Source organism: Castanea sativa, chromosome 1, assembly GCF_040712315.1.
Source record: "Castanea sativa cultivar Marrone di Chiusa Pesio chromosome 1, ASM4071231v1".
Taxonomy (NCBI): Eukaryota; Viridiplantae; Streptophyta; class Magnoliopsida; order Fagales; family Fagaceae; genus Castanea; species Castanea sativa.
In genome coordinates, this window is record NC_134013.1 from 1,250,086 (window position 1) to 1,321,678 (window position 71,593).

General features: G+C 33.3%; 6 protein-coding genes across 9 annotated transcripts; 3 read left to right on the forward strand and 3 right to left on the reverse strand.

Moving 5' to 3' along the window:
- Positions 1–862: 862 nt before the first annotated feature.
- On the reverse strand, positions 863–1,814 carry LOC142622484 (abscisic acid receptor PYL2-like). Its single transcript, XM_075795957.1, has one exon. It carries the CDS (start codon positions 1,647–1,649, stop codon positions 1,035–1,037), a length of 615 nt encoding a protein of 204 aa, XP_075652072.1. The 5' UTR covers positions 1,650–1,814; the 3' UTR covers positions 863–1,034.
- Positions 1,815–15,271: 13,457 nt separating this feature from the next.
- LOC142622857 (homeobox protein ATH1) lies at positions 15,272–20,961 on the forward strand. Of its 2 annotated transcripts, none has more exons than XM_075796421.1 (6): positions 15,272–15,563; positions 16,294–16,367; positions 17,591–18,992; positions 19,272–19,627; positions 19,783–19,843; positions 20,487–20,961. In XM_075796421.1, exons 3-6 carry the CDS (start codon positions 17,805–17,807, stop codon positions 20,649–20,651), a joined length of 1,770 nt encoding a protein of 589 aa, XP_075652536.1. In that variant the 5' UTR covers positions 15,272–15,563; positions 16,294–16,367; positions 17,591–17,804; the 3' UTR covers positions 20,652–20,961. The 2 variants fall into 2 exon arrangements, with proteins under 2 accessions (XP_075652536.1, XP_075652529.1); XM_075796414.1 differs by lacking the exon at positions 15,272–15,563 and adding an exon at positions 15,592–15,987.
- A 1,199-nt stretch (positions 20,962–22,160) lies between these two features.
- On the forward strand, positions 22,161–24,343 carry LOC142622448 (thiamine phosphate phosphatase-like protein). 2 transcript variants are annotated; one of them, XM_075795911.1, is made up of 4 exons: positions 22,161–22,398; positions 22,740–22,861; positions 23,305–23,506; positions 23,846–24,343. In XM_075795911.1, exons 1-4 carry the CDS (start codon positions 22,261–22,263, stop codon positions 24,185–24,187), a joined length of 804 nt encoding a protein of 267 aa, XP_075652026.1. In that variant the 5' UTR covers positions 22,161–22,260; the 3' UTR covers positions 24,188–24,343. The 2 variants fall into 2 exon arrangements, with proteins under 2 accessions (XP_075652026.1, XP_075652027.1); XM_075795912.1 differs by having other exon boundaries at positions 22,332–22,443.
- Positions 24,344–24,855: 512 nt separating this feature from the next.
- LOC142621461 (protein NDL2-like) lies at positions 24,856–29,504 on the reverse strand. The gene is made up of 11 exons (XM_075794707.1): positions 29,350–29,504; positions 28,058–28,157; positions 27,336–27,433; positions 27,122–27,210; positions 26,746–26,806; positions 26,555–26,641; positions 26,400–26,477; positions 26,262–26,318; positions 26,068–26,123; positions 25,557–25,692; positions 24,856–25,465 (listed from the first exon to the last, which is right to left on the reverse strand). Exons 1-11 carry the CDS (start codon positions 29,407–29,409, stop codon positions 25,244–25,246), a joined length of 1,044 nt encoding a protein of 347 aa, XP_075650822.1. The 5' UTR covers positions 29,410–29,504; the 3' UTR covers positions 24,856–25,243.
- Positions 29,505–42,813: 13,309 nt separating this feature from the next.
- On the reverse strand, positions 42,814–47,274 carry LOC142640217 (uncharacterized). The gene is made up of 5 exons (XM_075814300.1): positions 46,381–47,274; positions 45,218–45,270; positions 44,513–44,679; positions 44,272–44,423; positions 42,814–43,882 (listed from the first exon to the last, which is right to left on the reverse strand). Exons 1-5 carry the CDS (start codon positions 47,144–47,146, stop codon positions 43,410–43,412), a joined length of 1,611 nt encoding a protein of 536 aa, XP_075670415.1. The 5' UTR covers positions 47,147–47,274; the 3' UTR covers positions 42,814–43,409.
- An 11,540-nt stretch (positions 47,275–58,814) lies between these two features.
- On the forward strand, positions 58,815–68,747 carry LOC142612612 (serine/threonine protein phosphatase 2A 55 kDa regulatory subunit B beta isoform-like). 2 transcript variants are annotated; one of them, XM_075784725.1, is made up of 14 exons: positions 58,815–59,309; positions 62,533–62,636; positions 62,760–62,858; positions 63,008–63,127; positions 63,964–64,173; positions 64,330–64,421; positions 65,008–65,126; positions 65,508–65,631; positions 65,802–65,925; positions 66,448–66,516; positions 66,624–66,715; positions 66,903–66,980; positions 67,167–67,234; positions 67,920–68,747. In XM_075784725.1, the coding sequence occupies exons 1-14, from the start codon at positions 59,180–59,182 to the stop codon at positions 68,054–68,056; spliced, it is 1,566 nt and encodes a 521-aa protein (XP_075640840.1). In that variant the 5' UTR covers positions 58,815–59,179; the 3' UTR covers positions 68,057–68,747. The 2 variants fall into 2 exon arrangements, with proteins under 2 accessions (XP_075640840.1, XP_075640848.1); XM_075784733.1 differs by having other exon boundaries at positions 58,837–59,309; positions 63,964–64,170.
- The last annotated feature ends 2,846 nt before the right edge of the window (positions 68,748–71,593 follow it).

Here is a 71,593-nt window from a genome sequence, read left to right on the forward strand (position 1 = left end):
CTAATGTGGTTTAACTTACTTGACTTAAGTATTAGGAAAAAATAACACAGAGTTAAAAATGGTGTGTTTGGATGTTTTTGTGGCAATGCTTAAAGAGGGGGAAAAATCAAAATGTCATATAGCCTCCGTTCGGGAAGCGAGTTTGCGTTTTCTAGCGGGGCATTTTTGTTTTTTAGTGAGTTCTGTATACTGTTTACGGGATCCACAAACTACTTTTTTCAAAAAAACAACTTTAAAACTATATCCCACAGTACTATTTACACATTTAAAAATTATTTTGCTACAATGTTTTCAATTTTTAATAATAAATGATATTTAAACAAACCTATAAGAGTCACTGGGTAAATTGGAAGTAAATAACAGCTGACACTCAAGCCGAACCATTTGGCTGCAGATAAAGGAGTATACAATTTAAAAGCAAAGAAGCAAATTTAAGGATCAAATCATATAAGGCTAAATAATTTTCTAAGATTATTATAAGTATCTACAAAAGCAAATAGAAAAGACAAAACTAATCATCATGTAGTCATGACCTCAATAATTCTTATCGTCAGCAATAAAACAACAATAACAATGCATTAATCTCAAATTTCTCGGGATTGACTATATATATGAATCCTAAGTCCTAACAAATAACACTTAGCTAATATAAAAACAATTACAAAATGAAGATTTATATGATATTTTAATAACTGAAACATTATTGTTGAATTAAAGTGTGGTTCTGATCTCTCTCTCTCTCAAAAAAAAAAAAACATAGATATTTCAGCATTTTATTGAAGAGAAAAATGAAAACAACTTAAATAATAGCCTTTAACAATTAATACGATTGAAATAATTCACCCAACAAACCCAAATATAGAAACCAATCCCAACCATCTAACCATTAAACAAAAGGCATTAAAATCCAACTTAAAAAACAATACTATAGTTCCTCAAAAAAATAAAAAACTTTAAAAATAATATTAAAAAAAAAGTAGTACTCAATACACAAATCTCCCATTTTTGCAGGTCCGTCTCCGACCACTAAAAATTCAAACAGAATCTAACCCACCGTCATCACCACCACCACCACTGCAACCATCAAATTCATGTCCATGCCATGAAGCCATGGCAACTGAGGCAAGCTTCTGAAGGTTCAACTTTATCACAGTGTCCACAAACATCTTCGTATCCTCGCCTGTATTCCCAGCTGGTATATCTACAATATAAGACTCTAACACAATGGTGTACACCTTGTCTTCCTTGTTAAACTCGTTCACAGAAGTGACTGACTTGTAGTTGTTGAGCCTGTGCTCACCCCCCACAACCCTAAAGCTTAATACGTGCTTTTCATCATCCAAAATCTCAAGCCTCTCGGTGCTTGTCGAGGCTGGAAGCCCCGAAACCACTGTGACCTCTCTTATGCTTCCAACCCCACCATCACCTTGCATGTTGCAACTCTTGATGAAATGCTTGTATTTATGAGGGTTTTCGAAGCTTCGAATGAAAGGCCATACAGCATGTGCTGGAGCATCGATAAGCTGTGTTATTAGGGATGAGCATGTGTTGGATGAGGGTTCGAATTGGTGGTAGTTGTGAATGATGGGCTCGAGCTCGAGGTATTGTTCTTGGGTTAGACCATGAGGGGGAACTTGGTTTGGGTCCATGGCCAATATGGGATAGCAGTATAGCACCAATCTCTAATACGTACTGAAAAGTAACTATTTTTGAAGCAAATTTAGAATGAAAGAAGAAGAAGAGGAAGAGAAGGTTGCTTTTTAGTGCAGAAAAGTAAGGCTTTTGGTGGTGTTCATGGAGGAAAATAGCGAGCAATCAAATGAGAACACAAATGAGTGAGCTTTTTGTTCTTTGGGACTATCCCTTTCTTATAGACATATATGCCCTTTGGCAATTTTATTATTATTTTTAATAATAATGTGAGGAACATACAATTTTTTATAATATTTTTTCATAATTTGATGATTAAGTGAGCATTTGGATTGCATCGACTGCAAACGCGTTTTGTGTTTCAGCCTTTTTTTTTTTTTTTTTTAACTAGCGCTTATAACACTGTTCATGGGATATGAACAATGCAAATAGGCAAATGAACAGTGTTTTTGGTGTAAACAGTAATCAGAAAATTAATTTTTCTATTGTTTTCAATTTTTAGCAAAATAAAAGATATCCAAATGCACTCTAATTATAGGAACATCATTTTGGCATAATTCATTGTTAATTATTATTTTTATCAAATAATTCTAAGAACATACCTAATTTTGCACAGAATTTCATAATATATTTGATGTATAAGACCATGAGTGGTAAACACTTTTTGTTACTCTTATTTACATAAACCCATCATTTTGGGTTGGTCATTTACAATAGTACAAATTTGCAAATTATGAAATTGGAGGTAGAAATAAGTGTTTACATAGTATTATTTTTATTATACACCAACATTGACGGTCAAATCAATAATCTTAGGAAAAAAGGTTCGGGTTATTTTTATTGTTCATTGATAAGTTGTCAGTACAATGTTTGTCCTTGAACTTAAAATTGTATTTGAGTTCAAATTAAGAAAATATAGAAGTGGACCACAACATAACTATATTAGGAAAGGAAAGGGCCTGTCTTTATGAAACTTAGTTATATTGCCCGTGTCTATTGGGAACATGACATGGTGGGCATTGTTCAAGGGAAATAGATGTACTTGCTCAGGCGGCTCTGAGGGACCCAAGGAAGAGGAGCTTTATGAGGAATTATTTATTAAGAAGGTTTTAATCAACAGATTATTTCTAACCATCTCATAAATTTTGGAGTGGCAATTCTCAACCTCATGATTCATGAATGGGTTTAGACAATTAAACCACAATGTCAACCAAAACTCATTTAAAACTCACATGAAGTTGCCCGTGGTCTATGTCAATAATATAACTGATTTTTTGAACTATCCCTTTGGAAGATGGAAAATATATGCACCGCTACAAGTTCTATTACAAAAAACTTACAAACATAAATATTGAAAATAGATAGAATCTATTTCACAATTAAGATTTCATTTTATGAATCAAATAATTTATAAATTGCTATTATGTACCGTTTTCAAAAACCTTATATTTTCAAAATATAAATATACTTTAATTCGTTTTTAACAAAAAGTAAAATAAGTTTATGTCAAATGAACACATTTCATATGAAATGAAGTTTTTTTTTTTTTAATTGGGTAAAATAAAATTTAAAATAATGTAATACCATGTACATCTTTATTCGCAAAAATATAAAATTTTACAACAAAATAGACAATCTCTACTATAAGGTAAAAAAGATCTCAAATTCTCAATCCAAAACCCTAATCTAACCCAAACTAGGGGTGGGTTAACACAGTTCAAAACATGGCGATTTTGGGGAGGTTTATAAGGTGCACCACCAAGGTCAGTGTTTGCACCATTGGAACCACCTACTCACCGTGTAGATCGGCTCTCTATGATATTGTCAACAGCCATTTTGGTCGATGCAGTCTATTGAACTCCAACACACACAACCACAAGCTAGATTCAAAACCCACAAAATCAAAACCCAAACCCATGGATCGAAAGTCCAAGAGACCAAAACAACCGTTCAAATCAAACAACACCACATCAAACAAAACAATCTCCACATATCAAACCCTAAAATCTGAATTATTAGCATATGACAATGTTTGTTACAGCCCTAAACTTTTGCTTCAAATATTAAAAATGGTAAGGAGCAAAATATATACGAAGCAAATATAAAAATATGTGTGTAAAATGAAGATGTATGAGGGGTATATGGGGTAAGAAGGGAAATGGAGAAGAAGGCTAATAAACTAGAGAAGAAGTTAGTGGTCGCAATCGTTGAAAAAGAAAGCTGGAGATTCGTGGATCATGTGAAAACATTAACAAACTCCCGCGTGATTCTAACACTTTTTTTTGTTTGTTTGTTTGTTTAGTCAATCAAAACTCCGAAATGCAGGATTCCTTATCAGGTCCGTCCAACCAGTGCCGGCTCAAGGCCTAGGCAACTTAGGCCTAGGCCTAAGGCCCCACAACCAAAAAAAAATTCCCTACTAAAAAAAGGCCCCATTTTCATTTGTGAAGGCCCAAAATTTTATAAAAATATAATATTTTTAAAATAATTAGTACTTTTTTTTTAAGTGATGTTAAAGATACTACAAATTTTACTATAGATTTAAGTTTAAATTTAACTAACATGTCACCAATCACATAAAAAATTAATTCAAACACAAATAAATTAAGTTGTTGAATTTTATCAATTACATTATCACATTATATTGTGAACGTTTTAAAACCAATTGTTTATTTCTAACAAGGCTTCCAAAATAGGAGACCAATAGAAATTAAAACCAATTGAAACCCTAAAATGTTTCAAAAAAAATGCTGCAAATGTGATAGAACATCAATGATGACTAATCTCCTCTAATAGTTTGAGATCTTAATTTTTGTAAACTAATATCCTTCAAATCCACGCACCAAATAATATTTATCTATCTCTTTCTCTTAAAAATAATATATAAATTAAAATTTAGGTTACAACTGTACTTAACTATGCATAGTTATATATCCAAGTTATAGTAAGTTTCTTTTTTAAAAATATAATATTTTTTCTAGTTCTTTTTGTTTAAATTTATGGTTCAACTATGATATTCAATTCTCTGTATGAAATTAACCTTAGTTTAATTATTATTATTCATCAATTTCTGTATTTACATCAAATTAGTCTTAATTTAATTTGTATTATATATATTTATTTAATTAATGTTTACATATAAAAATGCCTCATATAAAATTTCCGCCTTAGGCCCCAAATTTTGTTGGGCCGGCCCTGCGTCCAACCCATTGACAACTGCAATATTTTGAGCCTTGTTTTATTTATAGAAATTTCTTAGCGTAAATTTGTTGTCATGCATTTATGATAGCAATCATGGTAAATAATAGCAATTAACAGAGTCTTATCATTTATGATAACAACACATTTTTATGGTAACAATTTAGAAAATCAAAATGACTAGATACTAACATGTTGTTAATTCCCTTAGTAATGTTTACAAATATGGGAAGAGTGTTTATATATTATTAATAATAATATTATTAATATGGTTTTATTAAAATCTATATGATAATAATAATAAAAAAAACTGTTCCATAAATATGTTACGAATTATGGTAACAATTATTGGTTTTATTTTGGCCAGAAATTTGTCAAGTTGAGCCTCTGATCTCTGTGCCCTGTGGTGAACTAAATTGATAAGAATATATATCTTTTTGGGGTGCGTGATTAAATTTAAAAATACTTCTGATTTTATGTAATAAAAAATTAACATTTTTAAGTGTTATTGTAAAATTAGTATGATCGAACTTGAAAAAGATTCACTGACAAAATGGTGCCTTCATCTGGTGTTAATAGTCAAATACAAGAATTAGGATGGCATTGATTTTGGAGCTACTGAACAAGCAGTATATGTAAAATACTGTAATTTTAACCAAACAATGTTTTTAGATTTAAAGTTAGTTCTATAATATACAAAATATTTTAAAATATAATTTTGGTTGACAAAGTTTATACTTCTAGAAGGTTTAAAGAAATAAAAGAACTTACAATGTGTGTGGAAACTGTGAAAGAGAGAGGAAGAGGAGAAAATGATATTTGCCTTCTCTTCCTTTTGGTTAGCATGACAGATAACAAAAGGAAAGAAATTATTTCCCCGAGTCTACATATTTGCAATCCGCCCAATTTGGGCGGATTTGAGGGCAGACAACGTACGGTTTTTAAAATAAAAAAAACTGAGATCCACATAAATTAATAATATAATATGATATGAAGTTATATATTTGCCCATAATTTTTATTTATCTTTCACGTTTCTATAAGCATAAAAGTATTTTTTAAAAAAACAAAAAAACATATTTTCTTTTCATTTCCTTTCTCATTTGCAAACCAGATAAAGGAATTCTTCTGTTTTCTCTTCCCCTTCTCTCCTTATTTCCAAACATTGACAAGAGATCTAGTTTCTTTTCTTTTCTTTCTCATTAATTATTTTCTATTATTCATTTCTTTTCTTTTTCTCTTCTCTCGTTTGTAACCAAATAATGCATTAATGTTTTTACCTTGGGTAGAGCCGGATCTAAATGTTGGCTAGGTAAGCGTCCTGTAGTAAGAGGAGTAGTTATGAACCCTGTAGACCATCCCAATGGGGATGGTGAAGGGAGGGCCCCAATTGGTAGAAAAAAACCCACAACCCCTTGGGGTTATCCTGGACTTGGAAGAAGAAGTAGAAAATTTAATAAATATAGTGATAGTTTGATTCTTTGTCGCCGTAGTAAATAGGATAGGAGAGAAAATAGAATTTGTTTCTTCGTCTTTACCATTAAAAAAAAAGGAGTTATGTTATTTCTTTTTATGGGCGAACAACGGGAATTGAACCCGCGCATGGTGGATTCACAATCCATTGCCTTAATCCACTTCGGACCTTTCAATTCATAGATGTGGATCTCGGACCTATGAATGGGGATATTCCCGAAACTCACAAAGAAAAAAGGAAGTGAGTTAGATAAAAAGAGAAGAAACTTGGACAAAAAAAGAAGTAACTTGGACAAAAAGAAAGGAAGTGACTTAGACAAATCTTTTTTGTCGATAACCTCAGACCAATCAATCGAATATTGATTAATACGTAATCGATCGAACACTACTTGAAAATGAAAACGGCTCTTCTGTTCAGAAATGAAATGTTCCAAATGTTCCTGGAAATTCTTGCTCCCATTGGACCATTTGTATCTATATGCATTAGGATCCCGATTCATGGATCTCTCGGTTCGAGAAATAAAACTACGAGGATCGAACCCTTTCTTCTGGCTCTTTTTCAAATTTGATAAATGTTGGTTGATCGTATATTTCATTATAGTTCTATGATTCAGAGTATCATTTCCTATTTGATCCCTTTGAATTCCATATTCGAAGTTGCGATCGGATCTATTCATTAAAAAGAATCGATTCAATACATTTATTATGTACCCACAGGTGTTATATTGGATTTGAATCAGATTTCGGATCAATTTATATTGATTGACTGCCTCGATTATGTTGTTGCTAGCAAATGCCACTATTTTTGGTTTTGGATCTTCCAAATCATTCCCGCAGGAGGTCCGGACCCATTTTTCTCTGATCCTTCGATAAAAGGATTCATTCTCTTCATAAAAAATAGGAGGTAGAACCAATAAATATTTCTTTTTCGATTCATCCCTGGAGTTGAATACCTCATTCAAGAATTGTTTTTGATCCAATCTGCAGGAATCAATAGAAAAGGTAAATCCCTTATGATACGACAGATCCGGCTCGGTTATTGATAGAGTGAATATATCCGCCATTTCTTGAAATCTCTCTTCTGATTCAAAATCGTGGTGTAACGTGTATCCCCCCCTGTTCCGGTCACGAAATAAATCAAAAAATGGATTTTTGTTCAAGAATGAAATCTTATTGGAACTGTCCATATCCAGTTCATCCTTCGGAACCATATCACATCCCGGATCGGATGAAATAGGATGAATTGAGACGGTATTTTGTAAATAAGTAATTATCTTGAATATATTAACTATTTCTTTATTTTCCGATCGCCTGGAAGGGACAAAAGAAACATCTTGTTCTTTCTTCAACAATTTCTGATCTCTAGTGGACCTCTCAGTAGGATTCGAACCCAGATGAAGTTCTGACCATCTGTCAGAGAAAAAAGAACGAATGGATCTTGTAGGATTCCCAAGAAATTCTTCGATTTCTTCCGGAAGCAGATGATTATTCATCTGCTTCTCACGTTCCGTGAATAGCCGGGACATTGAGGAATATCCAGAGAGGCATTTAGGAAATCGGTCTGATTCTATCTCTGTTCGTTCCGTTTGAAGAAAGGAAGGATCCCAAAGAATCGATCCTTCTTTTAGTTGTTGAATCTCTCTTTGATTGATCAATGTGTGATATTCCGAATCCTCATTACTAATGGAATCGAAATGATCTCTGGATTGATCAGAAGATCCTTTCAATTGGCTAGAATCCGTTACTTGAACGAAACTAGATCTTGTGGAATCATATTGAATATTTGACGATACATTCCGTACCTTGCTAAAAAACCGATCCTTGTTTACCAACCACACATTGTCTAACCAAATCCAATTCTCTCTCGATATTTTCCTCAAAAAATCCGATTCGTGCGGATTCTTCCCCCAACTAAAGAAGAGATCTTGGCGGAATTGCCACATATGAAATTGAGCACAATTTTGCAAAGAAATAGCCCACTTGTTTCTCGAGAAGAGATAGGAAACATGCTCAATATCATTTGATTGAATAGTTGACCCAGCTACTTGTTGTTTGAAGAAACCCTCCACTTCAATTGGTATTTTTTCACGAAAAGCAAAGATGAGATAACCAATCCAGTCTTTCACTAAGATTTCGAATAGCTGTCCCGAATTCAAGTTGATTCTGTTTCGCCTCTTCCTCGGAGAAAGACGATCAAACAATTCCCAATCATGGGCCTTGCGGATCGGATCATCAATATAATATACAAAAAGAAACTCCAGATATTTGATATCTTTCTCTTTGAATGAGATCTCAATTCCAGCGACGGTTTCATTATTAGATATCTTACAACTGGAATCCCTCTTTTTTCCGATCCAGTTCCTCCACCACCGCGAACCCCAGTTAGATTCAGGCATGATACACTTTTTAGTTATTGGGAGAGCCCAAGTACTCTCTTTCGGATCCAGGAAAAGGCTCTCAGAGATCTTTTTTCCTTTTGGAAGATACAGGAGCGAAACAATCAACCTATTGATATTGGAAGAGCCAAAAGAGTCTTCCAATGTATCATTTCTGGGTCCAATGAAATTCATAGGTATAGGAAGAAGTCCTGTCAAATGGATTTTTTTTCTTTCGACCATCTTTTGATTGTTAATACGATATATAAGGACCACTACTACAAATAGTACTACACCCTTGATCGTGAAATATCGATTGCTTATTGAACCCTGTGAATTGCATGAAAGTAAGATACCCCAAATTCAGAAGTCCAAGAGTTTTATAAAACGTTCTTGATGGAAAAAATGTGAATGAAAGATCCCACTGAATTGAATTGGATTCATGAATCTAAGAAATAATGAGAATTCTTGATCTCTCTCAATATCTCTCTAAATTCGAAAATCCAGGGTTTGAATTGATGTCGTTTCATTGAGTCCTCATAAATTGCATTGATTTATCCTAAGGATTTCATTTCAATTGGAATTTAGTTATTCACTATGTACGAGGATCCCCGCTAAGCATCCATGGCTGAATGGTGGAAATGGCTGCTAATACCCTGTAAGTTGAGGAGCAAAAGAAGGAATCCGCCTGAGGAGGGGCTCGCGTCTGATTAGCTAGTTGGTGAGGCAATAGCGAGGCAAGAGGAAGTGGAAGCACAGGGGGAAATAGAATCCACAAACCAAAAGTGAAAAGCAAGATGAAGAGGAATTCAGACCGATATAAGAGCAATAGAGTTGGCAAATCCACTTCCCGAGAAGACAGAAAGAGGTCTTTATTTGAAAAAGACAGAGACAGAAAAGAGGATATATTGTTCCAGGGGCAGAGAAGCCAAAAAAAGACATGAATCTTGCCACTGGACTATACAGAACGAGATACCGATACAAATACCGTCGGGGTAAGCCGATGGTATACCAAAGGGGTAAGCCAATCCGATAGAGAGATGCCGTTCTTTTGTGCTCTAGCGTAGAGCTCCTGTTACTCGAGTCACAGAACCCGAGGGAAAGAGCTTATCAGCATGCAAGTTGATAAAACCTAAAGGCAAGATGCGAAGATACGAGCTTAAAGTGTCCATAAGCTTGAAGCATATAGGGGCAGCGAGCCCTTATTAGTAAAGTAAAGCTCCAAAAAACGAGAGATTAACCTGTGCGGTGCGGATCTGACTCGACTAAGGAAAGATCTACTCCGAAAGATCAGAGAAAGAAGAGCGTTTGATCTACTAATAGCGGCATAAGAACAGCAACTATACTGGCATTTGCTTCAAAGTAGTGACGAGCTAAGTACTACGACTACAAGGGGGGGAGCAAAGCTTCGTAGACAACTTCGCTTCCTCATCGCTTCTTTCTGGCGACTAGCTTTTCAAGTGGGTGGCTTGGTAAGCAAGCTACCTTCAGCATCGGTAAAATCCTTAAAAAGAATTGGTTGGAATGGTGGGCAAGGAGGCCCTCCCTACTTCAATGGAAAGGCAATCTTCACTGTGGCTAATTAAATGTGAAAATTACTGGGGTGGATGCAGGTTAATTATTAGCCACAAACAATGGGTTCCTTCCTGCATTCAAGCAATGATCTTTGCCTTTTCCAATTCCATTTGTAGATACTTATGGTCGTAACAAACAAATTATTTAGGGTTTAAATTGTTATGCTTCTCTATAAATATAGTCCTTCTATTATACTTATACATAGTACCTTTGTTTTCTTTTCTTTTTCATAGACAGTAGCAATTTTATTTTTTATTTTTGTTAGAACTAGATAGTAGCATAACTTTTTTCTTTATTCTTTTTTGGTGCGTTTATAAAATAAATAAATAAAAATTTTTGGTGTTTTTAACCAAGACGTTTCCGAATTAAAAAATTATAATTGTTATTGGGTTTGGGTTTGGGCTGATTGACAGCCCACCAAATCATGGGTTCCTTCCTGCATGCAAGCTCTGAATGGAATCCCTTGCTTTTGAGTACTCCAAAATCCAAACATATGAAAAGGAGTTTCACAAACTGACCTTGGCACAATACTCTATTGGGCCCAACTTCGTCACATGTACTCCTTGATCTAATATGGGCCAATGAAGTGGAAAATGCAGAGCGCCTTGGCCCAATGGAAAGTGCGCTACAAATCTTACGTTTCCTAAAAGTCTACAACCTACCTACCCCTTCCCCTACCCTCCCAAAATTTTTTTTTTTTTTTTTTTTGAGGAGGTTGTTTGGCACAATAGTTTTAATACATTTTTTTACACATTTTAAACAACATTACATATATTTTTACACACTTTTTCACCTGCACATATATCAAAAACACTCAAACAACATCACTTAAACCCCTCACCTAAACCCTTCCTAAAAAATTCAAGTTGTTAAACTCATTATGTGAAATTTATTGTGTTTTAAAATAATTTTAAAAAGAAATTGAGGGTGTCCAAAACTTGTACTCCAACTGCTGCCTTGAGTCCTCGTGTGTGACACGCGCTAAGTAATTACTTTAAAAACTATTAGATATTTTTTGAAGTTATGTATTGTGTTAATTAAATGACACAAATAATATCATTTTTTTACATCACTAGGAGGTCAAATAAATTCTCCACAAATTGATATTACTTAAGGTAGAAAAAACTACCAAAGTTTGTCATGACTCATGCACTCAATATTTGTTAATGAGTGCATTATTTCTAGCAACAACAACAACAAAAAAATGCATAACATCTTTCTATAGACTTGTAAGTTGTAACCCTTCTTGTTAAAATCTCTCTTTCTTTATAGAGGAAAAACTATAGTATCTTCATTTTTTTTTAAAGATAGAACTCACAAAACAATTTGGATTTTAAATAAATAATTATTAATGATTTAATTACAGAAAAATGACTGGTTGATGACCTTTAAATATTATACTATCACTATGACTTGAATGGTTTAAAGACCTTTTTGTCAATCAGACTTTATTAAATTTTTTTTTTTTTTTTTTTGGGTTATAAAGACTTTCTTAAAAACTTGTTACTTTACGTCTGCCTTTGGTGCATATGTATACAGTAGGAAAAAGTGTGTCCTGCGCCTGCAACATCTGATATTCCTTTAATTTCATTTTTTGAGTTTCTGTCTTCTTTTTTTGAGAAAAAAGTTACTGTCTTTCTGATACAAATACAATCATACCAGGACTTTTATTTTTGAGTAGCTGGTTATTTTGATGTGGCCTAGTGCTGAGTGCAGCAGTGCTGCATTCAATTCTTTGGAAAAATTGAATTCCCCAATGCTATGTATGGGTAAAGTGAAAATAGAGATAATTAAAAATGGAAGAAGAAAAAGGTAGAGTAAAATGTTATTTTTCATTCTTTTATTGGAGTGTCATACCTTATATTTTTCAATTAAATCTAATAATATGGTTCTATTGACTAATTAATAACAGATTTTAATTTGATTATACTTAGAAAAAATAGCACTATCTTCATTGTGTTAGTCAATACAATCATATTGTGTCAAAAACTTTGTAATATATTTGACATTTTCTAGTATTTTTAATTAAATATTTAAGATTTAAATCTCATTAGCTCTTGTAAAAACAGAGTAATTGAATTTGATTTCAAGCCTTGCCTCACACGATTCAAGGCATTTCATTTATAGAGGAATTTGTTACATATACAAATTTGAAATACAATCCTATCTTATCACAGTCCTGAATTTGTTACAATTTGTATTTTGAATGCAGCAGCCATAATACATTTGTAACTATAATTGTATATGAACTAGCTATTATTCTTAACAACTACAGCTGAATAGATATGAACTAGCTATTATTCTTAACACCCCCAGCTATCAAATTATCAAGGGAAAAAAAATGGATGAATAATTCAATAATAATATTTAAGGTAAAACATCTAAAAAACTGTATTTAATTTTTGTCCTTATTAAGTCATGAGACGAGGTTGAGATTAAATTTTCACTCGATCTGATGTGCCTAGGAGAATCAACCAACTTATACATGCAAAAGCCTTGACATCATGACACGTAAGCAAACCTTGCCATTCAGTGTATGTTTAAATTGCGTTTTACGCCTTTAGTTTTGCGTCTGGGTTTCATTTCTGTGGATCATGGGTACTGTTTACAAGATTTACAAGTATGAAATTTGACAAAATTAATTTTGGGTTTCACGGTATTATTTATATATTTAAAAATTATTTTATTACTGTATTTTTAATTTTCAGCAATAAATGATATCTAAATAGACACTAAGAGTCCGTTTGGATACAATTTTCAATGATATCTAAATAGACACTAAGAGTCCGTTTGGATACAGCTGAAAATTGAAAATTGAAAACTGAAAACACTGTAAAAAAATAATTTTTAAATGTGTAAATAGTACCGTGAGATCCACTTTTAATTAAAAATTTTCTAAAAAGTACGTGAACAGTAATTGCACAATATATAAACAGTAACTACACAGTAACTTGTCTCCTTGAGATGAGACGTGCAGCAAGAAAAAAAAAAAAAAAGGAAAATGTTGAACGCATTCAACCCAATCCAAACCGCACCTAAATCCACCATTAGTAGCATGTGGAAGAATGCTGAGAGAAAGTATTAATAATGAGCATTTCTCCCATTAGAAAAAAAAAAAAATGAACATCGCCCTCTATTATTATTATTATTATTATTATTATTATTATTTGATAACAACATCACTCACTATTATGAGGAGTAAAGATTTGACTAAAATCTCTATTATGGGCTAATTATGGTCATAGTAAATAAAATATCTAAATAAAGAACGTGCATATATTAAGAAATCCAATCTAGAAACAGGTGTGAAAAACACCATGAATACTAAAAATTATTGTTTTATAGAAAGAAAAATAAAAACTACCAAAGTATCGGAGAAGCTTAAGTTAGCATCACACTACTTTGATGAAATCTTCCTTGTTTTGCAAGTATCATAAATTCAAATGGATCATGCAATTACTGTGCTTGAACACAATTCATACAAGAGGTTTTGGTTTGGGTAAAACTTAATATTGAATTATAGATGATGTCGTAATGTTGCCTTATATCATTATATCGTAATGAGATTAAAGTTAAGTTATAATTTAATTCATTTGAAAAAATATCTAACTTTCTATTTATCATTCATTTAAACCTTACAGGCGTAAGTTCTTTCATCGAATATGGATTATCATATATACATCAACTAATACCCAATTGTTTTAGTGGGAACTAATTAAGTATAATTTTTTCAAACCCAAACTCCTTTGTTCTTTCTGAGTCTTATTCTTGCATAGCAAAGTTTGTCCATCGACAATTGAATGTACCGAACTGGTTCAAGGCATTACTCTATATTCTTTTACTTGGCACAACTAAGCCATGTTAGAATTAATCCAGAGACTTTATTTGTGAAGTAAATGATTGCACCCACCGTCCAATCAATTGGGAGCGAAACTGTACTCCATTAAAGTAAATACCTTTTATTGCTCCTTCTCTTTTTAGGTGCACCAGTTTCCAATTAAATTTATAAAATAAAATAAAAATAAATAAAAGAGTGCACCAGTTTCTAAATAAATTATGGGGAAATGCTGAAGAATGATGTCTGCGTATGTTTTTAGAGTAATAATTAATAATTTATATAAAAAAAGTTTTTATAAAAAAGTTAATATTTTGATAATTTTTGTTATTTTGTATAAAATTAGTGTCAAATTTTTTTTAAAATAAATTGCTAACTAGTATCTTAAAGACATTCATCAGCATGAATGAGAAACAGGCACCTAATTCTTTCCCCTCGAGGTCTATATGGATGGATCAATGTGCCTTTGAAGCTGCCTATGTATATCTATATTCCAAACACTAGATATTACCTCTTTTGGCCAAGGGGATTGGCAGGGGGGAGACTCCTATACAATGGCATGTCACAGTGTGAGAGTTTTTTTTAACTTTATATTTAATTCACAGCTAAATCAATTACTGGCACATTGCACAAAGACATGAAGGAAGGGAGATTGAATAATCACATCGAAGATCCCCATAACAATCCCTATTGATCTAAGACCATCTTACAAAACATTAAGAATATAATCAGGATCCAAGAACAATAATACAATATACAAATGATACATCACCATCCTGGTGCCACTGTTTCATCATTACTGGTCTAAAACTTATAGAGATTATCATGAGGGTCTACCTCTACTAGATAATTTTTTTTACAAACTGTCTCAGAATATGAGCTCATAGGGGCTGGCCTGGCCCAGACATAAAATACAAAGACAGCAAGCCAGTTTTGAAAAAAGTAAATGATGGGGCCTTGTAAGTTGTAAATGCTACAATAAATTCGTCAAAGATCTTCCTACTAGATTTTCACATCACTCTCTGAGTTTGCTGGCATCATCATTTCCCATCCCTGTCTCTCTTCTCTCACAAAAGTACACTGCTAAAAACAGTGTTCTTTTTTTTTCTTTTCTTTTTTTATCTTATACATTTTTTTTGTTCTCACTTTTTAACATTTCATTGCAAGAGAGAAAGTTTGAGCCTTTCTTTCACTCCTTTCTCCATCACATTTGCTTATTTGAGTTATTTTCTGTCTCAAAATAGGTAAAAAGGAAAGAACTTTTTATCTGAAATATGGTGCTGAGAAGACCTGGCATGAACAGGAGTTTGAACAGAGAGAATCCAGATATTTTGATTATGATGAATGCAGAGCAGCAGATAATGAGAGGTGGTGGTGAGGACAAAGGAGAAAAGAGAGAGAAGGAAGGGATGGGCCCTCTAAAGCCTGTAACACAAATGAGTGACTCTGCTCCAAAGAGTAATGTGTTTACTCTCTATCTCTATCTCTACCTCTATCTCTCTCTTCTTTCACTTTTGTGTGGCTCTGCTTTCTCTCTCTATCTGAATTGAAAGGGTCCATTTTTATTCATCCCAGCATAGCTCTTTGCAAAAGTACCTTTATTTTGGCTTTGTGTTTGTGGCACATTCTTTTAGTTTCGTCCTCTTAATGGGTTCTCTGAGACTGTTTTACTTTATTTTATAGACCCAGTTTGCGTCTTGAGCTTTAAATGTAGTGGGTGTGAAAGAAAGAGAGAAAGTTTTTGACTTGATGGGGTCTGGTCTCAGAGGCTTTTGGTACCTTGGGGTTTGGGTTCTTGAAGTAAATCCCACTTTTCTGTTCATGCAAACAAATTAGCCCACTTTTTCCTATTGGCTCCTTTTATTTCTTGAGGTTTGAGAAGGTGGGAATATTGCTGGGTCCTTGTTAGTTTTTTATTTTTATTTTATTTATTTATTGTAAATTTCTCCATTGCTTTCTGGCTTTTGATCACTCTTTTGTGAAGAAAGAGAAAGCAATGATGCCTTTGTGAACTTTGCAATTTAGTGGCTTGTTTTGGTTTCTGCAAGCAAACCTACATATAGTGGCAATCTGTTTTGGATGAAAAACTTTTATCTTTGAGCTTTGGAAGAATTCTGAGGTCTAATTTGAAGTAGCCCTATGAACCTGCATGAATATTACTGACTCCATTGTTTTGCTTTCTATGAAGGTTTGGTGGGGAAAGCTGTATTTTTTGTGGTTGTTTTCTTAGTGTGTGATACTTCCTCCGCATATGAATGGAAGGTTGGTTATTCTCACATGCTTAATTTTGTATTCTTCCATCTTTTATGCTATGTATTCACGTTCTTTTTTTGGGATTATGCATTCACTGTCATTACAACTGCAATAATGTTGAATTTGAAGCTGTAAGTTTTTCTACTTCCAACTTTTGCAGTATTGGTGTAATGTTAATAATGCAGACTTTAGAATTCATTTATTCTATTGCTTCTCCGGGTACTATTTTGTTGTGCAACCATAGTGTAGTCGTAAATCTAAAGTACAGAGTTCCTCAAAAAAAAAAATCTAAATTAGTATTGCTTCCATATCAACAAAAAAAAAAAGTATTGCTTCTAGCATACGTAATACATTGTACCTACTTTTTTACTTTACAGTGTGTCCCAGGATTCTGATAGTTCAAAGAGCCATTCTAAGAAAATTGGATTGACGAGAACGCCTTTCAAAGATTAATCTTAATTCACAAAGAGCTCAAAATAAACATTTGATTATCCCCCCTTTCCTTATCAGGGCATTAGCTTTGAAGGGAAAGGGTGTAGAAATAACCTTGTCTGTTTATAATCATGTCCTTGTTTTTATGAATATGTAAATTTAGTTTCCAAAACAAATAAATTTTACAATTATTACAAGAAACCTAGAGGCATGACAAGTAGCCTTACAAATTATTACAATGCAAATACTAGCCAAAGCTACACAATCATCAATCAGAAAATACAAGGATTTAGTATATCAATTATCATTAAATTTTAATTCCTTTTTCCCTTTTCGGGCACATAACGAGGACTAATAATTAGTTTACATCTTGTCTAGTGTCTTCCAATACTTCAGTGATGCTATGGTATGTAAGCATTGTCACTTGTTTGCATTTAAACTTTAAAGTTATAGGCAGCTGTCTATGGATATAGTTCTGTATTTCGTATGTAGTTCCTTTGTTTATGTATGGTCTTGATAGATCTCATCGTAAAATAATCTACACCTTTGTGTGTGTGTAGTAGTAGTAGTAGTAGTAGTAATAGAATAATGTTGATACCTTACATGTTGTCTGTTAGAATGTTTGTATTATTTAGTACCTTGTTGGTTCCTAAGAAGACCCATTGGTTTTGAGATGGTGCCTTTTAGTCATTTCCTCTATCTTAATAGCAACCACATAAGCATTACTTTCTCAATATAGTTGTGTTACATGGGTTAACAAGGACTTTTTATTTACCATGTTCATTTTTGGACTTTTCCAGGTTAGTATTACTCGATGGCAAACCGTGAAATCTGGAGGAGGGTGAGCAGTGGTATGCCTTGATCTTCCCTGACTTTTTATGAGGGTTACCCTGGAGATTGAGAGTGCTATCTTGAAATAAAGCTGGCCTAACATAAAATTGAAGCACAAGAACCCAATTAAAGCAGCCCTTAGTATTTATGTATGCCATGTGATTTTTGGTGTTCCACTATATAATGGAGAACGATTTGTTTAGAGTTCCAATAGATATGAGCAGCCAAAGTTCTGTTTACATTAGTGGGTTTCAGCAACATACAACACCTAATTCACTTGTGCAGTCTGACTCCTTTGACCTTAACCGTGAAAACCATATTATGTCTGGATTTCCGGTGCTTTCAGAATTGCAAGGAGGAGCTATCAATGGTCTCCATCCTACTCTTCACACCACAAATGGCGTGGGGATTGTTGATTCGAATGCATTGGTTTCATTGCTAGGACGAAATGTGGTGAGAGAATCCTCACTTTCCAGTTCACGTCTCACTAGTAACACTGAATTTCATGAGCAATTAGCTGGAGGAAATTCTATTTCTGCTGCTTCACTTGCTACCTTTCTGTCCACAAGAAGTGGTCTTCAAGATAATCTTAACAATTTAGCAATGCCAACACCTTCAATCTGTCCTTTGGAATTTCTAGGAACTTATGCTTCAAACGGCTGCTCAAATGGTTTAAATTCTTCTTTCACAACTTCTGTGAACTGTGGATATGATGAAGTACTTGGTAATACAAATACCAAGTATTCTGCTCCACTAGAACTTGGTGGGAAATTCCAAGTAAGGACAGTGCTTCAACCATATTCATCCACTGGAAATCCAGGTGCAAATGGATGTATGTCATCAAGTAGTGGAAATCTGACTGCAAATCGTCCGTACAGTTCCACTAATTTTAATAATGAGCTCTCTCTAACTCTTGCTACTTCTGAGCCTTCTGTTCTAAGTGGGATAAATATCCCAGATCGGTGCTCAGAAATGGGTGTCTCTGGTGTGACTCGCCACTGCTTGAATGAAAAAAGATTAAGCTCTGAACAAACTTCTTGCAACAGTAAGGAGCTTTCTGTAAGTTTCGGTTCTTACAAACCAACTCGATTCTCACAAGCAATATTAGGATCAAGATATCTTCGTGTAATTCAGGAAATACTAGTTCAAATTGCAAACTATTCACTAGAAAATCTAGACCATATGAGTTATTCAAATGGCCGGAATGGTGCTTGTTCAAATATGCCATTCTCTTCAAATTGCTCTGCTGAAAGATGGATGTCATCAACGGTTCCTGATGTGGATGGTGGATTTGAACCTGAAATGGAGTCCACATTGCGAAGACGTGCAATCGAAGCCAAAAAGACCCAGCTGCTGAATCTGCTACAATTGGTATGTCAGCTTAGTTTATGTTCCAAATTAGTTCTTCAGTTACCTGATTGGGTGTTGGTGTTAATTATTATAGGACAAGATGTGTTAGTAACCACATTTTATTGTAGAGAAATGCTGAAATTATTGAAGTGGATTGAAAAAAAAAATGTATTTTTCAAAATTTTGTAACTTCAATTTGATATTTAAGCATTGGTTCCTAATTGTTTCAATTGGGCGACATTTTTCTTTTGATATATATTTGCACTAATAGGCATGAATATCATACTTTTTTGGACACAGGTTGATGAGCGATACAACCAATGCATGGATGAGGTCCATACTGTGATATCTGCATTCCATGCTGCTACTGAGTTGGACCCTCAGATACATGCTCGTTTTGCCATTCAAACAATCTCTTTCTTGTATAAAAACTTGAGAGAGAGGATTAGCAACCATATCCTTGCAATGGGAGCACACTTCAGCAGCCCATGCACAAAAGAAAAGGAAAGATCTTTTGAAACTTCTTTCATCCAAAAGCAATGGGCTCTCCAGCAGGTAAAAAGCAAAGATCATCAATTATGGAGACCCCAACGTGGCCTGCCAGAAAGATCTGTCTCTGTTTTACGGGCTTGGATGTTTCAGAACTTTCTTCATCCGTAAGCTCCCTGACTGTTGAATATCTTATAAATTTGTGCATTGAGATCATAGATAGCACTGTCATTCAGCTCAATTATATAGAGACATATTTAGCTAATCGCTTTTGTAAATAGAGATATGCAAAAACCTCTTTACACATTATGATGAATTCCAGGTATCCTAAAGATGCAGAGAAGCATTTACTTGCAGTGAAGAGTGGATTGACTAGAAGCCAGGTACTTCCTGCTTCCATTATAGTGGACTGAAGTATATAGCAAGCTCTGCAGTGCTATTAATGAAAAATGCATTTTTGAGAAAAATACAAAAAAAGCTGAAGAACTCTCTTATACCAACTGCATGTTTTTGGTTTTTTTTTTTTTTTTTTTTTTTTGGCATTTTAGATCCTCAACCTTTAACCTCTTTTTTCAAATCATCCTTATCTTTTTTTAATTTTTCACTTTAATCCTTAACGCTTTCAAAATTGTTTCACAAAGATTCTTATAGTCATCTGATAGAAAATATTGACATGGCAAATGGAATTTATGTCCCGCCATAGGTTCCATATCATCCATTTGACATTGATTTCAGGAAATTTTATTTGCTATGTCAACATTTTCCATTAATAAGATGTAAGGATCTTTTTGAAACATTTTAAATTATAATAATGATCTTGAAACAAAGGTCAAAGCTTAAGGACGATTTCTTTAGAGCAGATTGCCACATTCCTCATAATTATACTACAGTGAGTAGAAAATCATTCTGTGTGCGACTATTTTGTTATTCTGGATTCTGTAGTGAGCTATTCAATGTTTTCTAACCCACAGTTTCTTTTATAACCTTTTTGTTGTTTGGTTAATCTATATTTGGATATGTGACCAGGTTTCCAATTGGTTTATTAATGCTCGGGTTCGTCTGTGGAAACCAATGATTGAGGAAATGTATGCAGAGATGAATAGAAGAAAAGCGCGTCGAGATGATGAAGCAAGCCAAAGTGATCAGAGAAGCCACATAAGCATCAATAATCCAAGATTAAATGTGACTTGAAGCTGAAGGAAGAGAGGTATAGAGAAAATGGGACAGTGAATTTCTGTCATTCAATAGGGAAACAAACCACATCCACAACATGGTTTACAAGTAACAACTGTACATAGTGCATTATAAAGTTGGGGGGGTTTAAGATTTGCGGTTCTCTTAAATTTATGCTTCCCGCACAAATGTCTTGTTAAGCCAATCACAAATTCTAAGTGACATTACGTGGAAATATTTTGTATGTATTGAGCAGAATATGCCCATTTTCTTCCACTCAGTTGAAAAGTTGTATTGTTTTACCAATGGAATGCATACTTGCTTCCCAGCCCAGCAGTTTGCATAATTGCTAGTGCTAGGTACAAATCTTCCTAACCAAATTTCACAAAAGACAGCATCAAGTGACATTTCCTTAAAAAAAAAAAATTAAAAAGGCTTTTCTAAATATGACCAACAATATGAGACGAGGTAATTGCAGATGCTTGTAAGGCTGACAGCCACTGTTTTGCTTGTTGAATGATAATGTTGTTGTTTAGCAAAAAAAAAAACAATATGAGACGAGGTAGTGGTAACTCTTCCCTGAGATGGTATTAAAGCATAACAGGGATAGGTGTAACGCTTGCATGTTCTGAAAAACTGCGGCTGCTGGCACAAAGTGTGAACTGATAATCATCTTTTGGCTGACCTAGCATCCTTCGTCCCTCAGAGACCAATAAGGGGGGCAATATAGGAATATTCACTTGTTGTCCATTATCTAGGCCTTTTATAGCCTAATCTTATGCTCTTTTCCTTTTTTTTTATTTTTTTGGTTGCTCGATATTTTGTTTGTACACATCTTCTCTTTGTTTCTTGAGCCTATAATGAGCCGATAATCATCTTTTGGCTAACCTAGCACCCTTTGTCCCTCGAGACCAACAAGGGGCAATATAAGGAATATTCACTTGTTGTCTATCAACTATGCCTTTCGGCTTGATCATAGGTCTTTTTTTTTTTTTTTTTTTTTTTTTTTTTTGGGATCCAATAGTGAGCTACAGACACATGGGGGTGGATAATATTTTGATTCCTACCTATTTGTGATATGAGTGGCTACTCCCTCATGGCATTTATAAGACAATCTCACTAGATAATATTTACGGATTATTTTTCTCAATTATGATAAGAGGAATGCCTTTTTTTTTTTGTTTTTCTGTTTTAAAATCTTCACTACTTATTACACGGGCCTAATGCATTTTTCCAATTACGATGAGAAAGGCTTTTTGTTGTTATTTGTTTTAAAATCTACAGTGAACTTATTACAAAGGCCAAATGAATTTTTAAGAGGAAGACATTTTTGTTGTTTGTTTGTTTGTTTTAAAATCTACACAGTACTTATTACACCAGGACAAATGAAAGAATGGAAAAGGTGATACAAACAAAGTACACGTGTGACTCGAACAGCATAAACACTAATGTCTTCCATTAGGAGTTCCATTTATGTAGGACATTTTTGGAGTATATATTTGTCCACTACTTGTAATATATTCATATACCACCCACCTCTATGGTGCAAGTGCTTTGCTAAGTTGTAACAAAAACTCCTTGTATCTTTTTTCTCTCAAAGAATAATAAGTGGTCAGTGGTGGTAGCAATGGCAAGGGTGGTGATTGTTTTCGACTTTGACAAGACTATCATAGACTGTGATAGTGATAATTGGATCGTAGATGAGTTGGGTGTCACCCAATTGTTCACTCAGCTCCTCCCTACCTTGCCTTGGAACTCTCTCATGGTTCTTTTTTTTTTTACCCTCTGAGAAATAAGTATCAGTATGCATGTATGTATGTAAATAGTTGGTAATAGGGTTGATGTTTTATCATTTTTTCTTAAGCAAAACCAAGCCACAAGTCTGATTATGAAAGTATTATAGAATAATTTAAATTCTGTTTTTTTCCCCTTCCTAAAAAAGACATTTATGAGTTAATTTTCCATTGGTTGATTATTATAATAATTATTATTATTTATAAATACAATAGGTATGTGATGCTGACTTACTATTTTGGTTCTAGGATTGGATTTATTGCAATTACGAGGTTCTCACATGTCATGTTTTGTATGCTATTATATTTTCAGGATAGGATGTTGATGGAGCTTCACTCTCAAGGAAAGACGATTGAGGACATTGCAGAGTGCTTGAAAAAGGTTCCATTGAATCCTAGGATTATATCTTCAATTAAATCAGCACATGCTTCTGGGTACTCTCCTAAACTTAAAAATTCAATACACACAATGCAATTTGATTTAATTGGGCCTTGGTTGAACTAGTCAAGGCTTGCTTCTTAATATACTCTATTCCCATATTTCTTATCTTTTGTTCTATATTGTTAGTCTTATTTAGTAAATTCAACTTTTTAAAAGAACATCATTTATAAATGCATTGTCTTTCAAAATAAAAAAGTTACCTGTTTTCAAAACTATCCTCCTTAATGATAACTACATTTTAGAACATCCAAAAATAGAATAGAAGACTAATAATTAAGAATAGATGTTACATCAATTCTCTTTTGCTGTTTAAACTCAACTAAGGTCATATGTTGAGTATAACATAGATACATACATATGAAATATAACGTGTAATATGTTGTTTTAGTTATAAGGTCTGTTAAGGACTATGTAGTAATGATGCATTAAATTGCAGGTGTGATTTGAGGATAGTCAGTGATGCAAATGCATTTTTCATTGAAACAATCTTGAAACATCATGGGCTGATAAATTGTTTCTCAGAAATCAACACGAACCCAAGCTTTATTGACAGGGAAGGTAGGCTTAGAATCTTACAATTCCATGATCTCAATACGCCTCCTCATGGCTGCAATATTTGCCCTCCCAACATGTGCAAGGTAAATAAATTTGTCACCCAACATATTTTCCTAGTACCAAAAGACTAAGGATTACAGTATTCCTTTTGGTTGAAACTTATGCTTAATTGCATCTTCTCCTTGTTATATCCAAGACTTGGAAGGAAATCAAAGTAGGCATAATTTTCAATATGGCAAATTGAGTTCCCTCGTCAAAGAATTAATGTAAGGAGACAATTCTTGCAGACTGATGTGTCATTAATCCAAATATATCTATTATGTCATTGAATCACAGTCCTTATCAATCAGTTTTAAGAGTCATTTGCAGTAAAATAGGTAGTAACAGAAATTTTTAGTTGATGTTAGTATGTCTTCCAACAGGGTCTAATAATGGAAAAGATCAGAGCTTCTGTATCAGCAGAGGGAAATAAGCGGTTCATCTATCTTGGTGATGGAACCCCAGATTTCTGCGCCAGTTTGAAGCTTGAAGGAGGAGATTTCCTGATGCCAAGGAAAGATTTCCCAATCTGGGAAATAATATGCACCAACCAAGGACTTATAAAAGCAAACATTCATGAATGGAGCAATGGGGAGGACCTTGAAACCACACTGCTCAAGTTATTAAACTCATTCTTCCTTGAAGAGAAAAGCAGCAAGGTAACTGATCAGTTGGCTGAAGTTGATTGCAAGTTCCTCACAAGTTCAATCATTACCCATGCATGACACCTTTAGCAATGCTCTCCCAGTTCCCCAATAGTTGTGGTTATAAGAGTGCCACTTATGTTTCTAATGTTTGAACCTCTTATTAGTTTTTACCAATTGCAAATTACAATAACTCTGCATCTTTTGACTAGAAACTAAATTAACTTTTTCTCTGCATGGAAATCGTTTTCCTTGAAAAATGAGACAACTACAGCTGTTATGATTATCATTTTCATTATAAGTGTTGGGGTTCAATCTCAACCAACCCACCATGCACATATAATTTATATCAAAATCACGCACAGAAATTGTCTTGATATTTTAGATAAAGTTAAGTCCCAGCATTCTATATCAAAATCTCGCACAAAATTTTTAGTGTTCAATTTCCAACATTCAATAAAATACAAAATTAAGACCACCAAAAAGTGGAGTATGACGCACCTGGAAGCCAATAATGGCCCTCAAGTGGCTTATTAGTCACTGTTTATACATCAACAGAAGTGTCTCATATAATACTTATTAAAACAAAGCATAGTAAAAATGGAGACATACAACGTAAGCCCACTTCCCCTCCACGTATGAACCGACCAAAAAATTCCCAAACATAAAAAAAAGTGTGACAATCCAGCTTTACCTAACAAGTCTCTTGCATAAGCAACTAAGGTATACAATGCCAAGAAGAAGACATATTTTAAAACTTGAAAAAAGCAAAATCACCATCAATTATTGTTCTTATTATTACAATTTGTTCGTCACTGATGAATAATTATTTGAGGATTTACAGACAACTCAGCCTACCTCAACTAACATACATAGATGGTTACAAATTAAAGAATGACAATATATACTTTCTTTTCTAAATTTTTTCTTCCTTACATCTTTCCTTTTCCCCCTTTTATCTACAACACCCTGTCAATCCTCTCACTTTATCATCCCAACAAATCAAGAGAAAATACAAAATCCTATATGATAGATTACAAGAGGCAAATTTCCCCACATTCCATCTTTTTCCTTTCTTTTCTTTTAGTAATAGGTAAGTTACACGCTACTAACAGGTAAGTGTACATATTCTCTCTTTTAGACTTCCAATGAAATTCGTGTTTTAATTGGTTTCAACTTTAGGCCCATACTTTCGGGTGAGAGAAGTTCCGGGGCAATGCAAGATGGACTCAAGGGGCTCCTTGGGCTGACACTTAATTGAGATGGCCGGTACAAGCCGTATCCCATGAGGAAGTACTCCAATGGTATTAACATAGCATGGGGCTGCTCCTCTGTCACCATTGACCCACATGCCTGAACCTGTATGTCCCCATACCCCTCCAATCAATAAAACTCACTTCCATAACAGCTTAATGTATATAATTGAAAGGAATAAACCCGCATTACATACCTCAACTAGTGCACTGTATCGACTATCTAGATTGGAAATCATGTGGAGAGCCTCAGAATGAAATGGAGAGTTATCCCCAACAAAAATTAGAGAACGACATTGTAGTTTTCTCAATCCCTCAGTAATGTCAGGTCTCCTGATATTCATAAAATAATAATACAGTTATTCCAAATCTAAGGCATAAGCATGTCTGTGAATCACATTGTTTTAAAGTGAGATTTAAATCAAGAAACCACTCAACCAGTCTTCTTAAAGCATTAAAACAATTAATGAAGGCATATTCAATGGTACATTGTTTGCCAGTCACTGTAAAAAAGGTTACCATATCAATGGTTGCAATCCTCACATTGATCAGAGCTCACTGACTTATATGATTTATAGACGACTTAAGATATATTCAGGGTTTATATTATACAGAAAGTCTACACCGATATTTAGTGATTTCAAAATAGACATTCATGCTCTCTATTTATGGAAAATAAAGAAAGACCATCCTAGGAACAGGGTTTACCCATTAATTGCTTCAAGAAACCGCCAAACATTTGAACTCTGCCTCTCCTCCAAAGACTGTTGAAAGAAAAAAAATGACAAGGATATCAGATAAGTGCTCAGCTTTTTGACCACCACAATCAATCTTTTTTTTAATTAATGAAAAGCTTATTGAAAAAAAAAATAATGAAAGGTAGAAAAAGCTAGAGGACTAACTCTTCTACAAGCCTGAACTATATCAGACTCTAGTACTTGAGCATTGCCACGAACATCCTGCGACCAATATTTAAAATCCAATCACTCAACGACTAGAAACACAAAGATTGTTTGAGAGAAATTGAAGCACGGGTATACCTTGCTGAAGTACCTCTTAAGCAATAACTCCTTCACCACTCCACACATGCCATAGAAGTAGAGTAAATTTGACATTACCTGCAAATGATATTAAATATTATAAGAATAAGATTCCCTAAACCCCAATAAATAGTGAAAAGGTTCAGAAAAAGAACCTTATTATACAACCATTCCGTCCAAGAGGGTGCTTTGCATATAGGAGAAACAAGTATCAGACCAAGAACACGCGGTCTATATTTCATCTGTCGTCAAGAGAAACAGTAAGATCAGCTAATCCCAAAGAGACAACCTAAAAGTCACAAGTTACAAGCTAAAAATGTATACCATGCCAAGGATGAGAACTTACTGCAAATAGGGCAAGGACGTAAGCTCCAGCTGTAACCCCCAAACACATCACAGCGCCAAGTCTAAGCATGCGCAAAACACAGAGAGAGAGAGAGAGAGAGATCAGTTGCCTTTCTTCACTATATCCAAACATAAGTAAATGATGATGATATATGAATAGACGACAAAATAACTCATGGGCTGTTTGATATGAATAGACGGAATATCTTTTTACACCTTTTTTAGACAACCAGAAGAAGCATTGAAAGCCAACAGAAACCATAACACAACCATACAAGCCATTTGAAGCAAACAAGAGATAACTCTTACAAAAATTTCTGATTAGCTGACATTTAGAAAATAGAGTACATTAATATTAAGTGGAGAAAAAAAATTACCCAAAATAGTTGAGAACCTCGACAATCTGATCTGCTAAATCATCAGCAGAAAGCACAGGGTTGTCAGGACTAATTTCAGCAGCTCCCAACTGCAACAACTCTTGAAGAAATAAATTATGTGAATTAAAGCATTCAATGAAAGAGATAGTACAGCAATGCAGACAAAAAAATCAAACAGAAAAAAGATATACAGACAAGCTCGCGAATTACAAACCTCATGTCCTGGAGGACTGATATGATATATGCAAAAATTGTGTAGTAACAAGGAACATGCTTCTGGACAAAAGAATAATCCTTGAAAGCAGGAAACATCTGATCAATCACGTGCATAGAGAAAAAAAATCTAAGTTAGTTGATAGCTTACCATTTGACTTCTTAATTTCACAATGCAAAAAATGGGCATAGACTGCATATTTTCATTTCTCATACCCGACAACACGTTGAATTTAGATTCAAATTCAAACTATACCCATCAAGAATGCAATTATTTTGACAAGGGTTGACAGAAATTTTCAATTTTAAGAAAAAATTATGACTTTTTTTTTGGAAACAAATCATTATTCAAGTCCCCAAGCCAATGCAATTTGGTTATACCAATTATGTACAATAATTCCTGACAATGTAAATTCTCATAAAATCTTGCTTCATACTCATAATTTCCCAAAATTTTGGACAATCTGATCTAGTCCTCCATATTGTTTCTAAAAAAAAGATCTAGTCCTCCATACTGATTTCGTAGCAATTAACTACACCAAAAATTAACTGTGTACACTGACACTGAATTAATAAGTTTATCAACCAATTCTACCACTACTTAATTGGTTTGGTGAGTAAGTAATGCAGCAATGGACATGCTGGATTCATGACAATCCACATGTTCCAGCAACAGAAAGATGGAAGAAAATTCATGTAATATATTAAGTTTAGTTTACTTACGATTTAGAGATAAGTCTGGATAAGTGACAAGAGCTGGCTTGTCCTGATCCCCAAACACAGCAACAGACACAGAACCGTGACAAGTTTTTACAAGATGCTCCTGTAAGACATTTTTCAAAGTGCAAATACAAATTTTAGTCATATTCATAAAAGTAAGCAGAGCAAATTAAACATGGAGTGCCATTTTTCTTTTCCTGTCCAATCTGGTAATCAAACAAAACCTATCATAACCTCATAATAACGATTAAAAGGTAAAACCTTCCATCAAAAAAGTCTGCCTCTTGGGGACCCTTTACTTCAAAGAGTAAAACATTCAAGGCACACTCACATTAAATATATAAATGCAACCATATTTTCATGCGCAGTTGTACCTCTTTCTCTTTTCCATTAATAAGTTCAACACCCACTTAATGATTCTTGAACCCAAAAACCTCACCCTCTAAGGCAGAAGCCCTATTTGAACTAGAACTCATTGGCACATGTGCAGTTGGAAAAGTGTATATTGTAACCAAAAATCACAAGTGCAGTTGCACCTTAAAAGAACAAGCCTAACTACTTTGCACATATTGTCAAATTAACATTCTTTCACATAATCAAATTGTCCAACCATATTTATCAACTAATTGAAATATAGATTGAGCTTTATATTGATCAATCACTAATTTGAGAATTTTTTAGACATTTCAAACACAGCAAAAGTGACTAAAATAAATATAGCTCACAATAAGCCAAAATCCTCAAAACCCAGAACAATTATCAAACTCCAAAAGAAACCCACCCCCACAATACATTGTCAAAAACAGAAAGAAGAATCCCCACACTGCCTGCATTGAAAACAAAATTCAAATCACTATGTTGGATGCTCAAACTCAGAATCATAGCCTGAGGTACTGGTTTCTTGGCATTTCACAAAAAAGCTTTAACTCATGCAACATTTGCATTCAACAGCAAAGATATTCTCCATCAGAATTTACATTCAAAAACACAATACAAAATCAACCAAGGATAGAGACACCAAGACAACATAACAATCACAGAAATTGTAAATAAATTAACAATAAAAAATGAAACTCTTTGATTCAATTCTTAGAAGAAAAAAAAAATTTCAGTTGAGGCATGATACTAAAACTCTTCAATTAAAAATTTAGTTTTTTTTTTTTTTTTTCTGTTCCAGAAACTAAATATTCTTTTCTTTTTTTTTTTTAATTCCTACATTTTCTCAGCAACCAAACAAAGCGTATAGGAACGCACATTGAGATGAATGGAATGCGTGAGTGTGTGCATTAGTTTACCTTTCCGCCAAATGCGATCCCCTCCATATCAACCGACACAGAATCGCTTGAATCCCCCATATCTCTCTCTCTCTCTCTCTCTCTCTCTCTCAGTTTGGAGACACATTGGCTTTGGTTTCCATGGCTTATATAACACACACACTCTCTCTCTCTCTCTTTCGCTATTTGAAAACTTAAAAACTCGTTGTTAACTCGGCCGTGTCTTGGACGAGTCACCGACGCTTAATTCATGAGAGAGAGCTCACGAGAGGTCCACACGAATTCTAAAACCGGAGATTCTGGTCAATATTTAACCAGGGTTAACAGAGGCCGACAGTTTTTCCTTTTTCCAAATTACCTTATTACCCTTGTGACCGACGACTATGGTTTGGGTTTGGGGCTACATTTTTTTTTCTTTTTCTTTTTCTTTTACCCTTGAAATTTAGGTTATTTTTATTTTGGATTTTTAAGTTTATAATTTTCATTTTAGTACACCAATCGTTTATTTGAATACCGCTTATTTTTAAAAATTGAAAAATTATTACTAAAAACACTGTAGCAAAATAATTTTTAAAGTTGTGAATAATACTGTGGGACCTAAATTTACGTAAAAATTTGAGTTTTTGTTGTGTTTGGTGGTCCCATGAACAATGTCGTGGGACCCCAAAAAATGCAAAACGCAGCACTGAAATTGATGGTGAATGATAAATTTGACTAACTCCATATCGTCCAAAGGAGCCATCCAGAGAATGAAGATGCATAACACACAAGAAAGTCGTCCATGTGAGGATAACCGTCTGTGATAAGGTCGTCCATAGAAGGACGACCTTCCGTGAGAACAAGGTATGCTTGTCAGGAAGGCTCCTGGACGAGCCCCTGTTAGGAAAAATGAGAAGGTTGTCTATAGAAAGACGACATTCCCTGGGAACAAGGTACGCTCGTCAGGGAGGCTCTTGGACGAGATCCTGACACTTGGGAGAATTCCCAAGTATGAACTTGCCTACATGCTAATGTTCCACGACGTGAGTGAAATCCAAGTTATCACATGGATAACTTCTAGTGACAGTTATATGAAAAAAGTGTAACTCCTAAACGGTTATAGAAGTTATCCTTGAACCCTCAAACCTCCTTAAATATAGAGGGGTTACAAGTCTAATAATTTTTTCTAGGGTGCACTATATAAACGCCCATTCAGACCAAACAAATGTACATTTTTACATTTCCTAAAAAGTTGGAACTCCAAAATTTAAGAGAGAAAACTAACATTGTCATCGGAAGGTTCTTGGCCGGCAACCCCGATCACCTTTGATCATTGTTCTTTCTTTTTCAGGCTTTCAAGACAGTTACCACACCTTTAAAATCCGAAGCATCCAGTCTACTGATTTTCTTTACATCATTAGAAATAATTTCAGTGCTACACAAATGCACACCAAGTTTGATTTTGTTTGTAATAAGGTTGTGTTGTGTGCATCTAGCATAAAAACCCAATGCATCGGATTGGTTTTTCTTGGATTAGTGGGTTAGATTTAATTTTTTTTTTAGTCTCGAGTTGGGTTAAGTTTGAGTTGATAAATTTTTAAGTTGTAAATGTTAATGACTAATCTAGCCATTAAGAGGGAGAGAGAGAGAGAGAGAGATTTTTTATGAAACTTAACGGTTAAATCAGTCACTAATATAAACAAAATGAGCATTTAAAATTAAAATCAAATTTGGTGTTAAAAGGAAAAATATTAAACTTAAGTAATCAAGTAAAAATAACTTGAAACTTCAAGAGTTAAAATTGAAATATAATTTTTAGATTTCATATTTTTTATGGAGAAGATAACTTATACAAGTAAAATTTTCTATTTATCTGTAAAACATGGAGTGTTTAAAAATAATAGTTATTTTAGAACTGCAACTTTTACCACTTTTACCACACTCTTTCTCACGGCTATCTTGTATAGCAAATTGTGACTAACTCTCTTTTATTTTCATGTGAACTTGTTTATTTTTCTCTACCATTTATAGTTTATTTCATTACAGTTGCAACACAAAAGGGTCGTATGGTACAAAAAAATGCATTATGAAGTTGTATGATTGACCTTTAACGAAGGTAGGGGTAGAATCCTATGCTACGAGGTGGGGTTATAATCAAGGTGGTCGATACCGTACCGGTACCGGCCATACCGGCCGGTACATACCGTACCGGCCAGTGTACTGGTACCGGTACACTTCTATATTGCACCGGAAAAAATACCGGCCGTACCGGTCATACCGGCTAATTTCGGGCAATACCGGCCGGTACCGGTCGTACCGGCCGGTACAGAAAAAAGCTTTTTATTTTTTTTATTTTTTTAGTTTTGTAATTTTTGAATTTTTGTAAAGGCATCATGGTAACTTATTTACATTAACTTATTAGTATTATTTGTTTTTTTAGTATGCAATGAACAACTAAGCTTTCTATTTTTTATATTGTGTTTTTTTTTCTTTTAATTGATACTAAAGTCTAAAACTATGAATAATTTTTTCTGAATTGAGGTAATGTTTTATGATAAACTTTTATATTTACTATAATATAAGTGATATATTATATGTTTATAAACATGGTTCTAGAGATTTTGGTGTGTGTGTGTGTGTATATATATATATATATATATATAAAATAGCGGTAAATCCGAAATGGTACATCGGTATTGACCGGTATCCGAAATATATCATACCGATGACCAAACTGGTATAGTTTCCGGTACGGTATTGACTTCCTTAATTATAATAGTAAAGGAAGTATTTGTTTACACTTTACAATACAGATTGTCGGCATATGGTGTTGCTAATCTTAGTTGTGGAATCTTATTAACATCGATTATCCGTTCCCATCAAAAAAAAAAAAAAAAAACATCGATTATCCATCTTATCATATGCAGACAATTGTACCTTTTTAGTACCTACAGATCAATCTTAGATTTTGTTTTTAACTAGAGTAATTATAAGAATATAAGATATTAATAAATAATAATCAAATCCAGTGTTAGATTATTTGTTTTTTTTAATACAATTCTATTATCTATACAATATTTTCACAATATTATGAAATGATAATATGTACGGTAAATATTCACTTTTTCAAAGATTTATCCCATTTACAACATGTCACTTCAATAAATAGAAAAAAAAAAAATTATCTCACTAGAATTATTCTTCCGTATAATTTTTAAAGGCTCCATTAGTTTTGGTACAAATGTATTTTTGTCAACTTCTGGCAATAATTCCCAGAAAACGATTTGTATTTTTGTTTTTTACAATAAGTGGGTATTGGAAGATTCAAGCTAGATCCTTCCTATTAAAGGTAATAGGCTAGTATGGTAATATCACTAAATCACAAGTGGGTTGATTATCTTCTAAAAAAACAAAGTGTGTTGATTAAGTTGAGTAGTTAAAATTATAAATTGCCACTTCAATCTTGTCTTATTAAGTATTTCATTTGAATACTATTTGTGATTACTTTCATAGATTCCTTTATATCTTCTTTTTGCTTATATTTAAAAAGGAAATTTTCATTTTATTTCAAGAATTAAAAATAGCACGAAATGTGCACAAAAGGAATATGTAAGAAAAAGGCAATACCACCATTTTTAGGCAAGCTATCAGATGAAAATCCTAATTAATTGCCTTAATTAATCATTACTTTACTTTCCTTAATTAATTATTGCTTATATCCTATCTACCTCTTTATTATACTTTTCTTTTTGTGTCTATAACTTGCCCTATGTATAACAACGTGAACAATGATATATGCATGCTATAATTTGCAATAAAAAGACATATATGGTGAATCTTCATCATGGAGTGAAAGATAAAGATTTAAATCTATATATTTTTTGCATTTTGCTTAGCTTTTAAAAGATGCAAAGTGGCTTTCGATTACAAGCTTCTATATATATATATAGTTGAAACATCATGAGGTTAATATCAAAATGGGGTCCATTGGCATTTGCATTTTGCATGCATTACGCAATATATCACTTTCTTTTTGAGTTGGTATCTGTCTTTGGCATTCACCAGATAGTAACAAAAACGTTCCTCTCTCGATCGAGGGTCCTTGTAGTGAAACGTTTTTTATGCCAATCAGAGAGTGAGTTTTGAACCAGATTTGACAGTTTGACACACTTTTGCATCACCAGAAAATACAACAAAGACTACCACCCATTGTTTTCACCATTGAATGATTGCATATATCTAGATTTCTCCTTTGTAATAATATTTTGAAGCATGTCTCATACATTTTTCAGTCTTCATACACTAAAAGTACATGTTTGATACATTGAATAACGATTATATCGATAATAGTAATTTTTATTATTTGAAATAAAAGATATTGTGATAGAAAATAATCGTTCATAATTATGAGTTTTGTTGCTCCATATAGAAAGATCCTACTAGATGATGCATAATTAAAATTTGTATTTTTTGAAGCATATTAATTTTAAAAGTTATTCCATGCAATACGGATTAACTATTATAATAATTTTAAATAGGAATAACTATTCCTAAGTAATAACAATTCCCTGCAATAAAGATGTAATCAAATAACTATTCCATTACAAGAGATATAACATCATAGCAAACATACTCTAATTGTTTGTTTAGGGGTTGTTCGAAAAACTACATAATTGATTTAATTATAATACAAGTAGAACTAAATTGAACCGATCTAATTCATCTATTAGTTGTTGGTTGAGTTCTGATACAAGTTGAACCAAATTGAATTGGTTTCATTTTACCTAATTTGTGATTAGAGTAAGAACCACTTTTAGTTAATAAAAATGTCAAATTTAGAACTAATTTCTGCTAGGAATATATACATGAAAACCATTTTTATGTCGAATATATTTAATCCCTTTTTGAAACAGTTGTTTGAACCAAAAAGTAACAAATTAGAGACAACTAAAACAAGTTTTATACTTATTTTATTGTTATTGACTCACCTAATTTTATGGTATGTCTAACATCTCTTTAAGCCCTTAGTGATTTATGGTCTGAAACGTTATTTGGGTTTTTTTTTACCAAATTTTGACTTTATTTAGTCATTGAAACCTTTTTCTAGCCATCTGTGTTTCACACGCAATTACACAAGTTTTCTTGGTCTACAGGAAATCTCTAAACAAAATTAAAATTAAAAAGACCAGAAAGAATGAACTTTGCCTAATTAGTCATGATCACTCACTAAACCATTACCTTCCAAAGTTTCAGGTACCATGTTTTCCTCACATTACCTCTCCAATATTGGCATTTCAACGAAGATCAATTCCAGTAGTTTCGCACCCATTGTCCTTTAAGCATGAATTAATTTTTCAGTTCTTCTTTTTTTTGGCAATAATTAATCAAGCACTTAAATTAAATATTAATTAGAAAATAGTCTCTCTCTCTCTCTCTCTCTTTTCTTTTTCTTTTTCATGCTTCCATGTACAAGGCACATAAAATCTCATCATTACTTGTAGTTGTGGACCTTGTGGTCATAAATAAGAGAGGACCTTATTAAACAAACATTTTCAAACAGCCGTCCAGATTAGATTTATGAACTTAATTGTAGGTTGTCCTGAATCCTTATTAAAGTGCAGTAAATTAATTAGAGCAGCAATGGACTCGAATATTTATATTAATTACTCATAACTTGTGGGCTTGTGGCACGCTATTTAAGATGTAGATCTCATCTCAGTGGCTTTGAGACGAACTAGGTAAATAATAAATAATATGGGATTAAGGGAAAAAAAAATTTAAATGGAGTAGATCATAAGTTCCTTTCATCATTAACCCCCCAACAACATTTATAATTTATAATTATTGTAATTATAATTAACATATATCATTCTCATCTCTTATGTAAGTAGTGATGCACACTTACATAGCATTTATATTTATAAAATAATTTTTATAAAAAAAAATATATATAGGCATTCGATGGTGATATTGCAAAGTTGTAAATGCACCAAACTTGCCAACAAAAAATCATTTATTTAGCTTATGTATAATTTTTTTTAAATTTGACTTTAAAAAAAAATACGAGTGTACTTTTATTAAACATGTGTTTTAATCCCAATAAACTAATACAAATAAACTCTCACAAATGAGCAAGTAATCTAAATCTTATTTTTGCCATTTCCATCACTCACTTTCATCAAGGAAATGATCAATATGGAACTCTCAATTTGGCAATGCACAGCCTCAGCTTTTAATTTCTTATATACATATTATAACTTCCACCCAAATCTCATTCAATCCATGTAGAAAATTAAGAGACCTCCAAAACACCTCTTTTGTCTTATGGTATTCTACTCTTACGCTTTATTTGTTTCAGCAATGACGTTTTCTAGAAAACGAATCATTTTCCAATAAGTATTTTTTGTAAAACTATCTCATTTTCTAATATTTGGTAGCAACTTTAAATGAGTTAAAAAACAACCTCCTAACTTCCTTTATTTAGCTTACTGTGATACATACCTGTTTTCCAAAAAAAATTAATGAAAAATAATCTCTAAAAATAAACCATACTTTTTATGTTGACCAAAAATAGTTTTTCTTTGACTCATCTTTTTTTATGCTACCAAATACTAGAAAATAAGAAAAACTATCTTTACACAAAATTTTCTATCGAATCAAACAGAGCGTTAATCATAATCCTTTACCAACTCATGCAATTCTTTGTTTCTGGTAGTCCAACTGATCAACTTTGTCCTATCGATGATTTGAGAGATTGCATTTGGTTTCAACTCTCATTCTCAACACATTGCTTTCATTTTTTTTCCTTTCAGAATTGACACATGAGCTTTTCAACTTCATATGTAACAAAGGTAACAAAAAAACAAAAAACAAAAGCAACTTCAATGTGGAATTCTTACTTTCTCAAATCCTGGGTCTCTCTTATTTTCTTGCTCACTCTTTGGAATTTTTCTTGTAATAATCTTGTATATATAATTCTACCTTCAAGACTTCTCTTCACTTTTTAGTGTTAGGTCTATTCAATATGATAACCATATTTTCTTTCATTTAGTTTTTTCTCATCTTTTCTCCTCATGGATCTAGATTAATTAATTTGTATCTTTCATTTCTTGGACTTACTCCTCCATCACAAGACACAGAGACATGCATGCAAAAAAGTAATACTGATTGCAGCTCACTGAGCTTAGCATGGAATATGACATTGATTAGTCTGTTAATTAACAATTTATAATCGATCTAAAAATTTTAGAACAAAAGTTTAGTTGTTGTATACTTGAAATCTAAACTCTAAAGACTACTTTTGTATTTTTAATTTATAAAGAGCACCTTGATATTATGTTTTGATATATGATTGCATGAACCGAAGCATTGGCATGATATATGACCCCACAAATTCATAGGAAAGCTAATGAATGTGTTGATACATGATTAATTGTATATATTTGTATGATGAAATGAACCTTCTCGTGAAGGATGATGAACTTCTAAAGCCAATCAAATATATCATGACTCATGAGTATCCCAATTTTCAAAAGCATGACAATGATGCAATGCTCATCGCTGCCATAATTATATAATTCAATTTATAGAAAACGAAAAGGTTCTATATCAGTCATCATTAATCTAGAATCACAGGGTGACTAGTAGGTATGTAATATGGGCATCCTTTTTTTTTTTTTTTTTACCACAAATATCATATATATATTATATGGGTTTATAAGTTATAAAAGGGTGTGTGTGTGTGTTTCTCGAAAAAAAAAAGGTTTATATATGTGGAATTATTCAGTGCATCTAAAATGGATTCATTTTATAGTTATAATTTGATATATAGGTCTAAATGTAGTGCTAATAACAGTTTATACATTGTGAAATTCAATAAATAAATAAAATACTGTTTTTCCATTCTATTTTACTCTTCAAGTGAAATGGAGGATCATATTATTTATATCTGTGTATTATAATTAGGTTTGAATTGAAGTGTGAACTCCACCTGTAGGTTTCACACATGATTTTTACACTAACTTTTTTTATTTGATAAACACACACACATATATATGCATTGAATATTTTTTTGTCTTTTATATTATGCTAAAATGCAAAACCGGTCTTCTAAATTTCTTCAAATTTTATTTTAGTCCTCTAACTTTGCTTTCTTTCATTTCAGTTCTCTAACTTTCAAGTTTATTCAATCAAGCTTTTCCATCAACTTTTGTTATATGTTGTAATTAATTTTTCAATTTTTAAAATTTGTTTTCAAATTTTTTAAATTAAAAAAATTCAATTAATGATTGAATAATATTTTCCAGATTTTTTTTTCAAAAAATTTTAACAAATTAAAAGTTGACTAAAAGACCTTTAACGAATAAATCTAAAACATAGAAAACTAAAATAAAATAAAATAAAATTAACAGATTGAAATAAAATCTAAAGAAACTTAAAGAGTAAGTTTTGCGTTTTTTTTTTTTTGAATTTGTTTTGCGTTTTAACCTTTATATTACTATCTCTCTTATTAATATTACTAATAAAAGATTCTAATTAATATTTTTCAAAGATTTTGCTCTTGTTTTGGGATGAAAGATACGGAAAATAACCAATAATATGTAGATTTAGATTCTGTATAAAACAAATAAAAAGGAAGTGCTGCATTTAGTTGACTACCTTATCAATTAAGATTCTAACCTTTATATTACTATCTCTCATTAATAGCACGGAGAATGGTGCTCCCTCCTCTCAAATTTATAGTGGGGTTCGCTCATTAAATTTATGATGGGGTCCACCATGAATGTGAGAAGATGGAGCACTATTTCACTATACTCCGAGACTACTTAAGATTTTGCCTTGTTTTGGGATGAAAGATACGGAAAATAACCAATAATATGTAGATTTAGATTCTGTATAAAACAAATAAAAAGGAAGTGCTGCTATTGGTTGACTACCTTATCAGTTATCATCAAAAAAGTACACGTTAGGCTGTCTCTCGTTTAACTTTGATGCTTATTTTGTTCCTACACTGCCATTTGAACGTAGTTTTAGATTATTTCCACCAAGGTAGGGTTGCAATTTTGACTTTCAGCTTCAGAATCAGCACCATCACCGACACCACAAACTGAACTGGGTTCAATCTTCAAAGTCCAAACTAATTAAGAATCCAATCGACCGGGAGGGCCTAACCACTTGCCAGTTGAGTTGTTCTAAAACCATACCTTCTTTTTTTTTTTTAACAATTCTAGAACCACACTTATTTTAATATTTTCACAATTTCTTATCAAATAAAATAAAATAGCTATTTTCACAACTATATCTTAAGTAATAAATTATGATTAATTGTTTATCACTTTCACATGACTCTATCATATTTTTTTTTACATCACTTTCAGTCATATTGAATAATTGTAAAAATCGGTGTGAAATTGGTCGGATTCCTAAAATTTTTCTTAGATCTACTACATGTGCTGTCTCTTTCTTAGATGTGAACCCGACATAAGCTTAACTCCTAAACCACGAAATTTAGGGACATTTGTAAGGGAAAAAAATTATGTTCATTGTTCATTTTTCAATTGCCACATCAAATTAAGTTCTCGTGTTTTGAACTTAGTTAATTTTCATATCTGAAAGATGCTCATTTTGTAAAGTACGATTGTTTTTTCAATTAAAACGTTGAAAGTCAATTTCACCATTATAATTTGAATACTTAACAATCTATTCTATGAAATATTATATTATTTGAAATTTTAAATGACACGATGTTATTTACAATATGAGATTTAAAATGTTTAATCTGAATTGTAAACACAAATACATTTAAATCATTTTTACTTTTTATTTCTTAAATTTCCTCACTCTTTCATTTCACTTTTCTTTCTTATCCTTATTAAACTTTTTTTTTTTAATAAGAAAAATGGTAGGAAGGGGTACAACTAAAGTAGCTTTTCTACCCATATATATAGTAGCGTCATATCCCCAAATAACAGGAGAATTCTACTAAATTTGTAAAGATAAGCCCAAAAATATGTGTCGGTGCTTGCCTGCTTCAATCACAAGACATGGCATGCAAAACTACCATAAAGGTTGAAAAATAAAAGAAAGCTGGTATTTGGAACTTAGTTAATTTTCATATTTGAAAGATGCTCGTTTTTGTGAAATATGATATTTTTTTCAATTAAAACATAGAAAGTAAATTTTGCCATTATAATTTGAATACTTTACCATCTATTCTACGAAATATAATGTTATTTGAAATTTTAAATGACACGATGTTATTTACAGAACGAGATTTATAATGTTTTAATCTGAATTGTAAACACAAATATATTTAAATAATTTTTACTTTTTATTTCTTAAATTTCCTCACTCTTTTCATTTCACTTTTCTTTCTTATCCTTATTAAACTTTTTTTTTTAATAAGAAAAAAGGTAGGAGGGGTACAACAAAAGTAGCTTTTCTACAGGACGTTATTACCATATATATAGTAGCATCATATCCCCAAATAACAGGAGGATTCTACTATATTTGTAAAGATAAGCCCAAAAATATGTGTCGGTGCTTGCCTGCTTCAATCACAAGACATGGCATGAAAATCTACCATAAAGGCTGAAAAATAAAAGAAAGCTAATACTTTAAGGATTTTACTAACATGTGCTCTAAAGGCATACAATAGTATACTATTTTTAGAAAAAATTGTGTTCTAAAAGCATACAATAGTATACTATTTTTAGAAAAAATTTTATCGGGAATTGAAAAAAATTTACAATTTTTTAATTTTTCATAAAATATTTTTAAAAATATTTTTAAGTTTTAACCAGACCCATACTTTAATTTGTCTCATAAAATAAAAATAAATAAAAAATCTAAGCTTTGGGAAAGCCTTCAACCCTACCTTGTGTTGTGTGGCATGAATGTCCTGGTTGTCCACCGAAGCAAAAAAAGTTAGGCCACGTTTTATGATCTATATATACCCTCACGTCAAAGTTATGATGACCATCACTTTCAATAGACCGTGACATATGTACATCTCTCTCTCTCTCTGATTAAAAGCTTTACTGACATTGCTTGTGTTATAGGCGATTGAACAATCATGCAATGTTGTATGCTTCATACTTTTGTTGTATTTACGTGACTTTTGTAGATGAAAATCATTTATTCTACACAGCTTTTTGGTCTAAAAGCTTATAAATCATGAAAAAAAGGAGCACAGTATAGAAAAGAACAAAAAGTTGGATAACAGTAATTACTTTTTTCTTCTGGTTATTGCAGAATGTGGAATGATAGATCTCATGGGAGGTAGCTAACTCCATACATTACACGTGATGAATTAAGTATTCAGAAATGGAAACAAGAGAGTACCTTTCAACAACCATATGTAAATGGCTTCTTTCTAAAGTGGTTGTTAAACATTATGATGATTTTTCTTTTTTTTCCTTCGATTATTTGAATCAATTTAGGCCTATCAACCAAAGCGACAATCTATAGGTTGGGTCACACTCAGACCGACTTATATGCGTGGGCTGGTTTTGCCATCTGGGTCTATAGAGAAAAGCAATTCCAAATTTAAGTTTATTCCAGGCCAGCCCAGAACCCCAAATTGGTAGGGATGATTCGATCAATTAGGGGTATTTAATTCATCCCCTCTTCGGAGCATGAACGGGGTAGGTCAAGGATAGAATAAGTGGAGGTATTTTTTCATCCCTAATGTGATGATTGACATTTGCAAGTCATAAGAGAAACTAGTCTATCCACGCACTTTGCGCGTGGTATGAGACTTTTCTTTTTTAGTGGTCCTATTTTGTAAAAAAAAACTGTATTTAATTATTATATATATATGATTTTTATTTTAAAAATCTAATTTAGAAGTGAATAAATTAATTTAAAAATTAATAGGAGAGTGGTCATATTTTTTAGGCAATATTTTAGTGGGAGTTGGAGTTGTATTTTTACCGGATTGTCCTTTAATTTTGTCTCTACTTAAATATAAGACTATAGAGGTCTCTTTGAACTAAAAAAATGAGTTTTTACCAAATTGTCTTTTAGTTTTGTCTCTATTTAAACATAGTACTGTAGGGTTATTTTTGAACTAAAAAAATAGAAATCCAAACAGGGGAAACCCCTTAAATAGTAGTATAGATGAAGTGTTTTTTTTTTTTATGTGAAAAAATGAAGTGTTTTGGAAACGGTAATAAAATATGTAATCTATAAATCTAATAATAGGTGAATAAAAAATACAGTTAAATTCTAAATTGAAGTCTAATTTTGTGTTATTTGTCTTGTCTAATTTTAAATTTATGTGTCAAATGAATTATTAGGCGCAAAAATCAAAAAGTATAAATCCAATTAGATTCTAAATTAAATTTTAATTGAAGTTCAATTTTGTGCCATATGTCCCATCTAAATTTTAAATTTTTATGACAAGTGAATTATTGGTGCAAAAATCGAAGAATCTAGATCCAATTAAATTCTAAATCATATCTAATTTTGCGCCATGTGTCTCATCTATTTTTTAATTTTTGTGTCAAGTGAATTATTAGATGCAAAAATCAAAGAGTCTAAATTCAATTAGATTCTAAATTGAATTTTAAATGAAGTTCAATTTTGTGCCATGTGTCCTATCTAATTTTTTAATTTTTATGACAAGTGAATTATTGGGTGCAAAATCATATATATATAATCGTAATTGGTTTTAAATATACATGTGTATATGCACAGAGTTACATGCTAGTATATATAAACACTGAAGCAAAATTGAAATAGAACTCAAATTGAAATAGAACTCTTATTCAACTAAAACACTAAGAAAGTAAATATCTAATACCTATATTCAAATGAAGAGACAAGAGTGAAATAGTGTTTGGGTTGCAGTGGGTTTTCTTCACTCTGCAAGATTTTTGTGTGGTTGATCTCAAGTAGAATATTTAAAAACCCACAAAAGTTGCCAACGTTCATTTCAGTTCTTACAAATTAGGACATGAATGTTAAAGTCTCTAACGTTTATTTAAACGTTAAAACCATCTCTTTTTTACCTCACTGCCCCTAGTCACAATTCATTATCCCTGAGAAATCTCAACTGCATATTTGACCAAGTCAAACTCCACACAGCCAATCATAGCCAAAACATGCAATTCCATTATTCAAACAATTTTATTAATAGTAATCATTTTATATACAGTATTGTGTAAGGTAATTTCTTTAGAAAATTACACGTACACATTGTGAGTTATTTAACCACACAATTTAACATCCATATTGTAGGTTATTTGGCCACACAATCCAACAGACACGCATTTAGGTTCAGGATAAGGTGAGATGGAGCGGGAGAGCAAAACTCGTCCCCCATCCTATCAGCTCCTTTGAGGCAAGAAAAACCCACATGATATAGAACAGGTGAGGCAAGGCAAGGCGGAAAATTTTTGTCATCCCTATAAATTACCCTTATCAGTCACATATCAAAACATGATATTGTTAAAACAAAAACTTTAATTAGTAAATTACTGACTCAAGAGAATGAACCTTATTTGCTAGGGTCTAAATGTAAGTTGCACTTTCTTCAAGAGGTATATAATTTCTCCAAAAAGAAACAATCCCTTGGTAAGACAATAAACAAGAATGCGTTCCATGAAAACTGAGGGGACAAATAATGAAAATTTATGGTTTTGTCTAGAACCATAATTCCTAAATGGTGAAAAATAGGACTTGAATCTACAATATCAGTCAATGTCAATATGTTACCCTACATAGAATACTATCATAAACAGGAGCATATCTTAATGTTAGACAGTTAAGAAAGACTTCAGAAATGGCTTCTCAGCCATGACCATTTTGACTCATTTGTACTTATGGCAACCATCTCAATATTGACATAAAGAGATTGCGCCAGTATTACACTTCATCGACATCTCTCCAAGAATTAAAAGTAAAGATCAAGAATATGAATGCGTGGTTGCTCAATTTTTCTGATCTGATCTGGAAGCTTTTTTTATAGGCAAGGAAATAGCCTGCAGTAACAAGAAATCCTTCTCAATGCTTTTGTACTCAAACAATGTGTGTCCACATTACATATCACCACCTGATAATCCTCCAAAGTCCACACATATTGTTGCATCGAGCAAAATTCATTGCCTTATATCTTCCATATCTTCATCAGAGACTGGATTATCCACCTCACTCCCACTACTTAAACCACTACTTAAACCATCATCATTGCTCATAAGGAAACACTTCTCTCTAACTGAAGTCTCATGAAAGTGATGCTTGACAAACTTAACCTGTAGTTCCTTTTCATCCTTTATCCCTTCTTTGCGTTTTCTTGTCCCATCAGTAGCTGTTGTCTTCATCATGCCATTAGCCACTAAAAATGCAGTGTCCATAGAATCAACCATCTCTAGATCACCATTAAATTTATCTTCCCCTCTCACCTCCTCAGCCAAACTAAACAGGGAACTTTCATTCAGGCTATTGCCATTTGGTTTTAGTTCTGGAAGAACATACTCTACCCTTGACTTGCAAATTGCAGCTTTGGCCTGGACTTTAGATATCTCACAATCAAATACTCTAACCTCTTGCTCTTCAACAGTTAGTAGCCACCCTAGAGATTAAATAACTTTATGATTAGATACTTGAGGATATATATACCATCATAAACTATATGAAAAACAAGGGAGGAAAAAGGCAGTTCATTTCTAATTAGCCCCTAACCAACTTTCGTCCTCTTGATTATGACATAGTGAAATTGTTTTACAGAAGAGGACACAGCCATACTCCACAATGGAGATGGGTGGTCTAGTAACTTACATGCTCCACTTTTATAATTATCTAATAGCTGTGTCACATTATTTAACATGGCATATTGAGAATCATAACCAGACAAACTACAAGAGTTGCTGAACCATAGCTGACAAGGTAAGTAGATACAAGAGCATAGTTATATCAGTTCAACTTATATTTATCTAAAAGAAAAATATCAGGTCAACTTACCAAGAAGAGCTACTGGAGTGGAAACATTTGGTTTGCTTATTTTTCTCCCGGTGACAGTCTGATCAGTAACCCACTTGATCAATTGAGAGGGTAAGCAAGATTCAGAGAAGGCATTAATATAAGAAAAGGCTTTGGCCTGGTTACCTTTTTCCCTGTGGCCAATTCGATCATGAGATTTATCAGATGAGATATTTTTAAAAACAATGACTACATCACAGCCACAATTGTCATGTTCTCTTACCTAGCAGACCGTATGGCGGTGTCAGCTACAAACAACCACTTCAGAATGAGATTTTTCAAGTGTTTGCCAGCCAACTGAATCACTCTTGGAGGTTCAAGGAATGAATATTCCACTCTTATGACAACATCATAAAGAACTTCTTGTAAAAGAATTTCATCTTCATAACTCTGAAAAGACAGATTTGATATTGAGCATAATGGTAAAACTAAATATTAAAGGCATGTTTCATACATTTCTTCAATGGCAACAGAAATAAGTTGTCCATTAAAATATACCCTGCAAATAAACAGCTAACAGTACCAAGGAAGGGAAGGTTGACTATCAACCATAGACTCTCCCAATGTTTAACAAGGACAATGGCCAACTGATAAAAGTGTGAAGAAAGGCTTTGTGTGTGTGTGTGTGTGGCAATTAACTCATGCATGCACACAAGGGTACTCAAGCCTGTGACCTTGCAACCATCCCATAATTACTCTCACCCTTCACAACTTTTACTTTCCTATATAGTTCAAGTATTTCATTCTTGGATGGGAAGAAGAAGAAGTATTTCATTCTTGGATGCATCAAAAATTACATCAATTGCACATTAAGTTCTGAGAATCCCATGTCACTTTATGGGAGGACAAAGTGACTTGCCTAAGCCTAGTGCCTTATAATACCAAGGAACGAAGATCATAAATTAAAGCAAGATGTAAACATACTGACCAGTAGGAAAGTGACAGGCAAAACTGGCTCTAACAGCATCTTGAGAAGGGTATCTGATTATGCACCAAAAACAAATCAGGAGATACGAAGATCACAAATGAACTTAAAAGAAAAGAAGAAATCATTTGAGTTGAGTCCTAAGAGAAACCTAATTCTTTCCAAAGAGCAAAAGCGAAGGGCACACGGACACAGAGAAAAGAGAAGCACTTCTACGAACTGCTCATTTAACTACCAAAAGAGACTTTGCATTCCCCAACTTACTCACCACTAATGTATTTCAACAGAAGAAGAATTAAATCTTTACAAGTTGATCCCTAATACATATTCAACGAAGCATAAAATAAAATTAACAATGACTCTGTATCATCATTTTTTTTTCTGTAAAGTTATACATGCATATAAGTGGATCATGAACCCAAAACCTCACCTCCACCTTACTCTTACAAAGAGAGCAAAGGAAGAGCTCATTGTCACTCTGGATCATCAAATATACAATTAACACATAAGCTCTCTAATTTATAACGATAGAAATGAATTTTACACAATATGAAATTCAAATTACTACAATAAATTACTCCTTGTTCCAAAAAGCTTAAGCTGGATTCAAACTCATGACAACCTACTATGACACCATAATAAATTACCACTTATTTCAAAAGCTTAAACTATTAAGAAATGTTGAGCGGTTGTTAAGATTTCAATCAAGCATAAATAAGTGAATAACTCTCGCCAAGAATCCAAAAGCTCCAAAACCCATTTATGAAGCATAATAGCCTTCAACCACCTAGATCATAGACAATTTACATGTCGGTCCCTAATACATATTCAATAAAGCACACAATTATATTAACAATGACTCTGGATCATCATTATTTTTTTTCCTGGTAAGTATTCATTGGATCATGGACTAATAACCTCACCTCCACCTTGCTCTTACAAAGAGAGTGAGGTGCCTGTAAATTTTAACACTAAAAATGTATTTAACACCCTATTGAATGCAAATAACAACTTGTCCCAAAAACTTAAGCTAGATTCAAACTCACGACAACCTACTCTGATACCATAATAAATTATCACGTACTTCAAAAGCTTAAACTATTAAGAAACAATGAACGGTTATTAAACTTTTAAGCAAGCATAAATAAAGTCTAACAAACTCTCACCAATAAACCAAAAGCTCTGAAACCCATTTATCGTCTGAATGGCCCAATTGTGCAAATCCTTCTCCAGCTCCAATCTCGAGTTCCCCGACCCGAACTTCAAACACAACCTCAACAAAAAGGCCTCACACATAACAACCCCAGCCAAGTACCCAACCCCACATCCCACTCTAATCCCATTGCGAACTTCTTCACTCACAACCGGAAAAAACACTCTCAATTCATCCCTATCACCACAGTTATCAACAGTCCACACACCCAACACGTCCCGAAAACCCGAAACCGTTAAACTCTCCTCCTCTTCTTTAACACCAACAGCCTCACAATCGCCGCCGCCGCCGCCGCAACAAATGCTGGTGTAACTAACAACGCCTTCAAGCAAATTCTCAATCTCTTTTCTCGAAATTTTGTTGTCGTGCTGTACCGCCAAGTGGTACAGCTCGTAAATAACCGGAGCGAGGGTGGCGATTTTTTTGAACTGACCGCACGGTGAGGAACGAGCGGTGAGTAATTGGAAGAGTTCTTTGACCAAAACGACTCGTTTTGAAATGGGAGAGTGGTGGGTGAGTTTGGAGGTGTGGAATGTGAGTGCAGAGTAGAACCAGAGGATTTGGAGAGGTGGGTCCGGCACGATTTGGAGCAATCGGGAGAAGATGGAGCCGAAATTGGAGAAATCGGTCACGCCGTTTCGGTATTCGGTCAAGAAACGTTGGATGGACTCGGTTAGCATGGGCTGGTAAGGATTGTTTGGCGGTGCTGTTTGGGTCATTTTTGCTTTGAGAGAGAGAGTGAATTGTGAGTGAGAGCGAGAAATGGAAAGTGGACGTTTGAATTTGAAGTTGAGAGGGAGTGTGTGAAATTTGGGAATTGAAAGGAACCCTAGTTTTGCGGGGTTTTGTAAGAGAACTTAGAAATAGGGCAGTGGGAAATGGGAGGGAAGTTTGGGGTATTTTGGTAAGGTGTCACATTTTGAATTTGAATCAATAATGTATCTGATTTTTTTTTTGTTTGGTTGGGGACACATTTTGATTTTTGAACTTAAAGGAATAAACTCAACGTCTGAATTATGGTCCGTTTGGATACAGTTTATTCTGTTGAAAATTGAAAACTAAAAAATATTGTAGCAAAATAATTTTTAAACGTATGAATAATAACGAGGGACCTATTTTAATGTTTTTTCTTAATAAAGTACTTGTGGGTCCCGTGAACAGTGCACGGGACCCACTAAACAGTGGTCTATGTCTCTTGAAACATGTGCATCCAAAAAAAAGAGAGGAAACGCGCAGACGTGAAATGCGCAGACGCAAACGCTAAATCCAAACATATACTCAGTGTCGGCAATATTATTTTTGCCAACTTATTTTACTATTTAGCTTATTTTTGCAACTATTCATGAGTTCCACTGCACTTTTTGGTACTATTCATGGGTCCACTGTACTATTTCAGCTAATTTTTACCTATATTTACAGTATTTTTGGCAAAAATTTTTCAATTTTAGCAAAATAAGCGAATTCCAAACAGACTCTTTTAAATGGATTGGTGGAACTAGAAAACAAGATGGGTTGATTGGCACTTTAGAGCATTTCCAGTAAATTTTTTAAATTTGTGTATTGTTTAGAGAGTGAACAGTTATATTTATTTTTTATCTACTTACTTTTTCAAATATATTTTCCAACAGATTCTATATTATTTCTCTATCTTATTTAAATATTAGTTGATATAGTAGTATGAGAGAAAAAAGAAATCAAAAAGAAAGAGAAAGAATTGATATAATAGTAGTTGCTATAATTTTTTAATCATAAAAATCCAAATGCTAATGTACAGTAGTCCGTCAAACTTGATGAGCTATTGTTCATGTAAAAAAAAAAAATTTGTGATTTAAAGAAACCATTGAAGACCTTTTTTTGGTTTCATTCTCTATTGTAGATATTATTTTGTTTTTACATATGCAGTTCGAGATGCCCTTAATGAGGGGACAACAAATTGCGATGATAGGTCAAGCATGTTGTTGGACTTTTGACCCTCAGAAAGTAATAGTAAAAGTTGTTAAGAATAAATCCAGAGCTCAACAAAGCATTGCTCAAATGTCTAACCAGAATAAGGTTCAAATGTCCAACGGCTAGTTTTCCAATGGCTAGTCCAAATATGCAACAAAAAACGGTGTCGTTTTATATAACACAGGGTTGTAAATGTATTTAATGAAACGCTGCATTTAGTCCTTCTGTTAATTGATACGCTGTGTTTTGTACTACTATATTGGTTCATTAGATCAGTCTGTTAGGTTGTTATTGGTAGTTAATCAGTTCCTAATTCCCCTCCACATTTTACGGTTCAATCTCGAGATTTCAGGGATCTCTGATCAAGTGTAATGACTAGTTGAGCAATTATTCTTCCAGGAATCTCTATTCTTTCTTTGTATCTCTCTCTGAATTTTTTCTCTATTTCTCTCTACGTTTATTGCTTCTCACTAAGTATTTCACTGTGTAAACACCATTGTTGCAATCTTTTCAAGCTTAGATAGATTCTTTTCAACAGTTAGGTACAATTTAGGTTGTAAACTCGATATCTCATCTCAGTAATTAACTCATTCATATCGTGAAGAAAATTAGGTAGCAAACTCTTTAGCAAACCTTTGATGCACTTAAAATTTGCCTTTTGTTATGCATAGCTCTCTTCCGTTATAGTTAGAAGTTTTGTTAGATTTTGATTTGTCCACTTTTCTATGCATAATGTTAATATTTGTAACAATTGTTTTTGTTAGTCTTTAATAAAAACATATTTTAACCCCTAAAGAAAACTTTGGTACAATTGGTTTTTTTTTTTTTTTTTTTGAGACACTGGTACAATTGGTTAAACATTATACTATGATTTTTTCATTAAATTAAATCATTGTGTTGCATTTGTCAATATAACCACATTGTTTTGATTTTAATTAAAAACTTAAATCACAGCACTTTAATGGTGTTTATAATGGGTGGAAGGGGAGGGAAGAAAAGGTAATAGGAATGAAGAAATTTGATTTCCATTTTTTAGTTCATATGAGATATATATATTTAAGTGAGAATATGAAGGAAAACAGATTAGCTGAACTCATCTTTTGTTTTCTACCCAATTTTGGTAGAAATGGAAATAAACATGAAAATTAGAAATGCAACCAATTTTTTTACTTTAAACTTTAGCAAATTACATTTTTTTGCCCATAAACCTTCATCACTCTCCCATTTTGATTAGGGCATACAAATAAAATGTACTAAAATATTTACGTTCCATCTCCCTTTCCTTTGAAAACCAAACAAAGGGGAGATGAGTACATTTTTTTTTTATGCTTCCCTCCCTATTTCCAAGCATACACAAGGGATTTTTTTTTTCTTTTCCCTTATTCTTTTTGTTTGTTTTCTCTTCCCCTACCTTCAACTAAACATAGTTTTAAGGAATTTTATCTAGGTTTTTCCTTTTATGTTTTTCCATTTCAATATTCTACACATTCATCTTCAAATAAGTGGATGAGACTTTGTCATATCATCACTAATGTTGACTATCTTCATTTGGGTATTTATTTAAAATATCCATAATATAAATGAGTCTAAAACAAGGTGAAATATATTGAAAAGATTTTAAAAATTCTACTATAAAGTTACTTCATGAGAAAGCATTCGCATCTTTTTTTTGCTTCTTTTTCCCACTTTTTTGTGTGGCTAATTTGCTTCTTCAGCAAATTACTGTTTTTTCCCTTTAGTTGTCCACTTTTGTGACATACCTTATACAACACTCTTCATTTTACATTAAAAAATTCCGAAGAAATTTTTTCTCATATGATAAGGGTAATTTTAAAAAGGTGTTAAACTTGTTCACATGAAATAAAGTCATCGGTCTCAAAGAACCCGTCAACTATACTATGCATTCAAAGAAGAAAACAACGATAAGGTAAGGCCGACAAGTCCTTTTCCAAGTTGACGACCTCACCCTCAACCCGATGACTTCACATCGAGGCCGACAACTCCACCTCAAGGCCAACGACATTTGGGTGGACGACCAGAATGCCGAAACGTGGTAAGAAACTGACAGAAGGAATCGGATGAGGATAAAGAAGCCTTGGACGGATCCAGCATGGCTTTGCTTGGACTCCATGAATGAGTATATAAGGAAACACCTTGTGTCTCATAGTTAACCCTAATGAAGAAAGATCTCTGTAAAGAAAGGATCCCACAATATAAGCATATTAATGAGGATCTTCCCCGCAAGGAAAAACTCTCTTCGCCAAGAAACGAATGTCAGCTCTATGCTACTATAAAAACCTCTAAACCCTTACAAACCAAGGTACGCATAATTCACCCTAACTTTGACACTCTAGAGTTGTGAAAGTTCTCTAACTTGACATTCGGAGGGTATTTGGCCGGTACCACATCGGTAATCTTTGTAGGGTCTTCTTCTTCTTTTTGTGTTGTGCATGTCTTGTCTAGAGCACGTGAGAACCGTGTAGCTTACTAACGATTTTCAACATCATCATCATACACTCCTCTAACATCGAGTAAAAGTGCAAGATCTCTTATTACTTGATTTTATTGGTTCTTTCACACATGACCACCCACACCCAACAATGCAACAATCCATGGCTAGTGACCACCATAACAATAGAAATAATAACCAATATGAATGCTTAGGTGCTCTTTAAAATTGAAGAGTAATGTAGCATTTCGCAAAATTTTGAATATTAGAGCTGTGGGGGGTAAAAGCTATTGAATAAACGTTTGGGTTTTGGGCCTGATTGGTTGGTACCAGTCTGTTTTGATCAGGGCCTCTAGGCCCACAAGTTAACCCGCACTGTAGTAGTCCGAGGAGTTGTTCGAGGAGGAGTTTCCTCTCGGACAGGTTCAGCAATGACCCTGAGACTTGCTAAATGGGTTAGAAGCAGAATTCTGGAAGAACTGATGGGTAAGAGGGTGATCCAAGCACCCTTTAGAAGCAGGGACATGCAAGAAATATCTAAGGAAAAAGCTGCTACCACCACATTAAAGGCCCTGCATCTACCTCCCGGCCGCATTAATGGAGAAATGACCTCTGAACAGTATAATTCAGCATTCCTACTATTATTTGAAGACTTCAAGAAGGTGGTGGATGAGACAAATATCCAAGGGGAAGATTTGTATGGCACGTGGATGAATCAATGAAAAAGAAGAAGTATATAAAGAGACGAGAGAGGAAAGAGGGGGATCTGCACTTTCTGTTGAGGAAAATAGGAACTAAGAATTGTAAACTTTGGCATAGAAGGAGAATAGTTATACTAAGCGTCCTCGGCTTACGTCCGAGGAAGTCTCTTTGTCATATTCGTTTATCATTTGCATAGATTGTGGCATTCTAGCCTGTTTATCAAACTTCCAACATCCCAAAACTAGATTTCAAATCCATACTCTACAAATTTCATTGTATAAGGCTCATTGGGCCTGAGCCAAACTCTAGTTTTTGGGTTCGGGTTCAATTGTGCACTTACAATAACCAAATGTAAGGGGTGATTATGTGTATACTCTATATTTTGGCTTTTAATGGTTTTTTAAGAGTGGATGTATTATGGCCTATTAAATATTGAAGACACTAATCTGAATTCACATTTCTTTTTCATAATTTATAATATAATTTTCTTTTATCATTGCCAAATGGTATTACTTTAGTGGTTGAAATAACAAAAATAATTCCATTAGAAAAAAAAAACTAAAACAATTAATTTCTTCTTACAATAGATGATAGTTTGCCATTTTATCATTGCAAGTGCATGGGTCATCAGCAACAATAAATGATCTATCATTTTTTTTTTTGCTTGAATTAAATGATCTATCATTATTCTGATTGAAGACAAATCATACACATGAATAAGTTAATGCATCCTTGAATGTCCCATAATCGCAGTACGTGCTGAAGTTAATTTAAATGTACTTGATAAACTTTTATGCCTTTATATGTATTTCTGCTTAGTTAATGATATTTCCCATTTCTATATATATATATATATATATAGTGTCAACTTTGATGAGTTAAATAATGAGAGAGACTTTAAAGACCACACATCGTCTCCAGTCATTTTTATTGGGCTTATATTTACTTACTAAAAAAGAAAGCAATATTTTTCTGGGCTTTTAGCTCAAGTTGCAAGCCCAACCAAGAAAATGTTTTTCCCAAGGTTTGGGAAAAGACTAGATGATCCGATCTCTCCACCCCAAAATCAATTTGTATAAAGGGTTGAAGGAAACAAGGGCATGTTTCACTAATATGTGAGTTCTGCGTAGGAAATACTTTCTCCTTTCAAAGACATTTAATACTCTATACATGCTTTTAACTATCGTATTAAAGGAGATGCAATTGAAACATTTTTTCAAGCACACAGTGACCTCAACTATTAGACATATCTTAGAGAGAGGAGATTTATCTATTGTATATATAGGTATATAAGGTTGGAGAGTATTCATTTGTAAAATGAATAAAATGAAATTTCGATATCTGAAGTTTTCTTTGTGAAAATTTAAGTTTCAGAATGTTCAATCTGTTGAAGCTTTTACTCGATCGATCGAATTGATCAAGAAAATTGATCTAAAGCTTCTGCCTGACTTACTTGATGCTCGATTCCTGTTCGATCAATCGAAAAGAGTCTTCGATTGATGGTCGATTCCTCTCGATCGATCGAGATTCATGAAAAACTGAATTTCTGCGGAATTTTCTGATAACTGTTCTGAACGTTTCAAAATGTTTCAAGCCTTGTGAACGGTTTTATGAGACATCGTAACTCTCCATCCGTACATTATGAAGGACTATAACCCTATAGATATAAATAGAGGTTAATGTTCACTTGAAAAATTTACTAAGTCCCAAAAATAGCAAGTTACAAAGAAACACAAGAAATCCTGTGAGTATTTTCCAAAATTGCTATTTGTAAACGCTAATAAATTTGGTTTTATCCTGAGAACAAGTTTATAGAAACCATTTAGTAACTTGCGTATGGGGACAAATACTGTCTAAGGATAACATTCAATTGTGCCTCTAAGTCAATCACTAATTTCTATTTACTTATTGTGTTCATTTTGTTCTTTCATTGTTATTCACTGATTTGGTAAAATCCCCAACATTATCTTCGATCAGCGTCTTGTACAAACAAACATCAACACATTTCTCCTCAAACTCCAAGTCAAATTAACACTCTATACATGCTTTTTAACTATCATATTAAAGGGGATGTAATTGAAACATTTTTTCAAGAACGTAATGACCTCAACTAATAGACATATCTTAGAGAGAAGAGATTTATCTTCGATCAGCATCTTGTATAAACAAACATTAGCACATTTCACCTCAAACTCCAAGTCAAGGAAACTCACATTACTTGCAAAATATAAAGTTTTGAGCAGTGCCACATAAGAGATACATTTCGAGGGAAGGTTCGATTGGACTTTATTTCCATTATAAGCAGCACATATGTGCCCCTCCCAATTTCTAATCACCACACCATGACTCCACCCATCTCCATAATTGATTGGCATACTTGTAAAGCTCAATTTGTAACAATATGGCCAACTACCCAAATGGTCTAATGGCACCTCTCTATATAGTACCTAGAGGTTGAAAGGGAAGGGAGGGGTTCAAGTAGTAAACTGGAATAATCGTAGTGATGGAATTGATAACTTTGTATCCAAGCCCACTCAATTTTATGTGTGCTCAAGTTTTTTGATATTTAAAATATTCCATGAATGGATTTTTTTTTTTTTTTGCGTAAATGCACTTTTAGTCCTTACATTTTGGCCCTATTTCTATTTTGATCCTTACATTTTCATTTCACCACTTTTAGTCTCCAAATCAATTAACGCGTGTTATTTTAGTCATTTCCGTCAGTCAACAGACGAAAATAGCTGAGGTGGCAAACAGAAGGATTAAAATATTATTAAAATTTTATTGTAGCATGCCACATCAGATAAAAAAAAAATCTAACATTCTTAAGTTTCTAATAGATTTAAAATAATAAAAAAAAAACAAAATTAAAATCCAAAAATATATCAAGATCTATGTTCATCTTCAACAAGAACATTAAAAAACACAAACCAGATTTTAAACATAACACATGCCCAGATTTTCTTGCCCTTTCTTGTTAACCAAACACAAACACAAATCGATCTCCAGCAAGAACACAAACACAAACACAAACCTAGCAGCAGATCTCCTCAGATTTTCTCAAACCAAAAACAGATTTTCTCATCTTTCAATCAATAACGAAACCTCCAGCAAATAAAATTCATAAACCCATAAACCAAATTCATAAACCCAGAAAATTCAGCATAAAAACACCATCAAAGTCCATTCAATCTCCCTACTCTTTTGTCTCCATAGTCTCTCTCGCACCCAAATCTCTCACAAACAAAAACACAAACACCTAAACTACAAAAAAATCTCACAATGGAAAAACCCACAACAAGCTCAACGTGTCAACAAGACCCAAATCTTCTTTCCTCTTTTGTCGACACTTTTGTCAATTTCTCTATTAGTGGCGGCCTCTTCTTACCAAATTACCAAAACACCCGTGTAAGTCACCAAAATGACGAGATACCCTTGAAAAGTTCAAAACTCAATATCCTTCTCCCCCGGGTCGACTCGTCGAGATCGGCAATCTCCACGGCGATTTGGAGAAGTCGAAGCAAGCATTATGATTCGTTGAGTTGATAAACGACTCCGGCGACTGGACCGACAGGTCAACAACCGTGGTTCAAGTCGGCGATGTACTCGATCGCGGCGGTGATGAGATTAAAATACTCTGGTACATGTCAAAATCGGGTTGTGAAGAGTTTAGGGTTTGGGCGCACAACAATATGATGCACCGAGAGCCATTGAAATCCTCCGTCGACATCCAACCCGAATGGAACATGCTCAACCAGATTGCCTTCTCTACCTTCTGTTCTTGTTCTTAAGTTTCTGGTGTGTTCTTATTTTTTATAAATTTTTAACTCATATTTTTTCTTTTGTTAAAATTGGAAAATAAATATTTTAAATTATAACCTGACGTGGCATGCTACAGAAATCTGATGTGGCATGCTACAGTAAATTTTTAATAATATTTTAATCCTTCCGTTTGCCACCTCAACTATTTCCGTCTGCTGACTGACAGAAAATACTAAAATAACATGCGTTAATTGATTTGGGGACTAAAAATGGTAAAATGAAAATATAAGGACCAAAATAAAAATAAGACCAAAATGTAGGGACTAAAAGTGCATTTATACTTTATTTTTATTTTTTTTTATTTTTTAGCAACACACGTAACTGTTAATGTTAAACTATCCATGGTCCCAAAATATTATGCCATCTATCGTTAAACCCGATATTAGATTATATATTGTCCTTTCACTTGTCATTATTGTCAACTTTTTTATGAGTATAGATCGCAAACTAATATTGTCTATAAAATTGTTCAAAATGATAAAGGTTTGTTTGTTCCGTTTATTTATTTATTATTTTTAAAAATACGCTAATCGCATAATTTTATAGATCAAATAGTCAACATTTTTGACACGAAGTTCATTGTGCAGCACAAACATCAACAAATGACGTGTTCAACAGTAGGATTGACGTAATGTTAATTTAATACAAAATTATTGAATGATATAATTTTAACAAAAATTACATCACATATAACTTACACCTACTTCATTATAAATATTACATACTGTCATTACAATATTCGAAATGACATCATGATTTTGTTGAATAAACTATGCATCTACACCGTTAGATTTACCTTTAATAAACAAAAAAGTCCATTGTTATATATAATTTGTGAGAAAAAAACAAGTTTAAAACAGTGTAATTTGGAAGTTCTGAAAAATTTCGACCACGATGTTTGACCAATAGCTAATCACAAATATTTTTTTATTAACACTATTAAGAAAAATGGGTTGGATGTAAACACTCACATCAAAATATTATTACATCTTCGAAGTATTTACCATCTTATATTTCTTACATATTTCCAACCCAATTGAAAAAAATAAACAGAATAAAAAAATACAACATCATTGTAATCTACGTCAAGGTTCACTTAATCCTCAACCACAATAAAGCTAAGAAGGAAGGGACAAAAATATGTCATTTTCCTATAGCTTAACATCATTTCCCATCTTTTTATTTTTTGTGTGTGTGAATATTTTTTGGCCAAGATAACATCATTTCCATCTGTGTGCAACAACTTAATACTATCATAATACTCCCATCTGTCTGTCTGCCACCATTTGGTTTAAAAATAATATTTTCCTCCTTATATTTACAACTTTTAATAAAAATAATGTCAAAAAGAAAAAAGAACAAAGAAAAAAATTCGGAACACACAATTTTATTATTATTTTTTTAAAATGTGGTCCTTTATGATTGATGCATGTCAATAGTGCTATGATGCAATCAATAATAATTAGTTTATTAAACACACTTAATGTATTACATATTCCCTTCACACAAGGATGGCAATGGGGCGGGGCGGGACCGAAAGATGGGATCTTCACCCCCGTCCCGTATAGATTTTTTCTGCCCCATCCCCGCCCCGCCCTGCATGACGGGAAATTTTTTTTGCCCCATCCCCGCCCCTTAAGGCCCCACGAAGACCCACAAAGCCCCGCCCTATACCGTAAAACTTTATTTCTTGTTAATTTTCCTTATAACTATTACCATTTTTTCAAATAAAATGACATGTTTCAATATTAAAAATATACTTGAAATTATAAATAAATTTATCCTATCAAATCAAACTAATTTTTAGCAAAAACTAAATAATATTATCTAAATGTTTAACAAGACAATGTCACAACAAAAATCTCATAGTATGACACAAAAATCTCATATTATGTTAATGATAAAAAGTAAGTTGAGACAGACATATGAATCATAAATGAAAAGACAAAAAAAAAGAGTTAAAATTGATACCTTATTTCCAACTTTGCTTGACAGAAAAGAGAGGTAGAACCACGTTAGATAGAATAAAAGAAGCTAATGATGTTTTTGTTTAAATAGTAGGATTTTAGAGTATAAAAAAAGTACAACTTAATCCTTATTAACGCGGGATGAGGCGGGGATGGGGTGGGGCAGGGCGGGGTGGGTCTAAAAAGTGTAAACCCATCCCCGCCTCGCTTCGTGGTGCGGGTTTAAAATCTCGCCCCATCCCCGCCCCATCACTTTTGCGGGGTGGGGAAAACCCACACGGGGCGAAGCGGGGAGGGGCGGATCAAGCAGGGCGGGGAAAAATTGCCATCCCTACCTTCACACAAGGATTTATCAAACCTATGGATCTCGTATTTGGAACATACTCTTATACAAGAGAGGTGTAGTAAGTGTTTGGATTATCTTTTACTTTTTTTTTAGCTTCTTTAAATACAAAATTTTAAATTTTAAATGTTAGATTTTTCAATTAAATTCTACTATATTTTTGTCTTGAGATTAATTGTTTTTTTTTTTTTGAAACTAGATTAATTGTTTTTGGGATAGATAAACATGTTTACATTACATTGGTCAACGATTATTGAATTTAATTAAGAAATCTAATATACAAAACTATTGAGAGACTTTATTTAAGTTCTTATATATATTGTTCATTAGGTGTTTGTACAATTTAGACACGACTTATATTTAGTGTATTAGTATATTAGACACATTAGAATATGGATTTGTGTCTAATTTTTGGACACATGTTCGCATCCTAATATGTCTAGTGTATAATACATTTGACACAATTTCAACCCATACAATTTAACCGCATAATTGTATTGAACAATGTAGCAAAAATACTGTTATCTTTTATAAGAATATTTAAATTTAACTATATGATTTATCGGTCAAAGTAATAGGATCGTGAAATTTAATTTGGAAACTAAAATTACATCACTTTATAAATTATTCTTAAATTTTATCATTTTAATTCAAACTCACAATATAATTTTTTCAACTTTTTTTTTGAAGAAATTTTTTTATCAACTTTAAACAAATAAAAATTAAAAGATAATCCAAACCCACATTTGACAATTTAGAAAATTCCTTGTCTCTCTCTCTTTGTCTTTTTATTATATATATATATATATATATTTTTTTTTTCAAGAGTGCAATATAGAATAATTTCACTAATCTAAAAGTAATCCACTCTAATCACAATTTCGAGGTAAGATAAAGTAACAAAAATAAAAAAAGCAAAGAAATAAACAATTAAATTATAATTAGCAGTAGGAATAAATTAGCGATTAAGAGATACGTAATCCCCCACAAAGCTACGACGTTTTCGCTTCTCCGTCGTTCTCTTTCCATTCTCAATTTTTGTCACCTCATTAGTCATCATCCAAAAAAACAAAAACAAAAACAAAAACAAAAACAAAAAAGAAACAAAAAACAAAAAATAAATAAAAAACAAAAAAATAAAGAAAGAAAGAGAGAGAGAGAGAGAGAGAGAGAGAGAGAGAGAGTATGCGTCTGTCTGTGCGTAAGAGAAATCTCATCGATTTTCAATCTACAGAGACACAGAGAGATTGAATTTTTTTTTCAGAGAGCGACCGAGCGAGCGAGACTGAAAATCTCATCGATGTTGAATTTGATACGCAAAGCTTTATAGAGAGAGAGAGAGAGAGAGAGGAAAGTTTGTTCGTCGTGGTTGGAGAGGGACGAAAAGGAACGATGAAGGACGAGACTGCATTTCGTGAATCGTCGAGATTCGTGTAAAGGAGAATCGGAGTTTCTCAGATCGATCGGTTTGTGCATTTGAGTTGTGTATTTCCTTGCTGAGAGGAGAGAAAAAAAGAGAGAGATGATCGGCGGAGGAGGAGAGGAAGCGACGGCTACGGCTCCGGCTCCGGCGGCGGAGGGGTCGCAGCCGCTGGACTGGAAATTCGCTCAGGTTTTCGGCGAACGAACCGCCGGTGAAGAAGTTCAGGAAGGTTTGGTTTCCATTTCCGATTTAGAATTCATCGATTTGGTTTTTTTTTTAAGCTTTAAATTAGGGCTTGATTGTTTGATTTTTTATGTGCCTTTTATAATTTTTTGAGTTACTAATTAATTGTTAATAATTTGATATCTCTCTTTTGCTTTATTTTTTGTTTTTGTGAGCTAAATTTGTGTATTCAATGCTAGATTGATGGAGTGAGATTTAAACATATGTGGATAAAATTTAGTGAATAGGTTGTTGTCATTGTATTTGAACAGCTCGTTGTACTTTAGCATTGGATTTGTGGATGGAAATAATGTAGTTTTAGGGTTAGAGTTGCTATGTAATTATGATTTTACTGTTTTTGATAAGTATGATTTTACTGTTGTTAAAAGTTTTAGTGCTGAAAAGAATTATGGGTTTTGTGTATGAACGGCTGTTGATTCGTTGAGCTGTTTATTTGTGGATACCATTGGGATATTAGCTTTGTTAGACTAAGTTCATGATTGGGAGCTGGAGTCTTGTTGCCTCCTTTATGGATTTGCTTTATTTGGGGCTAATAAGGCAAGGTGAGGTGGATACTCTTTGAGTTTAAATCCCATTATAAATGTTACACTCCACACCCGATTCGTCTTTTCTTTGGAGGAGTTTGTGGAAGCCTAAAGTTCCTACCAAGATCAGTATTTTCATGTGGATAGCAGTTCTGTTAACCTCGGGAAGCGTGAAATAATCATTTTAGACTGGTGTTGCATGTGTAAGAGGGATAGGGAGACTAATGATCATCTACTCCTCCATTTCCTTGTTATCCAAAAGCTTTGGAGCATGGTATTTTCTCTTTTTGGGGTTCAATGGGTTGTAACAAAGGGTGTTGTGTAGAGGAAAGTTTGGTAGGTTCATAGTGGGGTGATTTGGAGAGTGATCCCCATGGTCTCATGTGGGGTATTTGGAGAGTAAGATGTTTTAAAGATGTGAAAATTTTGTTTCTTGACCTGAAATTTTTATTTACTCAAGACTTTGTTTGAATGGATAAATGTCTTAGGTTTTTTGTCTATTGGTACTTTGTTTGAGATGCTTGATAGTTGTACTTTAAGTGTTTGATGCTGGTGTACCTATATTACTTTTATACGCCCACTGTACATGCACTATGCCTCTTTTTCATTTGATTAATTCAATATTTACTTATAAAAAAAATTGAGATTCAGCTGGCCTTTGAAATTTAAAGAAGAAAGAAATTGGATGCACCAAAATACTAACCGTTTGTTCATACAAAGATCTGAAGAATAAGAAATTCAAGCTGAAGCATGTAAAGTTCGACATCATTAAAGGTTTTATTGTTCCTTTCCTCTCACACAATCCATATTATACACAGAGGAATGTTCCATATTGCCCATTACTATGTCATCTATACAAACCCTTCCAGCAAAGAAACACTTAGAAACACACAGTAACCTTCAAAGGCATCATCTGTCAAATCCCAAAAGGAGAAGAGGTTAAAGTCCTCAATTCTCTCACAACAAAACAATGCAATAGATGTTCAAATGATTCTCCACAAGAATTATGCATAATACACCTATTTGCAAGAATCTTACTCCCTTTGATGAGATTATTCACTGTCAAAATCATTCAATGTATGCATCCATGCAATAAAAGTAACCTTCCTAGGAACTTTGCTATACCAAACTTTCTTCCAACGAAGCAAAACTTGATTAGAAAAGAATTATGCATGATACACCCATTCGCAAGAATCATATTCCTTTTGATGAGATTATTCACTGTCAAAATCATTCAATGTATGCATCCATGCAAAAAAAGTAACCTTCCTAGGAACTTTGCTATACCAAACTTTCTTCCAACAAAGCAAAACTTGATTAGAACCTCTTAAGGTTTCATGAAAAGAATGAACTTCAAATTTTCTATTTCTTTCAAGTTTCAAAACCAAATTATCCTCCCTCAATCCCAATGGGTAATTAGAATGTAACAAATCCATTGGACTGATTATAGTTATCAGACTTGTGAAGCATGAAAAACTTAAGATTTCATGAATGACTCCCACCTCAAAATGAGTGCAAATAAGAAAAAACAGAAGTATCCCTCAGCAATTAATAATAACACAGGATATTGGTCTTTAAAAGCTACATCCCTGCACCACTTATTAATACTCCTTCCATTCCCCATCACAACTCTAGCATAATTAAGAAATGTCTCTCATCGTGCCCTTATACTTTTCCAAGGACCACTTATACAGCCTCCTAACTGAATTCATTGACCACTGACCTCAAGACTTTTCATATTTCACTGCAATGATTAAAGTCTTTAATACTTAAGCCAAATAAAAAACTTTTTATTGATCTCTCCTGACCAAAATGCCACAACCATATACCCAATAAGGGATGGTTGAAAGTACTAAATGATATTATTGAATCGAAAACCTTTGCTTAGAACACATAATGAGGCCAAGTCACCAGGTCAGTGATGTAACAGGTCAAAACAAAACTTGTGTATTTTGCAGTTTTCTGGTTATCACCATTTTGACATGGAGTTATAGAGAGTTTCAGTGGTCTGGGTAGTTGGGTAACTGGTGTTACATCCTTTATTTTTCTGGGTGGTCTAAGTGCCATTATTATGCCCACAGGTTTGAGTTTCTTGGGTTATTCTAGATATCTACTCTAAATTATGGGGGCATTTTTAATGTCTACCTAGAGTATACAATTTTGCATTCAGTATTCTTATTCGAGATTAATTTGCGACATTGGACCATCATCCAAGTTAGGATCTAAATTAACAAATTAGTAGGAACATTAATCTTGGAATAGGGTGTTAATTGTAGAATTTTTATAGTTTAACATTGCATATGCCTCTATAGTTTAAAGTTGCAGAATTTGTAGTTGAGGGTGCAGATTAGAAATATGTTCTTAGTTTAGGCCGGATAGTTGTGATTGACTATAGTTTCTTTACATTTACTAGAATTATTGGGTGTGTAGTTTGATGCTGGTGGATGTTATCTCTACAATGGTGAGGTTTTCCCTCACATTATTCTTCTTCTCAGGAGGGATTATATATAGAATTAATTGGAATGTGAATAGGCTTTTAGAATGTAGTATGTGTCATAAGGCTCTTCCCCCCCCCCCCCCCCCCAAAAAAAAATAATTCTTCTATTTTTTTTTTTCGTGAATGTCTATAGTATTTGAGATTATTACTGAATTAACCTGCTTACATGATGATTGTTATGTTTGCAGTTGATATCATTTCTGCTATTGAATTTGATAGAACTGGGGACCACTTAGCCACAGGAGATCGTGGGGGTCGGGTGGTTTTATTTGAAAGAACTGATACAAGGGATGTAAGTCTGTGAATTGCTAACTTGTTTATTTTGTAAATGCTTTTTTTAGTGTATTTTTCCATAATTTTTTTTAGTTGTTACCATTTCTTAATATAGTCTGTAATATGAGCATATAATATGTAGCATGGTGGACATCGGCGAGAACTAGAGAGGATGGATTATTCAAATGGGAGACATCCTGAGTTCCGCTATAAAACTGAGTTCCAGAGCCATGAACCTGAGGTATTTTTACTTTTACATGGTCACATATGATTATTGTTTATTTATGTCCCTTTTTCTGCAATACACTTATCAAAAAAAAAAAAGTCCCTTTTTCTGCAATATGGATTTTAATAATTTTTTGCAATCTTTGGTTTTCTTTTTGAATTCAGTTTGACTATCTTAAGAGCTTGGAAATTGAGGAGAAAATCAACAAGATTAGATGGTGCCAGGCAGCTAATGGTGCCTTGTTTCTTCTATCCACCAATGATAAAACAATCAAATTTTGGAAGGTGAAGGCACCTTTGAATTTTTGCTCTTGATATCATAATTATACATATTGGATAATCTAGAGTAGCTGAGAAGGTGGTTAACAGTTAAGAGTGAATGAAACATTTGACAAGAAATTTTGTGATGGTTATGATGTTATGGTTACTGCTATGAGGGTCCATTAAGAAGCATAAGAAGACCTGTCTCAACTAGTTATTTATGAGAACATATATAATATGCAGGCATTAGTTTTGGATATATTGGCTAGAAAATGTGCATGGTATTATTGATGGAGGTGATCGGAAATTTTTATTGCATTGAGTCTCAGAAAATAGAATTCAATGCATTGAGATAGAAAAATTGATGTAAAAGGACTTTTTGTATTTTTTATCTGGATGATCAGAAAGAGTGCCTTCTGGAGAGTAACATTTTCTTAGGCTTCCTAAGAAAATCTGAAAGTAGGTCACTTGTTGGATTGTTGGAATCTACCCTTCCCCTTCCCTTGGGGCCAAACTCATTGTCAAATAAAAGAAAAGGGACCAGTGAAAACTCCCTACTCTGTAAATAACAAGGACAAAGCTACCTTTAATAATGGACCATTTAACTGTCTAGTTTTTAATCTCTTGATATCTCATAGGACACAGCTCATTAATTAGCCTTTTTGAATACTGTTCCTCCCTCCCCTCCTTGTTTCAACACACACAGATGTAGTGTGGTAAGAATAAGATTTGCACTGACTATTATAACAACCTAGTGAGCAATAATAGTCCTGAAAATATTAACAGTCTATTTGAATAATGAAGTGGAACTTTCTAAGACCAGTGGTGTTTTCTGTTGCTGTTGCTTTAATGTCGGGCAGGTCCAAGAGAAGAAGGTCAAGAAAGTGTGTGACTTGAATATGGATCTTTCAAGAGCCATGGGAAACGGTCCAGTTGTTTCCTCAAGTATATCAGCAAGCTCCAAATCATGTATGGCAAATGGAGGATGTGATGAGAGATCCTCTGGTTATTCAAGCATTGATACTTCACTCCCATCTGGGGGTCTATCGTCCTTACGGCTACCCATGGTAGTTGTACTAAATCTGATATTCTTATTTTCTGGCATCATATGGTTTTGGAGTTGAGAAATAATCTCGCTTGGCAGATATTGAAAGTACGGCATTGTTGCCAGGCTTCAAGTTTATATAGTTTGCTCCTTTAACACTTAGTACATTTGTGACATTCAGGTGACTAGTCATGAGACAAGCCTTGTGGCTAGATGTCGAAGAATCTATGCTCATGCACATGACTATCATATTAATTCTATTTCGAACAACAGGTGCAATTTTCTTACTGATATAATTTTTTCTTTAACCCTTCTATCTTAAATTTGTCTTCTGTATTGCATTCCTCCTTTATGTTGCATATTCATGTTGACTTTGTGCTTTTATTTATACTTGAATATGCTTCTGCCTAATTTATGAGTTCCTCATCAATAAGGATGCAAGTTATTCATGTTGATTCACTTCCTCCTAGTATGGTGTGTGAAATGGAAGGCTTTATCAGGTGCTGTTTATTGAGAGAGAGAGAGAGAGAGAGAGAGAGAGAGAGAGAGTGATAAGAGTGAGAAGGATTTTGCTTTAACTTGAAGTCTTTTTCTATGCTGTACTTATGACCTCTTCTTTGTAATTCTTTAGGCTTCTCTGTGTGCGGTACTATGCACTTGGAGTAGTCTATTTCAATATAAGTATCTTGATTAATTAACTTGAAGTATCTTGATTATTTTCTCTTCTTTGTAATTCTTTAGGCTTCTCTGCATGCCTGTAGTGATGTTTGATTATTTTCTCTGGAAATGCATCATATGTATGGCTTTCATGTCCATGACATTCACTAATTACTTATATTCTTTTTTCCCCTTTTTGTAGTGATGGTGAAACTTTTATCTCTGCGGATGATCTGCGAATAAATCTTTGGAACTTAGAAATTAGCAACCAAAGTTTCAATATCGTTGACGTCAAGCCTGCAAACATGGAGGATCTTACTGGTAGAACCCATGGCATTCTGAGTGGCAAATTAAATGATTTGACTGATCTTTTTATCATTTTTAGTATAAAGGATTTGGATGTGTTACTTATCAAAAAAGAAAAGAAAAGAAAAAGGATTTGGATGTGCAAAAAGAAAACTCTATTTGAATAGATAAAGCATCATTCTTTCTGGTGTTTCTGTTTTTCTTAGTATATACTTTCTAATTCTCTCCCCTTTTCTGGGGTGAATGGATGAGAAGACATTTTATTTGTTTCTCATTGAGTTTTGTTGATTATTGAAATGTTGTATTTATGTACACAACTCAATTTCATACATAATTTAAAATGCTAAAGTGATCAAAGAGCTTCGGCATTCTCATTGCTTGAATTTACTTGTGCAGAGGTGATAACATCAGCGGAGTTTCATCCTACTCACTGTAATACGTTAGCATACAGTAGCTCAAGGGGCTCAATCCGTCTCATTGATATGCGGCAGTCAGCGTTATGTGATACTCATAGCAAATTGTAAGCTGTCTATCAGTCTTTTGTCTTGTCTACTTACTTTCCTCATCTTTTATTTGCATCTCGGTGCGTAAGCAGTGTTTACTTGTCAAAAGAAAAGAAAGCGTGAGAATATTTTTAGATATGTTCACTTCTTGACTTGTAGGTTTTTATAATGCTTTTCAATGGTACAGGTTTGAGGAACCGGAAGTGCCTGGTACAAGGTCTTTTTTCACTGAGATAATTGCCTCAATTTCAGATATTAAGTTTGCTAAAGATGGAAGACATATACTTAGTCGTGACTACATGACCCTTAAGGTTCATATTTCTATTTTTTTAAGTTCTTATTTCTGTGAATCACAGATGCATTATATCTAGAACTGAACTTCTTAGTGCTGGATGTTTTTTCATGCCATCTGGTATGTGTAGAAGAAGTTAATAGCTTTTTGTTAGCTGTATTTCATCTTTCATTTAAGCAATAGTGCCTTGGTCTCATTTTGAATAAGAGTACTTTTCTGCTGTTTTATTAAAAAAATAGATTAGTTTAAAAACTAATTATTCTGATTAAGATTGCTACAGAGGTATTGTAATCCTTTGATCTAGTGAATGAGCTTTGGCTCAAATCACGCATCCTCTTCCCACAAGAATGGTTAGAGGTTGAGGTTGTAGGGTCAATACCCATGGGCTGTGCGTGTTAACTTACCAATTAAAATAGAAAATTTCTAATCCCTTAATCTGCATCAAGTTTGATATTTAATAGAATTGGAATGGAGTAGATACGCTAATCCATTTTTGATCTCCAACTTTCTCTTCATTTGGTTTTGTTTTCTGGGTTGTCAGCTGTGGGACATAAATATGGATCGTGGCCCAGTTGCAACTTTTCAGGTTCATGAATATTTAAGACCTAAGGTGATGCATTCCTTCAGAAAGCCTTTATTAATTCTTTTTGATATAGAATGGAGCTGATGCATTTATAATATACAATGCAATTTATTTTAGTTCTTTACCTTGGTCAGCTGTGTGATTTATATGAAAATGATTCTATCTTCGACAAATTTGAATGCTGTCTAAGTGGAGATGGACATCGCGTGGCAACAGGTTCCTACAGGTCTGCTTTAACCATATTGCATGATTTTTTTTATTATCATTAGTAAAAGTGTAGAACACCTAAATTTGATACCTGCAACTTGATGTCTGATGCAATTTTTTTCCTGCATGATCGTCTTTTACCACCATAAGTTAAAACATGATACCTGAACCACAATGTTTGATGCAATATTTGTCTGTGATTCCAGCAATCTGTTCCGTGTGTTTGGTTGTTCTGAAGGCAGCACGGAAGCAACAACATTGGAAGCCAGCAAAAACCCTATGAGGTATTTTCTGAAAATGTACATCATCTTAATATAGGTGTATGACAATGATAATAGCTGCATCAGCTCTTGAACTTGTTTGACTAGTCTTCTATTTAATTGAATAGCATTATTTAATTGCCCGAAAAAACTCTTTTTCAATCTTTTGTCTTTATTTAATATGATTTTATTTATTTTATGCACTTCCAGGAGACAAGTTCAAACACCAACAAGGCCTTCAAAATCTCTAAGCACTCTTCCTCGTGTGCTCAGACGAGGTATGTCTTTGTTAACCTTTTGATAAATTACCAGTTGTCTTAAAAGGTTAAGCTATTAGTAAATAGTTACTTTAATCATTTAACCATTATATTAACTCTCTCCCTCGTGTGTGAGCCACTGAGCAGCCTGAGCCTAGACTCCCTTAATAAGTGGGGCCCAACATGTGAGAATTTCTACTTTTGAATGGGAGGTAGATTGAAGATAGGGTTGAACTCAGAACCGTCTACTTTGATACCATGATGAATTATAAGTTGTCCCAAAAGCTTAAGCTTAATAATTTAACCATTACTCTTACACATTTAACTTGAATACGCTTTAGTCTAAAGTCCCCAAAACTTAAATACAGGTGTTGCTGATAATTTTATCCCCTTGGCTGTAAAACTCAATTTCTTTGACTTGTACATTATGAATTTGTTAGGCTCAATGTGATCAGTTTATTTTTCCACCTAAAGTTCCCTAGTTGACCTAATTATATTGAAGTTCAATTTTACATGATGGTGAGTCACTATTCAGTTGATATACAATTTGTATGCGACATTTAGTTCATCTTGTAGACCAACACAAACCCTGGGAAAGTAATCTTTTGATTCTGTCCCAAACATTTCTTGTAGTGTTTGTTTATAATTGTGTTCTAATGTTTGACTTGTGTCTCTGCGCATCTTTTTTCCATTTCAACTGTAACAGGAGCTGATACATCTGGAGTTGATGCTAATGGAAATGCTTTTGATTTCACCACAAAGTTGCTACACCTAGCATGGCATCCAACTGAGAACTCAATTGCCTGTGCTGCTTCAAATAGCCTTTACATGTATTATGCCTAAAGAGGGTCTTAGAAGACTTTTTTGCCAGACAAAGCTCCTCTGGTTGCTTTGGCAAACACTGCTTTGCCTTCCTCCCCTATCACTGATTTTGAAGCTGCACCATTTTTTCAGAATATCTGACACTTAAAAAAAACTCTTGCCTTTCTCCCAACCTCAGGATTCCAGACTGCAATTTGGAAAATTTTACCTAACTATCTTTTGCTCCAGGCTGGCTAGGCATTGCTAGTTGTGCTGTTTCTTAATAGGTCGAAGAAAATGTGACATTTGCTTCACTGCAACTGAAAGGATGCTAATGGTGCTGATAAGTTTCAGACCACTGGGGGTCTCAACATGAAGCTGGGGGAAAGGAACTATTATGGTGCTTCAATTCTCATCGATGCATTGGGGCTTCAACCTTGTATTATTTGATCTTAAAATTATAGGATTGTGAAATATTGTCATGTTTATTGCCTGTCTCACATTCTAACCATTCTTTCTTCTCCTTGGGATTTTGCTAATTTGTTGTGATCCATGTAATCGTATATCTGGCTTTGGGGTGGAGCACCTCATGCTAGCCACTCTTTTCTTCTTCAACCCAAATATGTTTTTCAATAGGTCTCTACTTTTCTGAGGTTGAGTGCTTTGGTGAAGGCTACTTACCCTATTCATAAATTCAAAAATATAATATGTTGGTCTAGTGTATTTTGTTAAATCAAATGTTACACACGTTATTAGTAAGTTCTTTGATAATGGTTGAAAGTCCCTCTCAAATGTTTACTTTTTCTCACCATTTTTCGTTTGAGCTTTTGGCCTTCAGATCTCTATTAAGTGTTTTTAAAACCTGTTTTGGCCGCTAAAAACTCTATATATCAACGTGGTCTTTGGCATACATTTAGTTTAGGGATTCCCTGTAGTTATTTTCCAGTTGATTATATTTCCCAAAATAATCCGCACGAAAGTGATTCCATTATCCTCCATAAATCGATTCGCTTAAATGCTTCCCGAAATATAGGTAACTTACTAAGATATTACAAAGACATCGATGGTAACGGAGGTTGGAGAAGACTAGTGGTAGCCATGAGTCCATGACTCGGTTTCACTATCATATGCAATAAGTGATTGGAGTGAGAACAAGTGGCAGGTGAAGAAACCAACCATAAAAGTGGACATGCAGAGCAGCGTAAGACACATGCTATGTTAGTTTTGTCTCAAAAGTCATAACATTAAGTTTGCTTTAAGTCGATGAGTACTACCTGTTTGAGTCTGATTTTGACCCATTTTAGAAACGGATTTAGGTTGGCTTCTTCTGTTTTTTGTTTTCCGAGAAACAAGAATTAGAACTTCCGAGAATCACTCGGTATAATTTTGGGCAAGGATTTGCTTTTGAGCAAGAATTTACTGCAAACTAAGTTGTAGTAACTCTTTAAAAAATGCATGTTTCAATGTTTCAAATAGATATGTTCCAAGCTTATATTTAAATGAAATTTTTTTTGTCAATGAAAATTATTAGGTACTTTCGGAGTACAATAAATGCATATTCTCCCTCTAACATGAATAGTGGGTCTCACTATGAATTTAATTACTGAGACTCATCATTCATGTGAGAGAGAGAGTATGCATTTATGGTACTTCGGGAGTACACAATAATTTTCCGAAATTTTTTACCAAATGACCATTTGACATGTGCATTTTGCAGGAATTACTGCAACTTAGTTTGCAGCAAATCTTTGTTCTACTTTTTTTTTTTCTTTTCATTCAAGTATAATATCTACTAAAATTAACGGTTAAAACAAAAATAAAATTTCCTTAAAATTCCTTTTTATTAATCTCAAATGTTTTTTTATTAAAAACATTATTAAAAGTATCATTTTGTTTCCTTATTATTTATCGAAATCATCGATTTTAAGAATAAGAAATATGTTACCACGTCTTCCCTTAGTGCGGTAGTCACTCTACAAGTATAAATGCTTGTGGGGTGTGAGGGGTAAGGACCGGAGTTTAAGTCTCCAAGAGGGAGTTTTACACATACACTTAGATTAGACTAGAGTAAAAATTCTATCTTGTATAAAAAATAAAAAAATAATAAAAAAAAGAATATGCTAGGTAATAATCTCACTATTTGATTGCGTGTACTGTAATCTACCAATTAAAAAATATACCATTTTATTGACGTCAACCACCTCTTCTTCTTCTTCTTTCTTTCTCACTTTTCTAGTAATTAATTATTTAAAATGAAAATGCACAAAAGATTTTATTCGTCTAGTTTTGAGTGTATGAGCCCTAAAAATAACATGCACGTATAAATAATGAACATTTGTAATCCACAACTTTTTCGGCAATACTTCTCATCTATATTAGTACTATTTAAGGGGTTTTTCTTGTCTGGGATCCCTAATTTTTTGGTTCAAAAATACCCATACACCCTTATGTTTAAGTAGAGACAAAACTAAATGACAATTCAATAAAAATACAACTCTAAATCAAACTAAAACATTACCTAAAAAATAAGACCACTCTCCAATTGATTACATAAAAAATAAAATCACAGGTATCAATATTAACCTTATGACCAGACAACTAAGGCTACTACTAGAATAGTAGGGGCTTATGAGGGGTTCATTATTGACACTTCAATTATAATATATTAATTCCAATATACCACCATAATACTCATGAAAAATTTTGTATCTTACTTGATAAATGATAAAATATAAACAATAACACGTTCTGATTTATATATATATGAACAACATTTTAAATTGGGGTAAATTCTTGTTAAAAATAGGTCGGTTCAAACAAGAAACTAGAAAATAGATCCGTTTGGTACTACAACTTAAACAACAGTTTTCAGTTTTTAAACAACATTACATGTAACTAAAATATTGTCTAAAAAATAGGGCCACTCTCCCGATTATTTTCAAATTACTTTATCCACTTATAAATTAAATTTTCAAAATAAAAATTATACGTAAAAAATAAAAACACAGGTATATATATTAACCTTATGACTAGATAATTGAGGCTACTACTAGAACATTAGGAGCTTATGAAGGGTTCATCATTGGCACTTCAATTATAACATATTAATCCCAATATACCACCATAATACTTATGAAAAGTTTTGTATCTTACTTGATAAATGATAAAATATAAACAATATCACATTCTGATTTATAAAAAATAAAAAATAATAATATGTGAACAACATTTTATATTGGGAAAATTCTTGTTAAAAATAGGTTGGTTCAAACTAGAAACTATAAAGTAGGCCCGTTTGATACCACAACTTAAATAACAGTTTTTAGTTTTTAAACAATATTATACGTAACTAGAACATTGTTTAAAAAATAGGGCCACTCTCCCGATTATTTTCAAATTACTTTATCTATTTATAAATTAAATTCTTAAAATAAAAGTTATACGTAAAAAATAAAAACACAGGTATTTATATTAACATTAACCTTATGACCAGACAATTGAGGCTACTACTAGAACAGTAGAAGCTTATGAGGGATTCATCATTGACACTTAAATTATAACATATTAATCCCAATATAC

Coding starts and splice junctions, on each gene's coding strand:
- LOC142622484 (XM_075795957.1), bottom strand. CDS start 1,649: ATGGACCCAAACCAAGTTCCCCCTCATGGTCTAACCCAAGAACAATAC.
- LOC142622857 (XM_075796421.1), top strand. CDS start 17,805: ATGGAGAACGATTTGTTTAGAGTTCCAATAGATATGAGCAGCCAAAGT. Junction 19,628..19,782: donor TTTCAGAACTTTCTTCATCC/GTAAGCTCCCTG, acceptor GATGAATTCCAG/GTATCCTAAAGATGCAGAGA. Junction 19,844..20,486: donor GTGGATTGACTAGAAGCCAG/GTACTTCCTGCT, acceptor ATATGTGACCAG/GTTTCCAATTGGTTTATTAA.
- LOC142622448 (XM_075795911.1), top strand. CDS start 22,261: ATGGCAAGGGTGGTGATTGTTTTCGACTTTGACAAGACTATCATAGAC. Junction 22,399..22,739: donor TGCCTTGGAACTCTCTCATG/GTTCTTTTTTTT, acceptor TTATATTTTCAG/GATAGGATGTTGATGGAGCT. Junction 22,862..23,304: donor AAATCAGCACATGCTTCTGG/GTACTCTCCTAA, acceptor ATTAAATTGCAG/GTGTGATTTGAGGATAGTCA.
- LOC142621461 (XM_075794707.1), bottom strand. CDS start 29,409: ATGGGGGATTCAAGCGATTCTGTGTCGGTTGATATGGAGGGGATCGCA. Junction 28,158..29,349: donor GGATCGCATTTGGCGGAAAG/GTAAACTAATGC, acceptor AATGTCTTACAG/GAGCATCTTGTAAAAACTTG. Junction 26,478..26,554: donor CGGAATGGTTGTATAATAAG/GTTCTTTTTCTG, acceptor TATCATTTGCAG/GTAATGTCAAATTTACTCTA.
- LOC142640217 (XM_075814300.1), bottom strand. CDS start 47,146: ATGACCCAAACAGCACCGCCAAACAATCCTTACCAGCCCATGCTAACC. Junction 45,271..46,380: donor TCAGAGCTTTTGGTTTATTG/GTGAGAGTTTGT, acceptor GTGCATAATCAG/ATACCCTTCTCAAGATGCTG. Junction 44,680..45,217: donor TGCCTGTCACTTTCCTACTG/GTCAGTATGTTT, acceptor CTGTCTTTTCAG/AGTTATGAAGATGAAATTCT.
- LOC142612612 (XM_075784725.1), top strand. CDS start 59,180: ATGATCGGCGGAGGAGGAGAGGAAGCGACGGCTACGGCTCCGGCTCCG. Junction 62,637..62,759: donor AAAGAACTGATACAAGGGAT/GTAAGTCTGTGA, acceptor TATAATATGTAG/CATGGTGGACATCGGCGAGA. Junction 64,174..64,329: donor CCTTACGGCTACCCATGGTA/GTTGTACTAAAT, acceptor TGTGACATTCAG/GTGACTAGTCATGAGACAAG.